Source organism: Aulonocara sp. 'chitande type north' Nkhata Bay, linkage group LG18, assembly GCF_057382095.1.
Source record: "Aulonocara sp. 'chitande type north' Nkhata Bay isolate Kocher_YH1m ecotype deep benthic linkage group LG18, A_spYH_male_GT1.1, whole genome shotgun sequence".
NCBI classification, from domain to species: domain Eukaryota; kingdom Metazoa; phylum Chordata; class Actinopteri; order Cichliformes; family Cichlidae; genus Aulonocara; species Aulonocara sp. 'chitande type north' Nkhata Bay.
In genome coordinates, this window is record NC_141361.1 from 26,445,611 (window position 1) to 26,506,558 (window position 60,948).

The window sequence follows — 60,948 nt, forward strand, 5'->3', positions numbered from 1 at the left end:
AAACAAGATTTCAAATGAAGTGGAGAAGCATCTTGTGATGGGACCACAGCACCTGCAGTGCTGGAGATTTCTCAGTCTCCCGTGTTATGTGATTGTGGGCCACATAGTAAAAGATAAATGATACCTCATATTGGAAGTTAAAAAGGAGACTATCCAAATTAAAAAGAATGCAGCAGTGGGCCCCTTAATGGGGAGCTGGGTTGAGTGAGTAACTAAACCCAGCACCCAATGGGCACCCAAGCCCATTTACTGTGTTTTCCTCTTGTTCTGCCTCAATAAAGGCTAAAAAGCTCTTAATAAGAAGTAAATAGCCTCCTTAGCTTGGTTTTTCCTGGCACCCTTACTCAGTACTAACGGATCAAGCCATTCCCATCCTCCAACCTGACCTTCACTTTGATCTTACCTAAGCACCTGTACACTTTTATTATCGGCACAGGTCTACAAACAGCAGGGAGCAGTGGACCTGAAAGTGTAACTGCTTCCTCATCTTCTGTGACTGTGTGTAAACTCACGCTGAAAACCGTCTCCTGATGAACGATCTCACAGTAACACAGTGAGAACCTTTCAACAGCAGGATGTGTTTTGTTTACTTGAGACTTTTTCCAGGACTGTGCTCAGTATTTTAATCACAGGGCAGTCAGCTCAGTCGCCTCCGCGTTACCTGAATGAACAGCAACCGAAAGTGACTTAACAAGCATTTAGATGCACACACACACTGAAGTGCAGAATATTTCATATATATATAGAACATGGAGACGTCTCACAGAGTCTGCAGCTAACTGAGCATTTTAGGTTCTTTTAGTGACTGGTTTTGGTTTTCTGGCATGCTTTCCTGCATGTTTCAGCCTCCTACTGCAAACTACTGCATGATGACTTCCCAGCTCCAAGACAGACACAGTTGGCAACTAGCTCAGGAAAAAGCCCGTTGACATCAGGAGTCGGTTGCAGGGCCAAAACAGAGACAAAAGGTGACTGAATATGGTTTTACATTGCAGGGATGACTGCAGGGATGTACTGTAACTGCAGGAGTGTGAAACGCAGCTGTTTGCCAACACGTTGCTGCTGAAAGCCTACTACTTAAAAGAAATCAATTTTTTCCTGTTTTTGAAAATTAAATTGAAACATCTCCCTCTGAGATTGACTGAAAAGGAAGCATAGAAGACTATAATTGATGCTCAAGTAGCATTAAATTGTAGAGGATACGTCTTTACAGCACTGTTTTTATTCATTTCCTGATCTAATACCAGATGTTGTTCATGTCGTTCATCATTTCAAACTGTAAAACTAAACTTTTTGTTGACTGAAGAGTCTTTTTCTGCATTTTCTCTCAAACTTCGACATAGTTTGTTCCCACATAATACTCCAACTTCCTCTTCTAACGGTTGAAGCTGTCCATCAGACACTCCTATCCCCTGAAGATGTAAAAAAAGCAAAAAAAAGCAGAAAAGTCAATTTTGGGTCGAAGGCTCTGAGAAACCTTTTCATAATGAGGTCAGGGTGATGCTGCGTGCCCTGTGAGTGTGTGAGTCAAACCGAGCGCCCGGAGTCAAATTTAGCTCGTGCTTGAGCCATATAGCTGAGACCCTCGGGGGGCTGCATGCTGCTCCAACTGTCGGGCAGTAACAGTGAAACCCCCCCCCCCCCCCCCCCACACAAAAAAACAGTCTTACTTAAAGGTAGTGGTGATGACAATGAGCACTTGTGACCGTCTCCTCCCTTCAACCCCCTCCACTCCTTCTCACCCGTGCCTGGTGGTGTCACGGAGCAAGAGGCAGGGAGGAAAACCTCATTGCTACACAGACTGAGGTTTGGGTTGGGGACTCAGTAATTCCATGTGGCATGAGAATACATGAAAAATATTACATCATGATGCAACCTGCTGTATGCTCCAGTAGGTATCTGCCTTATGCCTTCAGGGTGGGACCATTCACACAGAACGTGAGTGCCTCCTAGTGCCCGAAAGTTGAAGTGCAATTACAGAAAAAGAAACCCCTGTTTATTCTGAGCAGGTCTTTCAGAGCTAAGCCTTTTCACAGTCGAAAAATTGCCATGAAATAACAACTTTGGATACTAAGCCCCACTTGATTTTTTTGAGTATTGTCACACTGTGACTTTCCAAGGTTCCAGTTTAGTTTGTTTTTTCATCAACAGTCACAGAGATATGATTTTACGCATGCAACGATGCATAAACGATCAGCAGCACAGGCCTGCAGCTAATATGAAGGATGCTGAATTTATTGGGTTTTCTGTTTCAGTTTTGGAAATGGAGACATTTATACAGACAGAAAGAGGCGTGAGCTTTCTACAAGTGCACAAACACGGCACTGGGCTGGCATTTTACAGGACGAAGATACGAATCGCATAAAATAAGCAGAATTTTCCACTAGAATGACGTGAAAGCAGAAGATGTATAGAGTCACGATAAAAAAAAATAAAAGTTGAACTTAACTTCAGGGGAAGCTGAGTGCAGTGGGGTCGAGGTGCTGACCGGGAACTGCAGGATTGTTGTATTATGTCTTGGCCGGGGATTATAGATGTCACTCTTCACCATGTTTCAATGTCCTCTCTCCACATTTCTGCTGTCCAGCTAAGAAAGCAGTGCTGCCAGAGTACTTACTGACTAACAGCATTTTTTCTAAACGTCTTCACAAAATGATTTATACAATGGAATAATGGAACTGGAGGCCACCTGTGCAGATGCTTCGATTTTGGATTGTTTCCCCTTTACTGCAAAATCTTTTAATTGCAAAGAATGAGTTTCAGAGAAATGTTGGCGATAGATCAACATGCAGAAAAAGAGGCGACGCTTGTATTTGTTTAATGAGGAAGAAAGCATCCTTTGGTTCAAGATCTTTCACAATAAAAGCGTGCCACTTTTGGAACATACTTCAGTAAAGATATACAGATTCAGTGACTCTCACCATTCCTTTGCATGTAGTCACAAAACTTTATTATCCAGTGGCTATATGCTTGCCTTTCCCCTGCTTTTCTTTCTTTCTGATGTTTTAAGATCTAATTAAACACCAGACCAGGTGACACCAGTTGAAAATTATCCATTTGGCTAAATCTGGCACACTTAGACTAATGCAATTATCCCTAAAAATGACACAAATCAAACACTAAATATCAGCTTAATTTGAGTGTCTGGAAAATGTGCATGAATTTATGGAGATATTAGTATGTGTTTGCCTCCTTATTTGCTTTAATGGCAGCTCCACTCGAGCTGCAGGGACTCTGCAAGTTTATTCAACCCTCATTACCCACATTATCTCATTGGACAATGTTTCAAAGAGTCTGCTCGTCTTCCTCTTCCTTAAAGTGCCCCCAGAAATGTTCAGTCACGCTGAGGTCGCGAGACTCTGGAGGAAAATCTCAGGCTGTCTCCACTCCTGGGTCCTCTTTGGTCCTCGAGTAGTTCATGGAAATATTTACTTTACTCATTATCCTGCTCCAGTATTAATCTCTCTATAAAGACTCAAACCAGAGGGTGGAGGCTGTCTCTGAAAGATGGAGTAGCAAACCCCACCCCAGGAGCCACATTTCAGTGGTTCTGATACATACTCAAAAAGCTCCAGTGTTAAATGAAGCTTTAGAAACCTTCACTTCACCGTGAAAGCCCCTCACCCCACTCCCATGCATTTGAATTCGTTTGACTGTTTTTCATTGCTGTTTGTTTCTCTCTGTCTGGTCAGTAAAGTTCCTCCATAGAAACTGGAAGCGCAGCCATATTTATAAGAAGTCCTAAATGGAATCTGCATGTTCTCCTCCTGCTTGCAAGGATCGTCTCCCACCTGTGGTGACACTCTTGCAAACATATTAATCTCAAGAGTTTCACTTTACTTTAATAAATAAAGCTTCAAAAACAAGCCGTAATGTTATATGATGGCTGGATTTGAAGACTGCTGAACCCTGATCCGAGAAGTTTGCAGAAGAATGCCGAGCTTTTTCTAAAAAGAAGATTTTTGCAATATGATGGAGCAAAGTGTAGATTAACCCTGTAGTTACCCGAGCCGTAGCATTTTACCATATTAACCAGAGTTCTGTCTTATCCAATTTTCTCCTGTTGGCAACGGGAAATGTGTTTGGCTGTTCCCCACACTGTGATTATTTGTAATGATGTCAGCACATAGTTTATCATGCTGTTGTTTATCCCGAGCTTTTACGATGCCGCTCTAGCACAGATGGGAGCGGGCAGGCCCACAAACGGCCCGGTCGTCTCTCTCTTATAAGTGATCCTGGACAGACCTTTGAAGAATTCCTTTACAGTCCTTAGAGTGTTTGACAATGCAGTGATATCGCTGGCACCATTGCTATGTACTATAAACTGTATATAAACTGCAGCTGAGCCTAAAAAAAAGCCTACACCCAAGTTTGGGGAGGCAGTGCTGCAGCTGTCCTTTCCATTAAGTCAGCAGCGATGACATAAAGTCTAACAACCTCTGCAGAAGAGGGGATAAACATAATTATGGATTACACCGTTCTGAGCTGTTGACGCAGACAGATATCTGAACCGCACCACCAGTCTCGCCCCACCGAGTCATTTATCTCCAGCATTTATCCTGAGCGATGCCGGGGTTACGTGAGGTCAGCCTGGAATCGGCCTGTTCACTGTCACGCAGTGTTCTTCCTCCGACGCGTTCTTCGCTGGTTTCTCTCAGCTTAATGAGCCAGCAGCGAATTTATTTAACTGTCAGACGAGCAGCCCCATCAGCTTGAAAGCGGACGCATTATTTATAATATGCCTGTTATTGTTGTTGTTGGGCTGACGTGCAGCATTCGCGTTGTTGCTGTTTTTCAGCGAGCCTCACGATCGCCGGGCGGCCTTCTTTATGAAACATTTACACACTACAAAGTGCTTCTCGTCATGTAAGCAGATGTGAGCTGTGCTTTGAGAGAAGTGAAAAGGGAAACCAGTAAAACCAGTACCCGGAGAATCTCACGAAGAGGAAAGCTTTCGTCACTTCCCTGGAACTTCCCTCCTAGTCTTATGTAGCTACCAGTCTATAAATAATACTTTTGGGTCAACATGGTAATGTTTGCTATGAAACCGGTAGCGTTGAGTGATTGTGCAGAATTCCCAATCTGAGTTCATGAAAGATGTTCAATTTACCCCTCGCAGGGAGTGTTGGCCTGTTAAAAACAGATATCTTCTGTAGCTCTGGAGAAGCTTTCCAAAGTTTGAAAAATAGAGCCATAACAATGCGCTCGTGGTGCCGTTTCACTCGAGCGTTCTACATTTTAATAGAAAGCCTGCATTTAATACTGGATGCGTTTGAAACAAGTTCAGGAGGCAAGGGACTTTAATTAAAGATGCTATCAACGTGCATTAGGGGGAAATGTATGATGTTACACCACACTAATTCTGACTAATTCTCTCTCTCGTGAATCCTCCAGCTTTATTGAATCAGCTGTAATAACTGACTGTAGGTGAGGCGCAATGAATTGTGGTTGTTGCTTATGACTCTGTTGCACGTTGTTGTTATTGGTTAGAAAAATCCTCTACCGCTGCCCTGAGCCCCCCACGCACTGTACGTCCAACAGGGACTTTAGTGATCTCTGAAATCATAAACTGCTGCACATCATAATTACTCAAACCAGTAAACCATTTTTCAGCTTCTTCTGATGATGCATTTACAAACCTTTATGCGTCCCTCAGCTCTCGGATATTAACTTGCTCTTAATGTGCTTTTTTTTTTTTTTTAGCTTAACACAACAATACAGAAGAGAACACAATTATTCGGCCTCCTGATGTTGACCCAGACCAAGTTCATCATTTAGTATGGCTTGAGGTTTTCTTTCAATGTATCCACACATCTTCCCTTCTTCTTTATTCCCTCCACTTTGACGAAAATCCCAGATCCAGACACACTGAAGAATCCCCACAGCATAAAACTTCCACCTGCGGGTTGTACGCCTCTCCGTTCTTTACTCAAACATAAGCAGCATCTCTTCAGCCAAAAAGCTCCGGTCTTATCTCATCTGTTCAAAGCACATGAGTATGTGTACTCATTCTCCAGGTTGTGCAAAATGAAGATGCTTGAAGTTGCCTCTTCTCCAGAAGTGGGTCCCAGTGATTGTCTTCTCTTGGTTTGTCTTGGCTAAGTCATGCACTTGTGTCTTGGCAGTTGTTCTGGGGTCTTCAGACACATCTCTCACCAGTTTTCTTTCCAGAGGCGTTGAAATCTTTCACTTCCTACCTCTGCCGGGCTTGTTCTGTTCTGTTTGGCTCTTTGAATTTCTCGATGCTACTTCTCACTCCAGTTCTTGACACTTAGAAACACAGTGATAACTTTGAATATCCATTTCCTGCTTTGTGAACATCGACAATTCTTTTTCTCAACTTTAAATTGATGTCTTTTGCATGTGTCGTGATGTTTTCTCAAGTGAAGCTCAAATCCTCACCAAAGGTTTTATACTGTGTGTAAATTGGGAGATAAACCACAGTTTGAAATTGACTTGAAATTGCAAGCATTACAAAGCAAAAGCACAGCAGTGGCTCGTGCTATGGCTCAATAAAATGGATGGTTTTTCAGGGGGCTAATAATACTGACCCTGGTCATTTTGAAATTTTGAAAATCCCGTCTGTTGTTAAAAAACTTTTTCAAAAATGTTGACAAAAATTCTGAACTTCCTTCTCATCTTTACCTTCAACGTTTAAATGAATTGCAACAAAGCAACAAAGAAAAGCATAAAAAATTAAAAAGTAGGAACCAGAGCCCCGTGTGTCCTATCGGGTCTTACAAGAAAAAAAAAAAGACATGATTAAGCTCTTTGCTATCAGTACACTGGCATTCACAATCAGCTGTATATGAACAACCATTTAAATCAGTGCAAAACAGCCCAAAGCCCTGAGAATAGTCACAAACCTGTTTTTTGTGTGCACATTATTCTCCGTGCTCTGCTCAGCAGCTGCGCCTCTGAGGAGCCACTTCTCTCTGTGTGAAACAGGGCACGCTCCAGCCGCCTCTCCAACCGTGTCTCCATCAGTGGACGCTGCGATGAAGGTGTGCTGCTGGGACTGTGCAAACTCGCAGCTGGGATTTAAGAGACAGAGAGCATCGCCGCTGTTTTCTTTAATGCATCGGCTCATTGAACAGTCCACACACACGTACTTAAACTCGCACACAGTTGCAGATGCACGGCAAAGATGCAATTAGAGAACACCCAGAGTGCTCTTAACTTTCACATTTGTTTAAAAGGAGCTGCATTTACTGTGCTATACAGCTAAATATGGAAAAGGACATTTTTAACAAGAAAATGAACCCTTTGACTTGATTTCCAAGGTAGCGATTTCAGTGCAACTGCAGCTCTGTCATAACTGCATTAAAATGAACGTGCACAAGAAGAGCTCACTCAGTTTATTTTATGTACAGAGTTCACAGTTGTTATGACTCAAATTCAGGTTAAACCACCATGTCAGTTGGAGACACTACACTACTTCACTTTGTTTTCTCTTCTCTCTCCACTGGCACAGCCTTGGAAAAGCTGCCTAAGGTTGAAATAAATGCTCTTGACAAAAATCCTCTTGATATCCATTTAAATTCGGTGCTGCGAACAAAAAATCAGCCACCGCGGGCTCCTTCACGTCCCTGTCGCCTCACACACGAGGGTTTGCCTTGACGTTCCTCACAGTAGCAACTGCACCGTGTACACCGTTATGTACGACACTTCACGCTGCCGTTGTACAGCAGAGATATGCAAACGGCGGCAGAATCACAAATCGGGTTTGTTCCAGCATGTTTGCTGTTCTTCAGGTACACGGTGCAGGTTCCTGTCAGCGTGACAGCTGGGGAAACTACATGGCAGAATGTAATGTGAGCGGGAAAACCTACTACAGGCTGTGAGGGTTTTTTTGTTGTTCTTGTTTTTCTGAAGCAACACTGCCTGTGATGCAGATTAGAACCTAAGGCTGGACCTGAGATGCAGAAGGTAAAGAGAGAAAATGAAAAAAGTGTCATATATCCAGTTCTCTGCCTCTCATGAATAAATCCCCACGAGGTAATCCCTTCTGCTCAGCTTTACCAAATACAAGAAGGATGCAGAGAGACTGAAGATACAGCCTTCTGTGAGTTCAGCTAAGGTATAAACATTGATTTATTTTATATGGCTGCTTCATTAAAATCAGAACGTGGCGTGAGCCATGGCCATCCTTTCACACACCTACTGCACAAAGGTTCAGTGAGCAGTGGGGACTGATACAAGGACACGCTACAATATTATTACATACAATGATGGTGTGATACGATGCAAGGGGATCTGATGGTGCTGTGGCAATGCCTCGTGATACAATATTACAGTTTACAATGACTGTTACATTTCACTGTGTGTTATACCTGTATATGCATGTGATGACTAAAAAACCTGAACCCTGAAGAAACTCAGCTACATCAAATTTTTAAAAAATTAAGTTGAAGATTGCAACTTAAATCAACATCAGGCAGCATGATCCAGTGTAATCCATGCATTCAGAAGCCTTCAGCTTGGCTGTATTTTTGGTTTGGATGGATCCATAGATTCTCCGTGGAGCTCACATCAGATGAGTTGGCTGACCAATTAAGCACAGTAATACGTCAGTCAGTAAACCATATGGTTGCCATCTTGGCACTGTGGGACCTCTAAAGTCCTGCTGGAAAAGGAAATCTGCATCTCCGTGAAGCCTGTGAGCAGATGGAACCATCAAGTGCTCTAAAATCTGCTCTGTGGAAGTGTTGACTGGACTTTTTTGCCACCAGCATCAGTCCACTCCTTGTGAAGCTCTCCCGAGTTCTTGTTTCGACTTCTGTTGACAGTCTCCTTAAAACTGCAGCCGTCCCTGTTGCTTGTGCACCTTTGCTACACTGTTTTTCGCTTACAGTCAAATTTCCATTAATGCTTCGACACTTCCCATCCTTGTCCTTGAGTTTATATATATAATAATTAATCATCTGGACAAACTGTCAAGTCATCAGTCTTATGAATGTGGTTGCAGGTACTGAACTAGGCGAAGAGATAGATGGATTTGTATCGCTTGAATTGTAATTTACTTAAACTCAAAATTAAATCTTCTAATGATGCATTATAATGCATTCCTGATTTTAATGAGCTATAATCATCCAAATTAAAACAAAAAAGACTTTTAGCTGCACTAATACACGATCCATTTAACAGGGTTATAATGTTTAACAAGTTGATATAAGAAGGTACAAATACATTTTTAAAAACCCTGAAGCACAATTTTAGTTTAGTCTACATTTTCTTGCAGAGGGTAAAAGTTCACACTCTTAATAGGGAATATGGGATGGATCAGCCAGGATGTTCTCTGCTCCCCTGAGCCCAGACTGCTGGTATATAATGTAGATCTAAAGGATTGGTATTCCGGCTTCTCTATGACCTTGACGGTGGTCTGGACGAGATGGGCAAAACTAGATTTTAACTGCGCTGAGAGGTTATGATACCAGGCATGTTTCACATACCTGATTAGGCTCTCCCACTCTGACCGACAGAACACACGCAACCATTTCTGTTCAGTGTTATACACTGTGAGGCTTCTCAAGAAAAGTTAGACCTCTACTTTAGCCCGGGGCACATACTGTCAGCATGGGCTTCCAAGGCAAACATGCCGTCACTATGGGCACTAAGACACTTGCTGCGCTTTTTTTCACATTCACAATGAGGTGGTTATCGTTACAACAGTTTATAACAGGAGGGGGATGTAGAACTGGCCGTGCTATCACATGAGGGATAGTAGTGTCATCAGAGAATTTAAAAATATTTATTCAGGTATGTTCACATGCTAATTTCTATAAACCACTAGAGCTGAAACTGTGATGCGCTGGGACAGTGTATATAAGATCTGCTATTAGAAGAGGTAAAGTTTAAAAATAAAAAAGACTGAAAATGATTGTGTTTAATCAAAAGCAGCAGGTAAGGTTGAACCAAAATCAACAGAAAGCAGGCCCATATAGAGTTTGTGTCTTCCACAAGCTTAAGACTCAGATGGCTAATGCTGTTAACAGCCTCATCAGTGCCTTCCTGTGTCTGCATGCACATTGGAAATCCTCTAACAATAGAATTATAACAGCTTTAAATACAAAAAACATGTATTTTTCCAAGCATTTTCCTACAACTGTCACTTTCTGGGAACTGTGTAATTAAATATTATTTATTTATTCGTTTACTTTTCAGAGGCCCCAGCCTGTTGGAAAATATTGTAGCGCTGGAGTCAACTCATTAGCAAAGCTGAGTTGATTTGAACTTAGCCAATCTGATCTTAGCTGATATACCAAAGATTATTCCTTAAATATCCTGCTGAGCATTTAACATTGACCATGATAAGATGCATCCATGATACGGCTAGCACATTCACAAAAGGTCCAAAAACCTAGCCTGACAGGGTCACAAGCTAACGTACTTCCGTGCTAGTCCCAAGACTGGATAAATGGAAGAGTTGTGTTAGGAATGGCATGTGGCGTAAAAACATGTGACAAAACAAATATGCAGGTCCCTCTGCTGTGGCCACCTCTTGGGAAATAAGGGAGCAGTCAAAAGTAGCTCAGCATTAACACTAAAGAGCACACAGCTAACGCCCAAAGCCTCTTAGCGATGTTAGCGAGACGGTCAATTTGTTTCATTGTGTTGTTTTTTTTAACCATCTTCAAACTTCTCACCTTTGGCAGTCTAAACAATGACGTAGCCACCATGATGGCACCCATTAGCTTGTAAAGTTTCTCTGGGTATTTTTACCTTCAGCACCTTGGCAACATAAGAGGTCCACTCTCAGTAGACAGTGTTGGGCTGTTTAGCTACGCTACATTAGCACTCTGCTTCAGACTGATAGCTGCGTCTGTCACTGCCTACACTCTGCCTAAATAGTCCTTATAATGTTTTAATTCTGTGTCTATTCTATGCTTGTGTTTTTCTCTTGTAAGAAAGACAACAATTCACCTTTTGCACCTTACTGCAGCTGTCTGTGGGCGGTGGTGCTGAAGCACGAGCTAATTGAGCCGCACGGTTTTCTCAGTGCTGAAACATATGAACTCGACTTGCTCCCTGTCTAATTTTGAGTTCTTCTGAACATTCGTACCTGACAAAATGCTTGGATAAATAAGTTTCTGTTTATGCATATATAGGATATGAAAGGTAAGCGAACTGTTTCACTTCTGCACCCTAGCAAAGGATTGGAGTGTTTACCGTTTTGTGTTTACACCTCTACTCCACTTCATTTCAAAGGGAAGTCTTGTTGGCAACTTTTTAATCCTTTATTTATATGACTGTACTAGTTTGTCCACAAGATGTATTCAGAGTTTATAGAGCTTAAGATTGCAGGTCAAAGAGAATTAAAGCTGAGGTGCTTCACTGATTGATTACACATGAATTCAAAATGATCTCTTTCTCTTTTTTGTGTTTAAGACTTTTATCCTTAGTTTTTTGGATGTGCAATTTGGGGATTTGGCTTGCTTGTTAGACAAAGTATCTCTGCAATGGTCTCGCTTTGTTATCTAAAACCATTTTCTGAAGTTTTACAATCCAAGCAATCAGTTAATTGAGAATAGATTAGACTGTAATGAAAATTATCATTAGCTGCAGCGTGATCTGCAACAGATGGGCTCTATTATCATCAGTAACAAAAACAAAATGCTGGTTTTATTTTAAAGTGTGAGTTAAAAAATGATATGAGTACTTTTAATTTTTATATTCAGACTTTTAATGTATTTTTAATGTTTTTTCAGTGTATCTTTTGTACTTTTGCCCATGTAAATATCTGAAAACGTTACCTTACAGTTATACATTTTCAAATGGCTTCAAAAAACAGTACGTCAACGTAAAGACGTGCAGTAGAGATCATTTCAGAAGTGTATCCATGCAAACCAATCTGATTATCGATCGATATAACCAACTTGTCCCTATCAGAAGGAACTTTTGATCCAAAGGAGCGTGATTGGGTCCGAATGTCCTGTTTGGCATGTTTACATGAAGCATTTTTAGTCCCGTCTGACTTTTAATCTGGTTACTTGCCCTAAAATGACACTTAGACTGACCAACATTTTCAAAATGGACAAAGTGGAGTCATATAGAATAAATGATGTCTGAGGCAATAAACTCATTAGAAAGGGGTTGACTGAAGGCCATCATCCCATAAGTAAGTCCTATTGGAATGAAAGTGTTTGCATCCCCGGGCCTTTAAAAAAACGTAAATTTAAGGCACTTCTTAGCTTTACTTTTCAGACCCAAAGGTTACATCTGCCTTTTAAACTGTCTATAGTCCCCACAGGGAAGTACCCACATGTAGATCAAAATAAAAGCACTATTTAGCTATTCACTGAGCAATGGAGGCTAGTAATACTGAGCCTTGAATATCAAAAACAAAGAAAAACAGGGACAAGCTGAAAGACCAAATCTGTATGCACTGACAGGGGCTATATAACAGAAAAATGGGATTTTCAGTGTCTGTGAAACCATCCTTCACCACATCAGCTTTCATTATGACTTTCACTCTTGTGGTCACAGTTTAGTCCACTCTCATTTAAAACATTTTGCTGCTGGCCCCCTGTCACAGAATCCAAATTAACACTTGGCTAAAAGGAGGCACCAACAGGGACATATCGGTTCCCTGCTGTGAAAGTGTTGGACTCCAGCATCAGGATTAAAAGCAATGATTGAATTAGTCACCATCGCAGAGGGAGGCAGGGTTACGAGGAGGAGTGGAGGGGGGCAAGCCACAGTCATACGATCGTGTTCAACTGGCAAAATTTTCTGCTCTCTGACAGAAGCATCGCTGATGATTTATCTGTCTCCGTCCTTGCTAGTCTGTAAATGTATTGTGTAGGATGTTTCTCAGTGAGCTGCTGCATTAGCTAGACAATCCTCACGTACGGAATAGTTTCTCTTCTCTGCACAAATGCAAAAATAGTCTTAAATCCTGGATTTCTGGCTAATGAGGCTTTTGGTTTGCAGTAATAAAAGCACTCATCTCAGCCTTTAGAACTGGAGTACTTCACTTCCCGATACAGCACAAGAACACACTTGATGACTCACATATCCTCAGCCTAATGCAGGAAGACAAAACACAAAAACCCCCACAAGCCACTTAAAATCAAGGACCCACGTTAAAATACATCAACCCTGTTTTTCATACTATAGCAGTGAGTGATGAAATAAGGTGTAACGAGACTGTGCTGATTAAGCAGTGCTTGGATTAAGCTCGAGGTCTGATGTTAAAAACATGCCGTACTACATGTTAATAGTACATTACAGACCACTGTACTTATTACTGGTCTAGCAGAAAGAGATGCAGGGTTTTTGATTTTATCCCTCGTTACGACTCGCTAATTACTCAGTTCAGAGAGGACACGTTCACGCTGAAAGCGGCACAGCAAGAAAAAAATCACAGCTCTCATTTCCTGGAACAGAGCCAGTGAGGGGGGGGGGGGGGGGGGGTACCACAAAAGTGGGTGGTTGAGGCTGCTGCAATACAATGCAATATCATCCAACAAGTACTTTGTACTACTACTGTTTATCTTGCGATTAACTGTACTTGACGAAAGAAGTGGAGTGGTTTGCCTTTAAAGGTTTTTCTCCTGTAATTGATTATGTGACTGGTTGCTTACAAGATCGCTGTGTTGCTATATAACAACAGTGTTTTTGTCTGAATCCCTAAGGAGAAAACGTCTCACTGGCAATTTGCTTAAAGTTCCTCATTGTGGTTTCATTCAGTCTTAATTAGGAGGTCATATATATCAGAGCTTTGTTTTTGTATATACATTTTAAGGCAAAGCTAACAGCAGAGATAGTAGAAGAGAACTTCAAGGAAAAATCTCATAACAGTAAAACCTCACTTGTCATCCATGATTTTCTTACCTGCTGACAATCAAGCTTTTACTTCTTGGTTAAGATCATCGTGCACTCTGCTCGTGCATCACTCTTGGTTGGGCTGTTATGTTGCCTTTGCTTAGAAACATTCAAAGCTGCATTGGTACAAATGGTGATAGTCAAGTCGAACAGAGTTTGCACTTTACCATCGCATTCTTGCCTTTTTGTACAATAATCCAGGAGAAAGTAAGGTGTTATACTACTCGTTACATTACTTTTGCATTTCTCTGTAAACTTACCTGAAACACATTGTCTCATAATTACCAAGACAACGTGATTCGTATTACAGTCCAACACAAATCCCTATCCTAATGAGGACACATATGATATTTGTCTTAGTATTTGGGTATGAACACAAAGCCGACAACACAAAGCAAAGATGAAAACCAGCACAAAGAGACTATAACGTTGCTGTCACAGTGATTCTACTTTAGAAATATGAACAGGTAGAAACAGAGGATGCAGTCTGACTGCTCATCCGTTTGTTACCTGTTGAAATTCAGGTTCTGGCTGTTTGGTTGGGGTCTGCATTCAATCAGCTTTATCATCACTCTGGGTTCTTTGCCTGCTTAGCATTAGCATGCTGTCTGTGCAGATGCTTGCAAAGAGCAAGACGTTGTTGTAGTTGTAGGCGTTTCTGTCATTTCTTTCCTATCTCCTGCTTACTTGGCTGATTGTTATTCAAGCAAATTTCTTCAGTCAGCTGTTGCCATTTTTTTTTATTAGTAGCTGTGATTTGAAAGCAGTAATGTTTCACAGGACTGGACAGGAGACTGACTGGAGGGTAGCAAGTTTTAATCTGGTCCTACGTGTCTTTCTAAAGAGATAGGTTGACTTCTTCACTTTCTATAAAAATCCTTGTGTGTCACTGCATGGTAAATAGTTACACCCAATATTGTTAGTGACACTAGTAGGTTATTTCAAGCTAAATGCTAACAGCTGCATAGCGCTAAAGTGCTAATATTAAGCAAGTGTGTCTTTGATTCACCCTGGCATGTGGTTAATATGTTGGATCAACACCACCACAAACAAGAGTAACCCACAGATGGGTTGTTTGTGACACTGACCCCTGGTGACAGCAAACAGTTACAACGTGTCTGTTTTAGAAGCACAGCAGAAGCATTTCGGAGTCCTAATGGGCTGAACATTGGCAATGCGTTGGTAGACCGTGGGGTGCTGCAGACTGCTCATCTTCCTGCAGAGAGCGCCTGTTGCCAGATGGAGGCAGTGCCAAAGGTATGAGGTACAACTGGAAGGTGGGCCACTCTTGCTTGTGTTTTAGGTGGTCCACCACCCAGAGTGAAATGATAAACTACAAAAAGTTGAAACAATAAAACGTGTCCAGTGCAGCCCCTGTTTCTCGTGTTCCTGGTGAACTCCACTGTTGCTCCATTCCTTGTTCCGGCCCACTCATCAATCAATCATCATTTGACCAATGCACAGTCAAACTATGTGGGTTTTTGGACGAACACATTTGCATAGACAAATAACTATGCAAATGGACACAACTGTGGGAACATCTTACAGCTAAAATATAGCAAAAACCAACATTCTGGATCAGTTTAAATCTTAATACACTGATGGGAAAAAAGATTAGAGATTAGCAAAGTAGTTATGATTCATCGTGTGAGGGACATGAACATCAACGGCAAAGCAGTCATGCCAACACGCACGTCACAATTATCGATCACCGAGGTACATCCAAGACATTCACATTTGCCTTCTGCAGACTGTAGGTTCTTTAACATTTTTTTGGGTTTTTTTTTTCAAAATTGCAAAAAGTATTTAAGAAAAAGCTGTTGCACAAATCAAAACAAAAGCTTTTTCGTCTTTTCTGATGGAAAAACCCAAAATTTCATATTTTTACAGCCTTTTTTTCTTGTTTCCAGATGTGCACCTCGCCAGTTGCTGCCGATTCTACTAATGAAAAAGAGTGTTTGTTTTATCTTTGATTTGAAATGAGTGGAAACGGGAGCACACCCACACACACACATACACCACACATACCTGTACTCAGCTCGCAGGCTTTAGGGTCAAAGCAATCTCACCTTTAATTTTCTCACCGGTGCAATATCTGTGAAAGCAATATAATGCAGGATCACAAGGCAGGTAGTGTCTGTGCAGGCTAGGTTCATGAAAGTATGTATCACAGTGTCGAGAGTAAGATGAGAAGAAAAGATGAAAACAAGTTGAATTGGAGGAGAAAGATAAAGCATGTAGTGATGGATGGACGCGAGAAGATACTCCAGGGATAAAGAGAGATGGAGAGAGAGAGAGAGAGACAGAGAGAGAGAGAGCGAGAGGCGGGCTGAACACCAGCCATCAAATACGGGAAGCCGAGCCAGTTGTGACGCACTAAGGCACCAAGGCGGTCAAGATAAAGTGTCAGAAAAAAGTCCAGGATGCAGAGAAACATGACAATCACCCATCTTCCCTCATTTCTTCAGCTCTTGCGAATCCTGTAGATAAGAAGAGTATAAAGACCACAAACTGCAGGTGAGTGTTTGTCCTTTTTGTTTGTACCTCATTTGAAGTTATCTTAACAACTCCGCTGCCTGTTACAACGATATAGAAATCCCCGTGGGGGAATCCAAACACAGCCTAAACACATCTAAACAGCCTCCCTGGCGTCTGTATTCTGCTGAACATAAATTTCTAACAGGGCAATATTGTGACAGTGCTGTTAATCGTAAAATCAATTTTTGTCGAGAGGACCAGAGAGGATATTAAACATATTAAAGATAATTAGAAAGCATGTGCTGAACATTCTTATCATATCAGGGATTCAGTGAACTGATTGGGCTGCTGCTAGTTGCTATAGATGAAAGCCAACAACTGTCTTTTCTTTATGTAGAGATACAAAACACATAGGATGCAAACATCCAATCAAAGTTATATTAATATTAAAAAGTCACTGAGCTTACTTCTTTCTTTTGTACTTGAACCTAAGCTGCTTCTTCTTTTTTAAATCAGAGGCTTGAAATTTTATCATGTCAAGGTTGGACATTACAGTAGCCAAGGACAAGGTATGCCTACATTTATTCTCCAGCAACAGCTGCCTGGGCTGAAGCCAACCTGTAATGCCATGAGACTACTTTGGGGGGATTGTTTTTAAATTAGATGTCTTAATTATACTGAAGTCTAAAATTACATGTGATTATGCGTGAGGGGGGCGACAGGCAGCTATCATCTAGCTGTCTGCTTGGTGTCACCTCAGTTAATTGAAGTCGCTGACAGATAAAAGGATTCACAGTGCAGTTGTGCTGTCGAAGAGATAGTTAAAGAAAGTCTGCACTCCAACTTCAGTGAGGGAATTTCTGCTATTATTCTATTTACATCTGTTACTAATGTGCCACACTATGAACGCAGCTAATATTAGCTGATGACATGTAGTTCTTGGCCAAAACTGCAGCGCACTGACTGATACATGATATCATGGGGGCTACGTCTTATATATAAAGCTAATTGCCGAGCTTCAAACAGCAGGATCCTATAGTTCTCAAGATACAAAGGAGCAGCATCTTCAGTATCATTTCCCTGCCTCATAGATGAATGTATTATTTCACTTCAACAACCGTTAATTATGAACTGTTTGCATTTTTAATTCAGATTTTTTTAAAATCACAACACTAGTTGATCCCATCAGATGTTAAATATCAAACTTCCTACTTTCTACTTTTACAGATTCCTGACTGGCTCCATAGTGTAGCGGATAATGCGCTCACCTAACATATAAAAGATCCTTTTAGAACAGAAGGAGCTACAAATCTCTGGGAGGGTTGTGTCAGGAAGGGCATCTGGTGTAACAATATGTCAAATCAAATATGCAGATCCATCTGCTTTGTCGAACCACGTTGTGAATAAGGCTGCAGCTTAAAGAGCCTTCACCCTTTTCTGACGCATGAGTGTTTAAGGAATCCTTTAAAATTCACACTGTCTCCTTTTTCTTTTTCCATCAGGTTTATATTAGTTGAGGAACCTGCTGTCCAGTCACCACGATGCCGATACCTAACTGCACCTTCAACTCTCTTGCAGCCATTTTAACTGGTGACAGAGAACTCAGTGACTTAGGATGCCCCGATTCTGCTGTGGTGTGTGGAATGAATATCTCCTGGGTGTTGACGAACGCCACTCAAGAAGATCTGGAAGAAAAGCTTTGCTTGACTGAGGACAAGTACCTATCCAAAAATCTGGGGGAATCAAAATCCCCCATGTTTCTCCCTGTCTGTGTCACTTACCTCACCATCTTCATCGTGGGTGTCCTGGGCAATTCCCTGACCTGTGCGGTCATTTTACGCTACAGGGTGATGCAAACGCCAACCAATTACTACTTGCTGAGCCTGGCTGCGTCCGACCTGCTGGTGCTGCTTCTGGGGATGCCGTTAGAGATCTACGAGATGTGGCAGAACTACCCCTTCCTGCTCGGAGAAGGGGGATGCTATTTTAAAACCTTCCTATTTGAAACTGTCTGCTTTGCTTCCATCCTCAATGTCACTGCACTCAGCGTGGAGCGCTACGTGGCGGTGGTGCACCCCCTCAAAGTCAAGCATTTGACCACACGTGCTCACGTTAAGAGGGTCATCCTCATGTTGTGGGGGCTGTCCATGCTGTGCGCTTTGCCAAACACCAGTCTGCATGGGATCGAAGTGCTGCCGCCACAGTTTGGTCGACAGTTTCCCCGATCTGCTATCTGCCGTATGTACAGAATTTATATTTTAGTTTTACTTTATACGGTCTGCAGATATGCTAGAAGCTCTCTGGTAATGTAAGCGTGTTCACCTGCTGATTTAAAGCAGGTATAAGGGTTACTCTTTACCACTCAGTACAGTAAGATGTCAAAAACCAATGGTTTTCATTCATAAACCAAAGTGTTGGGCTTGGTGATGGTGCTCGATAGAAAAAGCGAACCTTCCTGAGCTGCACATAGATAACTGGATGCCATCTGTAACAGTGATTAATCATTTAATCACTGTTGAAACACTTTACTCAAGTCCTGAGCAATATCAGTAAATCTTGTCTGGGATCACTACTGTAAAGTTCGTCCCAGTACACTGAATACAGTACGTGATACTACACTTTGGTAGCAGCAGTATTAACCTGGCTTGCCAGATTATGAGACCACAAATCCCTAGGGGGTTGTGTCAGGAAGGGTATCTGGCATATAACTGCTAAATCAAATATGGAGAACAACCTGCTGTTATGACCCTTTATGACTAAGAGAGCAGCTGAAAGTAGCTTTAATATTGCAAGAGGCAATCTACGTTATAGCTCTTGCAATATTTCAGTCTGGAACAAAGTAGTGGTTTTTCTAACAGACTGTTACCAGACATTTTCATGGTTATAGTTTGGGTAAAAAAACAAAACAAAACCCAGAAACCTGACTGCGTATTGGAAATAATTTACCTGAATTTAAGGAGCAGGACCACACCTCCATACATCTGACCTCCTGAGCACTACAAGCTATTCATTCTTGTTTTCATGTCCCATCCTCCCTCCCTTTTTCAATTAATTCATTTCTCATTAAAACATGGGGATCTGCCTGACCCAGGAGCCGCCGTCAGTCCCCTCTGAGGCCTTTCCCAAACCGCACCTTCAATTTATGCTCAGACCATCTGCTATTATCTTCTAGAAACACTGTCAAACCTAAATGAGGATGTGGTCCCAGCTAGCAAATTAACAGTTAAAAGTAATGGTATACCTGGAATTGTGATCTATAATCATTTTCAAGCATGAGCTCTGGATAATATTCGGGGAATCAAGCTGAAGCATTGTATGAAGTTGCCGTTTTGAATATACAACAGACAGATAGAAGAGAATTTGCTTTAGACGTCTTCTTTCTACTTGAAATAATTTGGCCTAGAGCAAAACGAAGGTAGGACAGGTTCAGACATGTCCACGAGCAACCATTACTTTATGCTAATAGCATTTTACAGACTGCTAATCATATGACATGAACTTGTTGGCCATTTTGGATGTGATAGCCATAGTGACAATGGAGAAAATGATATAGGACCCAGTCACACGGGCTTAGAGACCAGGTTGTGACTGTGCCAACCACCGGTAGTGAAAGAAAATTGAGTACTCCCCCACTAGTTGCTGGAGGTTGCTAGGAAAATGCCTGCTAAAGCCCAGTCTCCATCACTAGGGGAAAATACATCTTCTTCGAACAGTTCACAAAACCCTCCTCACGATTGCTTCGGTCGCTGTCTTATTGCTGTGATCACCCAAAGTTTGCATGGAAGTGATGCACTGGCCAGCTACTCTCTGAGGTGTAGGTAATCTGCAAAAACGGTGGCACAAACTGAAAATGAAGACCATTTGCCTTCAAAGTAAAAATGATGCATTTTGAAGCATGTTGACTGCAGTGCTGAGGCTCAACCTTTAATCTAAAGGTGAACCTACTCCATTTTCATGTTTGTGTCTCAGTTTTTCAAGTTTTACTCCAGCTTGAGTAGTGGTTAACAAGCGTCTGCAAAGAAACATGAAAAACTACAGGCAGCAGTTAGAATCTGCTAGAAATCAAAGCAATCTCTCAGAGGTCTTTGATGCAGCACCGTCTTTGTCTGGATTTCACCCAGCCAGAGCAAGCAACCTCCAGGAAACACTTCCAACTAGTCGGGAAACAAATATTTTTCTCTAGCAACAAGTACTGTGTACGTGATGTCACATGAGAAACCTTGAAGACAGCTGCCAGGTTAAAGTCTGCGTTAGACATTTTTATTTGCACTGCTCAGATTTATTCTGTTTCTCTTGCTATCCTATCTTATATATATCCTCAGATCTGGTCAAACCCATCTGGATGTACAACTTAATCATCCTGATCTCCACGCTGGTCTTCTTCCTGCTCCCCATGCTGATCATTAGCGTTCTCTACCTGCTCATTGGCTTGAGGCTGCGCAGGGAGAGGGTGCTGACCACGGTGGATACTAACTGTGGCTTCGGTTCTGAAAGTATCTCCAGCTCCCACAATCAGAGGCTGAGCAAACGAAATGTGCAAGTAACCAAAATGCTATGTAGGTGTTATTTTACTATATTTTTATTCTAAATTAAATTGGCAACAACCCTAACCCTACAAAAATCAAGACCCCATAGTCAACATTTCTGAAATGTTTGTGTTTAAATTCATTATTTTAAGATTATTTACAATATTTTGTTTAACTAGTCATCTGCCATTAAAGACTTTACTGGTGTCCCAAAACAAAATTTATGTGCCCCATGAATCACATCCATTGTTCCATCTGCTCTAGGTGTGCTGGTGGTTGTCTTTGGCCTGTGTTGGGCTCCCTTCCACATCGATCGCTTGATGTGGAGCTACATCAACATATCATACGAGCAGCACCGCAGGATCTTCGAGCATGTCCACGTCATCTCTGGAGTTCTCTTCTACCTGAGCTCCGCCGTCAACCCCATCCTCTACAACCTCATGTCCACCAGGTTCAGAGAAATGTTTAGCCACATTACCTGCTACTCTAACAGCTGGAGAGAACACTCGAGGAGCTTCCAGATGACTCAACGCAGCACCCTGCGTGAAAAAACATCCCAAAGTAACAAAATGACTTCTGGAGCCTTTTGAGCCTTTAGGAGACAAAGGAAGTAAAGGAAAAACTGAATAAACAAGAGTTCTGCACCAAGCACCACTAACATTATGGAAAACGATGTTCCTGCATTCATATAGATCTCGAACACAACCAGAATCTGTGTCTTAGCAGCTGATATGACTCACAATGAACACAATTCACAGGCTATTGCCCAAAAAACTACAAATATTACACTAAAATCTGACAAATACTGTAGGGGGAGCAGCAGGTCTTGTGAACTGTGGATGGACAGAAATAGACGGTCCTTCAGCCGGATGAGCTAAAAGGTGGTTCCTGAGGCGCCTCACCTTAAGAGAAAACAAGCATATTTCCCTCCTGCATGCTTTTACTCTATAATCATTTTTATCAACAAGTCCCAGAGTGTAAAAAGAACAATGACTGAAATTACATTCAGAGTGAAGACCAACAAGACCGCACACTGAGGTTACTGCACTGCCACATAGATGATGCAGCAGCATTTTTATGCATTGGCATCCCATCAAATGCATCAAAAGTAAACGCTTTCTATTGGAAATGGATGTGAATGTATTTATTACATACATACTGTGTAATGCAATGAATAATATTTCCAGGCTTGCCTACATGCTGCTCTACAGCCCATTAACACACTCCTAGCAGCAGTAACACTGAATACATTTGTCTGTGAATGAAAGCCAACGAAGTGTACATGAAACGGTTTGATATTTATAACCACTACGGACGCTAATCATGACACAAGTATTTACATTATATTCTGAAAATACTAAAGAATCATTGATATTATGTAGCAGTTGCCACAGAGGTTCCACATATATTGATACGTATATTATGGACTTGTATACAATGTACATGACTAGTAACTCTACATATTGCTTAAGTTTTCACTGCAGCATAATTTGACATATGGTTATTGCTCAGTCCCATTCATTTTCTGCTTTGCTGGTAAGCGGTGCTATTGTTTACCTATTGCTTTAATTACTTTTTGATGCACAATGTGTACATATGACATGTTTACAATATCTTTTTATGGTGTGCACCATTAAAACAGACCTGATTTTGAATATCAGTGCTGCTTGTAAGATGTGTCAGCAGGCCCACTCAGAAAGAAAAGATCACACCGAGTCTTGTCTTCTTTGGATTCCTATAGTGCAACCGGCCCCGGGAGGCAAAGGTCTTCTGTGTATACATCGCAGTAAAAGTGTCGGGGTGAACAATAACGAGGCGTGCCGAAAGCCACGAGAACCTTCCGACAGGATGTCTCATCTCAACTTTAGGTGACGCACAGCGCGGAGGAAAAAACTCATTTGTATACATGGAGAAGATGATGATGAGGGGTAGAAGCTAGGAGGAAAGATGATGTCACCGGGTCAATAATATGGAACAAAGAATTAATGAATGATTAGATGAAGCAGGATGTGAAAGCAGACAAAGATGAGCCATCTGTTCAATACTGACAAATCGCTTTGGAATGAAACAGCGTTATCAGTGTGCCACACCAGCACAGATGAAGGGCCCTCTACCCACAGCTTCCATCAACATAACAAAATGCAGCGTTTACGCACTGGCTATGCAAATTGGCCCATTAAAAAAGGGTACATCACAGCGTCGCCCAAATAATTACAGACACTCAAGACCGGGGTAATGATTGACTCCTGTGGGACTTTAATGTGACACTTCGAGGCAGGCAACATCATTTACCTTTGAAAGATTTTTTTTAAATTAAGACATTAAAGGACAGATCACAGAAATTAGAAATTCAATGTGTTTCATTTTCACTCACAGAAATATGGAATCATCCTCACGATGAAAGTCACGAGGCCCAAGAATTGGAAACAATAGAAAGTTCATGCGATGCTCAGTGGGAGTTCTGGGAAGGAAGACTGGTGAGGGACACTAATCATCCGATCAAACTCAACAGACACGGAACTTTGAAAAGGTAATTTATATCCATCATCCTGACACGACAAGAGCTCCCAAAATAACAAACGGTAGTGAGTTACGAGTTTGAGCTTAGAAATCTAATTGGCTCTGCAACAACGGTAAACTTAAAGGCCACTTCTATTACAGTAGAAGATGAGGAGAGATGGAAACTTAAAGGCTACAGTGCCACTCAGTCCTCTTTTAATAGCAAAGTGATAATTGGAAATGTACTAGGACAGGAGATAATGTCAAGGCGCAGAGCAGTATCAGAGACAAGAAGGATATGGAAGTGGAGATATGATTTCCTGCCAAGAGGATGATGTGAAGTGCTTCATAATGAGATGAGGTTAAGTATATTGTGAGAATGGGGACTGACACAGATGGGCTGTCTCAAACTCAAAGGTCTCTCTTACATTAATAACAGTTGAGAAAAACGTTACTCCAAGTGTCATTGACCTGATGTGTTGAGGAGAGGCCAGAGCACAATGAAGCGACACCTTAGTACGCCAGCGCCGGGGTCAGCTCAAGGAGGATTTGCATTTACTAAGCAGTAGAATGAAGCAAGATAGCTGTCAGGTTTAAGGTACTTAATCCAGTTGCAAAGACTTTCCAGCAGGCTTCTATCAGTCGAACAACCGTGACTGACTGAGCCATTTGCAAACACTCCATCTGTCCAAATGACCAACACTATTCGCCCATCACTGTGTATTAATACTTGTAATCATGCTAGGATCTCTTTGGATAGCAATGCAGTTTTTTAAGGCTGAGAGCAGCTGTAACACTAGAGCAGCACTAGCACAAAAAATGTGTGTGGTTAAATGTTTTGAAAATGTTTCCTTATAATTCTGTGATAGTCAGCAGCATATTTATATATCAAATATCAGCAGTGATAATCCTGCCAGAAGTTTAGACAAGGTCAGTCATTCAGGAGATAATTAGATACCAATGAAATTGTTTAGATCAATCAAGCCATTTACTCTAGGAAAATAACTCCCATCTCTGCAGCTGTTAACATGACTCACAGCCCTACTCGCTGTCATATAACCACACTATCACTAGCCACTTCATTAGGTACACTTTGCTAGTATCTGATTGGACCCCCTTTTACCTTCCGAACTTCCATAATTGTTTGCGCCATGGATTCAGCAAGACACGGGAAACATTCCTCTGAGATTCTGCTTCATGTCGACATGACAGCATCACACATTTGCTGCAGATTTGTCAGCTGCGTATCCATAATGGAAACCTGTTTCATCATATCCCCGAGTAAAACTGCTGACGCCAACGACTGTGCCTCTTTTAAATCACCATTTTTTTCCCCAATCTGATGCTCAGCAGGTCATCTTAACCATGTCTACATACTTAAACGTGTTGAGTTACTGCCATGCGATTGGCTGATTGGATGTTTGCACTACAAGCAAGCAGCAGAATAGGCATGCCTTATAAAGTTTAGCAGTGAGAGTATATCCTTTATGACTGTAACCTGTAAAAGTCTACTTCTCTGAGCTCATTTTAATTAAATGAGGAAAAACAGGTGAAGTATCTCTCTCCCCTGAAATGAACTGAGCACAACAAAAGAGGCCATCGCAAGGACGAGCTTTCATATGCCAATTTGTGACTTGGTGTTAAGCACGTCATTACCTATGTGGGCTGTTTTTATCCACTACTGAGGAGTGCAGTTAATTAGGCTGGATAGAATGGGTTTTGGTTCTGTTTAATTACATCTGAGCTCAATAAAAGCACATTTAGGGCTGTGATGAAACCCAGTGGCTGCAAACATGAGAATATTAACACTTTTCATTTAGATTCACTTTGGATCATGTGAGGTTCTCTAGTCTAGAGCATTATTTTTCCATCTGTTTGCTGACAGTTTATGCTAGATGTGTTTACAAAAAAACCCAAAAACAAAACACATATTGACCGGTTTGATTAGATTATGGGGAAAGCCTCTCATCAAACATAGCTGTAGGCAGCATTACTGAAAACCTTGGCTAAATGGTGAAAGAGTTGGATTCAAATTAAATTACGTCTCAGTCACTGTGGGTGGGAGTATGCTTTTGAGTAAAGAGCAGTTCAGTCTGTTAAAGAAACACGCTTTATTTCAAGTTTAAAGAAATAACAGTGAGAGAGTTGGAAATGATACAAGTGGACAGAAAATGACTTCAAACTTGTATTAAAAACCGAACGACGGTAGTAATGTGATTGTTTTTATGGTGCTTTTATATTAACAAAGCCCAAAGTGCTTTCTCTAAAGCTCACTTTAAAATGCCACAAACAGCCTACAGTTTTATTATGCATGAACACGTCTGAATATTTAGTAAAAGTGTCGACGCAAGCAAGAATAGAGCGAATGTTTTGAACAAAACAAGCTGTGAAGAACAGAACAAAAAAACCAGAAAGGCTGTAACAAGAAAAAAATGTCCCTGAGGCCAAGGTGTAAGAGATCCACGCTGTCGAGCGCTTTTAACGCATCCTTCCAAACATATCGTGCTTCAAAGACTTTTAGGACAGTACTTTCTCTCAAACTGAGCCACGTTAAACTTCCGAAGGCAGCCTTTGTAGTTCATGTAGCGGATCTTCCCGAATACGGCTCTCTCCGCCCAGCCCTGGTCATGGATGCCGCAAATAGACCACATACAACCTACGAGACCAAAATGCAGCAGAGTGTGTGAGAGTGTGGGAGAAAACGAATGCATATTTGATCAAATAAGTCAAAATAAATCCGTTCTTACCGACAAAGCCGTTAGGGTCTTGACCATCCAGCTCGTAGCGATCGTTTAGGTACAGAGCGATGGAGAGCGCCTCCTCTGGGGAAGAAGTCCACTCCAGGATCTTTTTGGCCCAGTACATCCTCAAGAAACCATGCATCTTCCCCTCTGTAACCATCTGGTACTAATGGTGGTGATGCAGCAGTTAGAAAAAGCACAACATGGACCGAATGTGTTCAAACATTTCATTTTAGACTGAACGTTGTACCTGAGCTGCGTTCCACAGCTTGTCATGAGTCTTTGCTTTCTCCAGCTGCTCACGCGTGTAGAGATACGGCCTCTCGTCTTTGGCATGGTCTTTTAAGGTCTTCTGAGCCCACTCATACGCACCTATGAGACGCAGACACAAATATATTTAAACAAAAACACTTGTGAAGCTGAATAACTTCTATTCAACGAAATTTGCTTGCGATCCATCCGACTGACATCACAGCAATCGACAGGATGCAATTTTAATGAGGTCTCCACTGACCCTCCACGCTGTCGTATTTCTTGTTGTAGAAACAGAAGTTGTCAGTCAGCTCTCGACGCACCACCAGCTCTTCGATGAAGGCCGGTACGGACTGACTTGCATTCTTCCCGTTGCGCTGAACCTGCCAAGCCACACGCTGGGCCGAAATCTGGCCTAAAAGGACCAGGAAGACAAAAAGGCAGATATGGAGAGGAGAAGCAATTAAAATGTCTTTCCCGGTTCAGAGAACGTGCGGCAATCTTTCAGAGCTAAACTGTTCTGTGATGTGGTGCCACGGTTGCTCTCTTTGAACTTGTAAAGATGTTCAGTGTCTGCGGAGCCGTGAAGGAAAGGCATTAATATTCAAAACACAGGCGTGCTGATGCCTTCTGGATGTCCGAGATAACCGGACCAATAAAAGTTGTGAGTATAACTGCTGTCTTAAGCAATGAACTCAAGGGGGAGGTCATATGGGAAGTGTGTAGGACACTTTTATCATTTAGGGACATAATTTTAAACCATCTATAAAAGCAACACTCTGAACTCACCCACATTATCAAAAGTCTCAAGGAGATCTACAAAGAAGGCAGTCAAGTTTTTCTTGAAGAGGATTACAGCAGTTATTGCGCGATGAACAGACTGAACAGAACACCAAGATGCTATTAAGGATTCTTCTCCAGATGTACTGCACTAAAGTCTTAAGCCACCTGTCATGTATTCATATTTTGCTTCCAAGTAGCCAGACTTTCTTGTTATTTTTAAAGTGGTCCTGTGCAAAAGTTCTCTAAGTTTTCTGAAGTTCTTTCAAAGTTTCTCTTTTCTTTTTATCTTACTCGTTTTTAGTCCTGAGGACTGCTTTGTTAAGCCACTTAACACTGACTGTGACTCACTCAAGAATAAAAAAGCCTCCTAACTCAAGGGATGAACCAGTGTTTGGTCTGCGCATAACAGACAACTTAGTAAGGAACCAACTTTAAATTGTATCTTTAGGCACTTTGCAACTAGCAGCCTGTCAGAAAACACATTTGTTCCCATTTATTTTGTTAAATCTACAAAAAATATGCCAATTCTGTCATTGTTTGACAGGCATAAAAAAAAAAAATAGTATTTTTGCACCAGCAACATGATTCCTAAAAAGCTTTTAGCTCCAAACTAGTCATATCTTGTGCAGTGTGTCCTTAAGACATTTTGAAGAAACTGGACAAGTGCAGGACAAAAGCAGAATTGGCAGGACTAATCAACTAGAGCATATGAATAATATTAGAGAGTCATGTCCTTAAGAAAACTCTTTTTTTAAATTCAGAGTTTTACACAGAATACTGACCAAAGCGGAGCCAGGGGGAAAGCTGGCTCAGGGCGGGAGCGTTTGGGTCGTTGCGTTGGCTGCCAAACAGTTTAAGTCGTACATCAATGAAGGACTCCAGCATGTCCATCCCTGCTTTGGTGCCCGGCTTGGCCCATTCTGGCTCTTTTACATTTCTGTCAACATCCAGGGAGGCTAGGGTTTTGTCCCAGTCTACTCCCTGTGAGGTAAAGAAGCGAGAAAGGAGAAAAGATCAGTCGCAGCTGAGAGGGATGAGTTTAAACATATACAGTGGTGCTACAGAGATCTGACAACTTCAAAAGCAAAGGAGAAAATTCTTCTTTTTTTTTTTTTTTTTTTTTTATCCAGCTAGAAAAATATCAAGTGGGGGGGGGGGGGGGGGGGGGGGGGGGAGTCAAACTGTGTGTAGCATATCAATCTCAACCCTGGAGCAAAAGCACATACCCCTGCAGCTTTAATAACTACTACAAGGGGAAAGAGAGCTTTAACTTTTGGACAGTTAAAAAAAATTCCAGTTTATACCGAGTCATCAATAAATAATGTGTGGAAGTGAGGATAGAGTTGAAGGGTAAAAGTGTGTGCTTTCTGGCAGCAGCTCGACTTCCAGGCTCCCCGTCGATGAGCCTCCCTGACAGCTTACTTGCCTCGCAATTGATTTTAGAACAACAACAACCCCAAAGCAATGAATAATTTCATGACCTCTAGAAGATAAATTGTAATTGTTTACCAACTGATCCAAAAGTCTTTGAACTCACTATAAATTATAAATACGCCGCTTTTATTCTCAGTACATTCAACATTTATTCACTTCACTGTTTCTCGAGCGCTTACTTTGGCGGTTCTCGTAGCAGTGTGTGGGTGTGCGTCTACCAGGGGAAAATCAGTGAGGAACTCTGGTAACAGATTGGTAATTTTTCCTCTGATCGTCCGAGCGGAGTACTCCTGTTTAGGTGAAGCTACCCAGCAGGGAACAATATTGTGGGCATCAACCTATAAAAGGAAAATAGAGTGTTCAAGAAATAATGACAGGAAAAACAAAGTCAATACGCATGAAATGAGAATGAGGTCTGCTGCATCAGTTTTCATACCTATTACTTTGGAATCAGGGGAACAAATAAAGAGAGAAAACAGCCTGGGGACAGACAATAAGCAGGATACAGAGCATCCTATCAGCACACACCTCCTGCAAATTGGATTTCAGAAAGTGAGGGTTTTTTTCATACCTGTATGAAGGGAATGTCTTTGGAAAGTTTCTTTTTGACGTCCTCCAACCACTGCAGCGGCTCTCTGATAGGAGAGAAGTCTGTCACCACGGCCCCAAAGCTGTGGTCGGACACAAAGCCGGGGAGAACTTTCTCCGGAGCGCCGTGCAGCAAGTGGAACTGGACGTTTAACTGTTCACATTCCTGTTATATGGGCAGAAGAGCAAGAGTGAGGCTGGTTCACTGATGATGTACCTGCAACTACAACTAGACTCAAACAAGAGCGATTCCTCTGGTCTGGTGTAGTACTGCACAACTAATATACGAAATATTTCTCATATAACAATAGATACAAGTTTCTATCACAAAGATCCTTTTATTAAGCTCTGTTTATAAAACAATGCATTTTAAATTACACATGTAAAACAAGAAGCACTCAGAGAGCTCCCCCCCCCCCCCCCCGTGCAGTATTTACTTTAAAAGAATAGTATTATATTCACTATATGTTCATTTTGATGTTTGTACCTTTGCAACTTCTTCCAGCCCCTTCAGCATGAAGCTGTAATGTCTCAGAGTAGACAGCTCTGATTTGGGCACTACCAAACAGAAACAGACATGCAGAGGGAGGTTCTCCTTCACAGCGAGCCGCTGGGCATGGATCAGTGCCCAGTTATCTAAACACACAGAGGGAATGCGCACATACGTCATGAGAAGAGACAGTGAGAAAATGCAAACCAAACAGAGGCTGCGCCATTGCTGCACTGCTGGCTCTGCTTTGATGGGTCACCTTGTACTCTCTGATCTCTTAACATCCAGTAGAGGACACCCTCAGAGCCCTGCTTTATCTTTTCAGTATCAGATAGAAAACGCAGGCGCTTTTTGTTGAACTTCACGTCTTTCTTTTCTGATCTCTGCAGCTGCACAAGACTTTGCAGCCAGCCCCCAACTTTCTCCTTCTTCTCCTGCTTGACGGGAGCCAGCTTCTGCTGCTTGGCACGGTGATCCTTTCCAGCCGTTGCAGAAGATGCCTTGCGTTTCGTGCCTGACATGGTGGGCTGGCAGCTGAAGAAACTGGTCAGGAAGAAGAGTGCGGGGCTGCTGGGCCTCTGATGATGGTGAGGAAGAAGCTTTAAGAAGCGCCCTGGTGCAGAAAAAGGTGATGTGCTGCAGGAAATCGAATAGAAACAGCGAAACTCAAAATTCAGAGTTTTTGCAGATGTGAGCAAAACAGTTACAGACTGGAAAACTTTCTATGAACAAAGCGACACTGCAAACTACAAGAACTGAGTCAACGGGGAAGCTCAATTAAACGTGTTTATAGTGATTCCTTCTACGGACACATACCTCCTCCAAACACAGTGCAGCATACAGGGTGGGAAGCTTCAACTGATGCAGGCTCCGCTCGAGTGGACAACAAAACGTGAAATTAAACGAATAAACAACAGACTGAGTAGCCGTCGTGACAGCAGCAGCCAGGCGTCTGAAACCCGCGGCGTTTTCTCTTACACAACCACTTACATGAGCGCGCTGGTCCGGGTTTTGTAACGCTGTGTTTTCATTGAATTGAAATACACTTCCCACAGTGCATGTCTGTCACGTCTTCACGGGGCATGCGCGGCAGAGGCGGTTTGTGTCTGTTCTAGCGTATACAGGAAAGGAGCGGATAGCTAGCACGGCTGCTAACTACATTTCTGTGTCCACTTGGGTTGTTCGCTGTGGTTTGAAGTATGAGCATGGGGGATTTCACAGCAGACCGAGGGAAAAGGACACCTATACCGGATAAAGTCGACATGTCCTTGGGTAAGGCCCTCACACAGCTATGAGCAACGTTACTAAAATAGATTGCAAGCTAATATTACTAGCACCTAACTACTGGGAGGTCGCCAGTAGCTAGCTAGGCTAGACAGGCAGCACTTGTCAGAGGGCTCGCAGATGTTGATCACTGCTCGTGTGATGATTTTAACAGATGACATTATTCGGCTGAACAAAAAAGAGCAACAGTTAAGGAGACAGGCCAATGTGAACCGCCGACCAGTGAAGAAGAAAGGCCGCTTAATCCAAGGAAAGGGAGTTTCACAGAGGACTGCAGGACCAGCCCAGAGAGGTGTGTTCGCTTACGTTTTCTCAGTTATTATTAGCTTCATAGGTATGCTTCTCTTTTTCACCCCAGTTGAAACAAGTGTGTTTATCTAATGTCGCTATTCCAATACTTACCAGGAGGTGGCATTCCCCGAGGAGGAGGTCCCAAATTGAGAAACAGAAAGGTCCCACCAATAGTGGCTCGGAGACGGGGTCAGGGGGTCATCACGGGACTGGCGGCCAGGAGACCAGCGGCTCTGCTGAAGCGAGCCGGCACACTGAACAGATCAGCATTCAACCAGGTACTGGAGGACTGCACTGGAGGAGACATGAGCTATAGTCCATAATACTGCCCTGCCATCTTAACTGGCAAGCGCAGACCGTATTGTGGTTTTATTAAAGCGTGGGAATCACTCCAGCTTTTGAGGCCTTATTAGGGGGCAAAACACTGAGAAACCAGACCTGGAACACATACAGCTTTAATGGAGCCATGCTGGAAAATGACGCTACACCTTCATAAAGCAATGTTGGAATAATTCATCAACTTAAGTCCTGCTAGTATTAGTTGTAAATCATATTCAAAGTACTTCTAAAGTGGACAAAAATATATAAATCTCTTAAAATTTGGTTCCATTTATTATGTTTTCCTAAAGTCAGTATAGCTTGTTGAATGTACCAGTAGGCCCACTTTCATCACAACCAGAGGTAGCTATTTTTCCCAATCTTGTCGCCTGGCAACAGACATCAGCATCTCTTGCATGTTGTCCAGGAACGTCAAACTTTCTTCGTTAGCCGTGTCCCCTGTGGTTGTTTGACCTGTTTAAATGCTGTTCCAGAGTGTTTCTCAAGAGGGATATCGTGCTCAGGAGGTAGCACACTTTGAAGGTTCAGAAATGTTTTAGTTCATTTTAGTTATTTCACATGATCGCTGCATCGATTGGTAGAAATCATTTTGCCTGTTTTAAGGTATACAAAAGTCAGAGAAGTTCCTGCGTTAGCATCGCTTTACAATATGTACACATGCAAAATGAAATTTCTGCTAAGTACTACTACTTTCTACCACAACCTCCATGAAATCAGGATGCTGTGTGGTCCCCAGTGTGGGCCAAAAACCTAAATGTGAAGGAAACTGCCTACTTTTCACAAAGTGTCCCCATGTGTGAGACCAGACACTTTATGTTGGAGCTCTGGGAGTGCAGACATGAATCAAGGATATAATTTGGTTCCCGATAATGAAAATATGGAAGGTTAAAGTTAACAATCTTTCTTATACTATGCTTTTGTCAAACAGAAAGTTTACAAACAGAGCACGTATATTAAGATCAAATGGAGAAAGAAATATTCTTTTTGAGTCACAATTAATTACCAAAATCCTGGTGAAAAAATACATCCAAATCTGATCTCTTTCATAGTGAAATTCAACAAATAAACACCTCATTTGACATGCACAGACAAAGTATTGGCACCCTTCCTGATTCCCCCCCCCTCCCCATTTTTGTTACACTTAAATTAGATAATCAAACACATTTTAATATTAGACAGATAACCTGAGTGAATACAAAATGCAGCTTTAAAATGATGATTATTTGTTAAGGGAAAAAAAACTAACTGGCTCGTGTGTGGAAAAAGTAATTGGCCCTTAAACCTAATAACTGGTTGTGCCACCATTGGAAGCAAAATCTACAATCAAATGTTTGTGATCACTGGTAATGAGTCTTTCACATCGCTGTGGCTCTTTGTAGGTTTTTACGTTTTTTTATATTTAACCACATTGGAGGGTCTTTGAGCCAGAACAGCCCATTTAAGGTCGTGCCAGAGCTTCTCAGTCTGATTTCAGTCCAGATTTGAGGATGCCAGTACACTGAGAATGATTTTTCGAGCCATTCAGAGGTGGAACTTTCTGGTATCTTTCCGATCACTGTCCTGCTGCAGAACCTAAGTCAGGGGTAGGCAGCTCCAGGCCTCGAGGACCAGTGTCCTGTAGGTTTTAGACGTGTCCTTGATTTAACACAGCTAATTTAAATGGCTAAATTACCTCCTCAACATGTCTTGCAGTTCTACAGAGGCCTGGTGATGAACTAATCATTTGATTTGGGTATGATGACCCAGGGTGATATCTAAAACCTGCAGGATACAGGCATTTGAGGCCTAGAGTTGCCCACCCCTGACCTAATTGAAAGCAGAATTCCTGGTTCCATCAGTTGCATTAAGTCATCCATGCACTAAAGTAGCAAAGCAGTCCGAGACGGTCACACTACCACCGCCATGTTTGACTGTTAGTATGATGTTCTTAATGAAATACTGTGTTAGTTTTTTAGACTAAAACCTTCCACATGATATTTTGGTCCCTGAAAGCCCATTACTTTTTCACACAAGGGCAGGAAGGTTTGGATAGCTTTTCCCCTTAATAAAAAACTATTTTCAGGATAGTATCATCTTCTGAAGTGAAAAAGCAGTCCCATATTTTAGCGAACTTTTTCCACCTGATGTTACACAGAATCGCTTACTAACAACTAGTGTCTCGCTGTAAATAATTCCTCCTTTGAGTAAGTCTGCTGTACTTGAAAGTTCATGCCGTTCACGTCTTTTTTCAGAAAACAAGACAGAAAACAAGGCCCTTCTTTCAGCGCACTGAAACCCAGTACAGGAAGCCAGAGGTACAGAGGCGGCTGTACAGGCAGCCAGATCAACAGAGAGGCCCAAACGCCCCGTCAGTCAGGAGGCCTTTTCAACTGCGGCGACGGTGAGAATGTTTGCTTTTTATCACTCATTATGATTTCAGCTCTAGAGGAGGAGAGACCGATGTTATTCAGCTTTGATTCACCTACATAGTTTACACAGCTAGATTTTTTTTTATTTTATTTGTGCTCTGTTAATGCCAGACCGCTGCCGCCTGTCCAGCAGACTCAGAGGGAAGCACGACAGGCCACGTTTCTTTTTCGCAGGGGACTCAAGGTATCTGAGAGGTTACGTAGTGTGTTTGTTGTCTAAATCAAACCAGCAGTGAAGCTGGTCTTCGTGGCCATGTGGACTCTTCTCATTCTGCTTGTGCTTCATGTGTTTTAACAGGTACAAGCCCAAGTGCAGAAGCCAACTCCCCGCACACCTCCAGTCAGAACACGGCAGTGAGTATACTTCTGACAACCTGCGTTGTATGTTCATATGTGAGGAAGAGGAACTCGCACTGAGGATGTGAATCATTTAGAAGGGAAAGGGCACCGTTGTTGTCCGTTTTTGGGGTCTGTGTCTGTTTGTGTAACACGAGGCACCTTTTCCATTTGTCCAACAGGTGGCGCACATCGACAGCCAGCAGTGGAATCCTGACTGTTTCAATAGACAACCCCACAGCCAGGACACAGCCTGAGTGAGTACTCAGCAGGATCTCTGCAGTACACACTGATTTTAGACCTCGCTGTGAATGAAATGAGGGTTTTCGCTTGCTGTGGAAGAACTTCAGACGATCCAAAACGCTGCAGCAAGAGTATTAATGGGGAATAGCTTCGCTCTATTGGCTCTGGTTTAATCCATGACTGAGTTTCAAATCCTTCCCTTTAGGCTTGCTCATGGTTTCCAAAAGTAGAATAGGAGGCAGAGCCTTCAGCTATCACCTCTGCTGTGGAACCAGCTCCCAGTTTGGATTTAGGAGCCAGACAGTACTTTAAGTTTAAACTTGCCTTTTTGGTAAAGCCTATAGGGCTGGATCAGGTGCCTCTGGGCGACTTTCCATGATGCACTGAGCTTTTCTCCTCAACTCCACCTCTTTTCTCTTCCTATATGTCTCTATGCCATTATTAAATGTCACCCACTCTCCTGTAGTATCTAGTTTGCACTATTTGTTTGTGTCTTTCCCCTTGCTGAAGGATGTCCTCCTGTCGACAGAAGGTAGTTCTTCCTTTTGTCTGACTGTCTTTGTGCCTTGTACTTAGGCCCCCAACAGCTTGGACCCTGCATCCCCCTGCTGCCAGTGTTGCCCCCGTGAAGATGGAAACTGTGGAGAAGAAGATACCAAAAGGAGTGCCTCTGCAGTTTGACATCAACAGTGTTGGAAAACCGGTGAGAGTGTGCTTGAGTGTCGTCTAATCCACAGATATAGGACAGTTTTCATTCCAGTGTTGTAACCTCGGACCTTTCTCCCCACAGCAAACGTCGATGACTCTGAACGAGCGATTCCGCATCCTAAAAGACCGACGCTCTGCCACAGCTCAGAGCAGTAAAGGCAGCAGATTCGTCACTGTTGGTTAGCTGACCGGAAGGAAGACACAGATGATACTCAAACGCTCCTCTGTCCTGCTCAGACTCACACGGCGAACCCCACCTCTCTGATGGAGCGGACAGTGCAGACCCCAATGCCTCGCTCTGCTAATTGGAGGGAAGGCAAAAAGCCACAGGACAAACAAGGATGATGTGCACAACTGTGAGGACTTGAGTATGAAAGAGTTTGTTGTAAAAGAAGCCCCCAATCATTGTTCATATCATTGTCCTCAGCTGTTTGTGTTGTGGACGTTCTGTACTGGAAATGACTGAGCCCCCCCCCCCCCCCCCCCCCCCCCCCATTTGGTCTTGGGACATTTGACACTAATCAAAGTTGGCTTCAGAGTATTTCTTTTCAGAATGGACCTCTATGCATTTGCTAGAATGGCACGTATGTTCTCTTCACCTTTTTTGACATTTTTGAGAGTTGTTTTGTAATGTTTCTTTAAATAAATGGGTTTCTCTTTAAAGACTATTACAGCTTCTGATTGGTGGGTAACACACTAATGCCCGACAAGACTCCCTGATATCATTGTGTTGGTGTTCTTGCTTCAGAAATTGTAGCTGTTGTTGCCATAACTACTCATATCTAACTCATATCTACAACTGACCAGTGAAGTTGAAGCCGTTGCTTAAATGCATAAGGAAGTCGGTGAGGTAGCATAAAGCAGAGAACTGGACCATCATATGACATATATGAGTTAAAGTCCTGATTTATTTAACTCTTTCGCCAACATGATGCTGGTGGAGGTCATTAGTGAACCTGCTCACATTTGGACAGGTTTGGGAACTATTACAGTGCAGTTCCCAATTTTATTTGTATACTGCAAATACTTCAAGATGGTACAATAGCAGCAGAAACCCTAACAACCAGGTGAGTAAGTACATGTTGACAGGAAGGAAGGAAGAATTCACTTTTACCAGAAAGGAAACCTCCGGCAGAACCAGGCTCGTGAAGCTGCAGCCATCTGCCGTGTCCAGTTGGTGGATGAGTGGGAAGAAAACACCTCAGACCTTTACCACTCACATTCTAACTTTGGGTTAAGGTATTTTGTCAAGTTGTGCATGTGACAGGTTTTTGCTTTGTTTTTATTTCTTTGGTGAACATGCACGCCCACTGAAAGGACTTGAAAAACATTGGTAATGGACTTTTTACTATAATAATTCTAGTTTAATATTTGTGTTGCTAATCACCTTGATTAGCAAGGTGATTAGCAACACAGGGGCACCACAGGGGACTGTCCTCTCCCCCTTCCTCTTCACCCTCTACACCACAGACTTCAGCCACTGCACAGAGACCTGCCATCTTCAGAAGTTTTCTGATGACTCTGCGGTGGTTGGATGCATCAGCAGGGATGATGAGACAGAGTACCGGGCTGTGGTCGACTCCTTTGTCACGTGGTGTGAGCAGAATCATCTGCAGCTCAACGTGGCAAAGACCAAGGAACTGATCGTGGACTTCAGGAAGACCAGGAAACACTTGACCCCTGTTTCAATCCAGGGGGTCAGTGTTGACATTGTGGAGGACTATAAATACCTTGGAGTACACATTGACAATAAACTGGACTGGGCTAAAAACACCACAGCACTTTACAGGAAGGGCCAGAGTCGTCTCTATTTTTTGAGGCGACTGAGGTCCTTCAACATCTGCCAGAAAATGCTGAGGATTTTCTATGAGTCTGTGGTGGCCAGTGCGATCCTCTATGCTGTTGCATGCTGGGGGAGCAGGCTGAGGGTCGCAGATGCCAACAGACTTAATAAACTGATCCGTAAGGCCAGCAATGTTGTGGGGATGGAGCTGGACTCCCTCAAGGTGGTGTCGGAGAGGCGGATGCTGTCCAAGATAAAGACAATGTTGGATAACACCTCCCACCCACTCCATGACATGTTGGTCAGTCACAGGAGCTCGTTCAGTGAGAGACTGAGATTACCGAAAAGCACCACTGAACGACACAGGAAATCATTCCTGCCTGTGGCCATCTCCCTGTACAACGCATCCACTTAACACACTGTTTGCTGCTACAGCTACACATGTTTCTTTTCCAAATATTTATTTATAAGTGACTTATGTATGTATGTATGTATATATATGTATATATTGTACTATTCTTAGTTAGCGTATTGTCTGTCTTGTCTTAATGTTGGTTTAAAATGGAGCACTGTAACAAAAAATAATTTCCCCCAGGGATCAATAAAGTATTCTGATTCTGATTCTGATTAATTTTCAAGGATTTTTTTTTTTAGCAGTTTGGTTTGAAAAAACTATAACCAACCGGGATAATACACTTTTGCAACATTTACCACATTACAAAATCTTTTTAAAAGCCCCAAAAAGAACATCATTCTCTTGATGAGCTTCATGAGGTCATTGCCTGAAATGGTTTTCCAACAGTCTTACTGGAGTGCCCAGAGATGCTGAGCACTTGTTGGCTCTTTTGCCTTCACTCTGCGGTCCAGCTCATGCCAAACCATCTTGATTAGGTTTAGGTCATGTGACTGTGGAGGCCAGGCCATACGGTGCAGCACTCAGTCACTCTCCTTCTTGGAAAAATAATTTCCAAAGCACAGATTTCCACTGGTCCAGTGACCATTCCTTGTGTTTCTCGGCCCAAACAAATCTCTTCTGCTTGTTCCTTTTCCTTAGTAGTTCAGGTGACCCTGAATCCTCCCTTAGTTATGCTGCAATAGACGTAGGCTGCAGGGGGATTCCCATGATGCATTGAGTTTTTCCTTTCCAGTCACCTTTATAACTCATGATGTGTTAACAGACCTCTCTGCATTGAATCATACCTGTTATTAATCTCTGTCTCTCTTCCACAGCATGTCTTTATCCTGTCTTCCTTCTCTCATCCCAACCGGTCGCAGCAGATGGCCCCGCCCCTCCCTGAGCCTGGTTCTGCCAGAGGTTTCTTCCTGTTAAAAGGGAGTTTTTCCTTCCCACTGTCGCCAAAGTGCTTTCTCATAGGGGGTCATATGATTGTTGGGTTTTTTCTGAATCTATTATTGTACGATCTACTGTAAAATAGAAAGCGCCTTGAGGCAACTGTTGTGATTTGGTGCTATATAAATAAAATTGAATTGAATAAAGGCCTGATTCACTCAGTCTCTGCTGAACAGCTGCTGTACAGATGTGTCTGCTACTAGAACTCTGTGTGGCATTTATCTGGGCTCTAATCTGTGCTGTTAACTTGCGATTTGTGAGGCTGGTGACCCAGATGAATGCATCCTCAGCAGCAGAAGTGATTCTTGGTCTTCCTCTCCTGGTAGGTCCTAGTGTGAGCCAGTTTCATCGTAGCGCTTGATGGTTTTTGTGACTGCACTTGGGGACACATTCAAAAGATTGTTTATTCATACAAACACAGAAACACTAAACTTTTGAACAAAAAGGTGAGACACGTTTGGAATCTGAATATTGCTTTTATTTAAATACATTAAAATTTTGCAATGTAACAAAACTATTGGCATATGAAATTCAAACACCATTTAAACGAACAAAACATGGCTCACTTCATTTTGCTGTGACTAGTGTTGGTAACACTAGGTTATTTTACTCCGCTCGCTGTTGCGCATCATTACCCCCCCACCCCCCCCCCACGTCCCCATTTACACTGTTCACAGACTATCTTACAATAAGAGTGCTGAATAAAAATGAGGTAAGAAAGTGGTTTGAAGATTACAGATCATGCAGAACATGCTGAACAGCAACAAAAATATTCTGTGAAGGAGGAAGTAACAAATGAGAACCAAGGGAAAAAAAAAAGAAAAGAAAAAGGTGTGTGTGCATTTCAAAATACATTTACACAGCTTTGGATCTTTGGTTACAAAGTACATGTTTTCACTACTGCCACCGTGCCCGTGCCCCCACCCACCTACCCCGTTTCAGGAAAACCAATGGAGAACTAAAATGTGAGTGAGTGAGGGGACGTGGCAATACTAATTCACCTTTGCCTATCAAATTTTCACCGGAGGCCTTAAGATTTGATATCGGTGGGTAAAAGTCCATCATGCTATACAAAAATATACACTCAAACTGGATCTGGACTGAGCTACAAACTGGCAGTTGCAGCCTTAAAAATCTGGGTTAGTGTTAAACATTTGTCAGAATTTTTCTCTGTTTGTTGGCATTTCACAAATATATAAAGCTGTTGTCTGGGATGTGTGGCCAATCTGTTCAAACACTGGGGAAAAAAAGCAAGAGAGGAAACAAGTCGTTGGGCTCCTGTTAAATAGGTTTTGTTGTTTAAATTGTTCATTTATGAAAAATAGCAGCCCTGTAATAAATAAAAACACTTAACAGTAGAACTCAAAAGAGTGATGCAAGAGTTGGACTTAGTAACGGCAGCGGCGTGGCGCTCCGAGGAAGAAGGAGTAGGAGGAGGAGACAAATAAAAAAAACAAATAAAAAAAACAAACAAAAACAAAAAACAAAAACAAAAAACCCCCCAAAAAAAAACCACTCCCAGTTTTTTCTTTACAACATGAAACGGCAAGGCTAAAAATACCCCTCCCCTTCAATTATCTCATTTAAAAAAATAATCGCTCTCTTTTTGACAATCACTCCCCGTCTGTCCGGCAAACCCCTCGCTTTCCACAACAACAACTACTGGTTTCGGGTCAGGTCACAGGTTGGTTTGGCTCGGGCCCGGTCCAAGAAAAGACATCCTCTCTACAAGCCCAGCTGTTAACCAATCTGGGAATACAGCCAAAATGGAAAAAACAAAAGAACCAAAAAGACAAAACAAAAAACCCTCAACCTTCCCCGACTCTACTCTGAACACTTTGTCTCAGTCCGTCTGTTGCACTCTTGATGATTGCATTAACACTGGAAAGGCCCACAGTACAGATGCATACACGCACACATTCTAACACCAATTCACAGTCTTGCTTCCTCACTCGGACACACACACACACACTCACACTCGCACAGAAGCACTGTACTCTTTGTGGTCAAGCTGGTGGCTAAGAAGTTCACATACACTAATTGTAATAAGTTGTAGAGAAGATGCTGTTCTGCTTTTCTTTTGTTGGTTTTTGATGCGCTTTCAAGCAGAGGTGACGTTGGGTTGCAGTTGTTGGCTGGGATCGAGCTGCGGCTGAGTCTGGAGCTGCTGGGGTTGGGGGTGGTGCTGAAGCTGGGGGTGCGACTGCGATGGAGGCTGAACTTGAAGCGGTGGCTGGGCTTGCTGCTGAGGCTGGCTGAGTCCTGGTTGGGAAGCCGCGGCGCCCGAGCTGCTGGTCGACTGGGTGGACAGCTGAGATAGCTGCTCGCTGTTGGCCAGAGATTTCAGCACGGCGTTCTCCCTCTCCAACACAGAGTTCCTCTCGTACAGCTCCTTGATCTGCTCCTTTAAGACCTCCACCTCTTCGCGCACTGCATACATCAGATGGCTTTTCACCAGGTCCTGAAGGAGAGCAGAGGGAAACATGAAGTGGGAACTAACCAGTGGTAGGAGCCATTGTCTTATTACATGTATACACTCTCTACATTGAACTCATTCCTAAGCTTTTCATTTAAAAGAGACGCATATATGATTAGTGGTAAAATGAATACTCACCATAGCCTGTTCAATTTTATTATCAATGGCAACAACATTGGTTCCAGAGGCACTGCAAAAAAAGAAAAGACAGATAAAGTACAGTTACACAAACAATCGCATCATGATTACTTTCTATATTTGACTTCTTCCTGCTTTTGTGTTCCCAAACACATCGGAAACATGGAAAATACTGACTTCTATTGAAATGGACAAAAATACTAATCCAACTTGAAATAAAGCAGAACCCCAGATAAAAAGCGAAACCAGATGACACATTGGTGGTCGACCAGTCAAGCAAGGCGCCTCAGGCATCTAGGTCAGATCACACAAAAGCACCAGTCACCACTCTCACATCTACGCCTGGCCACCTACAGGAGAAATGACACGAGACCGGGCCCCGGCAACAGGCTCAAGTTTGTTTGAATGATGCATCCGTTTGTTTAACAGCCATGATGACTGGACCGTGCGGATAAATCTCCAAAGGCAGCTGCCAGCTAACCCCACCGCTGGAAACAAATATTCATGCACCCAGATTCACATCAATGTGTAGCTATGATTAAGCGCTATTTGGTCTGACTCCTGTAAATCTATTACAACGTGAAGACACAGCTACAACCACGCGGGGAGGAGGAGCGGCGCTCTTACGTGCGGCGTGTGCGGTAGGAGGGCAGCGGATCGCAGCTCGCGAGCCGGGTCGGGTCCCCAGGGCAGCCCGGTGGTTTGTAGGAAAACGTGCACGGCATGGCGCTGCTGGAGCTCCACCGGTAGCAGCGCACAGAAGGTCATCGGTGCCTACCGGAGGCGGTTTAGCTGGGCAACTGTGACCGCATTTAGAATAATGAAACACGAGCCGATGGGAGGAGAAGTGCGAGGAGCTGAAGGAGGTGGGGACACATGTCTGAAATTATTTCTGGCTCTGATGGCTTCATAGTGAATGATAAGTGCAGCGACTGTGCTCGGCAGGGCTACAAGTGCAAGTTAAATGGCCGAGGTGGAACGTGCTTTAAAATATAATTTTGATCCACTGCAAGCTATACTTGCTGATCAAACCAATTATCCCCCACTGTTACATCCAAATGTTACAGAGGCAGCTATAAGCAGGCATATGCTGTGTCTGCAGAATATGTGCAACAGCTGCACAATAACCCAGTTTTCCTCTGGGATTCACCTCCCCCATCCACATTTGTTCCATTAACTTTGTTTAATATCTTCCATCTTGCTCATGGGAGTAAACATATATACTGGTTTATTGAGAACATTCGAAATATCGCTGAATTATTTAACTGTGGATTGATTTACAGACATTACTATCACTGAAGTTATCCCGGTGATCAGTGATAAGAATAAGTAACCAAATAAGGAATTTATTTCTATTTCTTATATATTCAGTTAATGATGTTTAAAGTTTCTAATAATGAGGTGAGCTTTGTGCCATGTCAGAGGCATAAACAGGTCTGGCTGTTTGTGGGAGGGAACCAATCAAAGTTGGCCTCATCCTTAAGAGGAGCTGAAAATGGTGAAACTAAAACATGCAAACCTGCTCTAGCTGAGTCAAACAATATAAATACAGAAAGTAGAAATTAGCACTTTAAGAAATCAGTAAGATGTTATTACATACTTTCTCCACCAGGGGGACATGATGAGCTTAGCTGTCCAGCTGCATATCTTCTAACTCTGTACTTTGGTGAAAAATCTTATTATAGCAGTGTTTTCATTTTTAATTATCACTTAGTGTCTTAGTAAGATTCCTGATCTCATAAACAAACAAAAGGATCAGTTCAGCTGTAATAAGATGCAGATTTACACCTGCAACAAAAAGCTATGAAAAAAATCATTGCCACCACGCGGTACTAAGGTGCCTTCAAATACATGTAGACTCCTACTGTTGTTCTGTTCCTCTACATGTAACTAGTGTGGGTGTGAGAGGCCGGCAGAAAGACTCGGATGATCTTTATCAGCAGGCTGTACTGTGGAAGGAATGTTCCCCATACTCCTGCTGCTGGGAAACACCGTCACTCACACCCGTCCTCCACTCCTACCTCTGGTCACTGCCAGATATGATAATGTCAAACACCACTTCCAAGCCAGCATGTCACACAATGACGGGGCAAAAAAATAAATAAAAAAAATGCAGATGTTTATGAACAAGATGCACATGGTGCAATCATGGCTAGAGGCGCAGATCACGCCCATCACTTCACGAAATAAAATTCAGCACTCGCTCATTAACGTCTCTTTATGTCGTTCCCTCAGACATTATGTGACCCCCACCATGAGTGCTTATACAAGCAAAACACTTTAAACAAGGAAAATAACATCAGCTTCACCCAGTACCAAACGTGTCTTTAATTTAGACGTGGTGCCGCACTCAGGACCTCCTATAGCTTTCCTCCCTAACAGGAGTTTTCAATAGGCCTGTGCCTAGAGGAATCTCTCAGTCTATAAAATACTGAGCCTTAATGGACTCGCTGGGTTACACCCTTGTTGCTTCACCAGTGGTTTTCAGATAGTACAGCAAACAAAAACATGCTCTGCTAATAACAGGATCACACTCTGCAGCTGCACATGTATAAATACAGGCTTGTTTGAATCTGTTAGAGCCCAAAGTTTGCTTATACCCACGCATGAAGTTCTACTTTTGAGAAAGACGAACGGCAGGATTTCAATTGGACCAGCCAAAGACAAAATAAGAAGAGCCGATATAATCTCTTAAAAGAAAAGCAAGTCAAGTTGATAAAACTGATGTGAAAAAACTGTAAATGTGACGGGGATGAGACAGGAAAACGATGACAGATGTTCACAGCTAAGGCCAGACGCTTTGTGGATTATACAGGATACAGTAAATTTCCATATTTTCTGGATAAATCTACAGTTAGGGTGGAAACCTGGGTCCAACCCTCATGTGACAACTCACATGGCAGAACAATTGTTAATGGAGGGAGCCATATTGTGCAAATTCTATCAAAACTGCTGCAGATTAACTTCCAGCCTGGTTTCAGCTCTACTGTCATCCAAGGTTAAATGTGATACTCCTCTGTAGTGCCTTTAAATGACCTCATTGTAATTAAAGCAGGGGGGTATGAAGCATTTTCTCCTGGGGTTTCCTCCAGCTGGTTTCAGAGAGCTGGGTTGAGACTATTGTAATCAAATCAGAGAATAAAACGGCCGGGAAAACTCTAAAAAACCCCATGTGCACTGTCAGGGGAAACATGTGACAAGCCAGCAAACTGTAACTATGGAGACTGGAAAACAATAATACAATCAACCTTTATTAAGAGTCTGTCAGAACAAGTGGGTAAATATGATTCTATTAAGTCATGATGGTTTGGGCAGCTCCTCTCGACTATGACTGGACATACAGACTGAAGCAGGCATGTATAAAAACTAAACAAAAAAAAACAAAACACTCACAACAAGTCAAAACCATATTAGGAGACCATCTGGTATTCGAAGTAAAACTTCCAAGAACAACTGGCACTGAGGGAGGGAGGGAGGGAGGGGATTTTTGGTTTTTGGGAACTGCACCATCAGTAGTGTTTTGGAGCACTGGTACGAGCTCTGCTGATACACATGATCTTGTTTAAGTCTCTAGAGCTCCTGTGAAAGCCAAGAACTAGTCTGAGCGCCTGACTTTGAACCAAATCACGTTAAATGCTCGGCGGAGCCGCCTCCTCCGTTTTGACAGCATTACAAAGCGAGCACTGTACGACCGCTGATGTATGTGGGGTCAAATCCCGGAGGCCTAAAGGCTGGGCTCAGATGAGGGTCTGAACTTACTCTGCCGCTGATTATACAACCGATCGCTCCTATAAACTTCACCTTCTACACCAACAGGACTGAAGTTTATAAGCTCCCGGCAGAAGTTTGCAGCTTCCCTTACAGTGCTAGCTGTAAAACAGGAATGCCAATAAAAAGTCCATTAGCGCTAGAGAGGTTTACACTAGTACCAGGGCAAGTGGAGCGGCGGGCATGCATAAGTCATCTGCACATCAAATAGTTGTCATTCCTTCTCCCTGAAAGAACTGCTGCCATATTTAAGACCACTAAGTTTCCTTCAGCAACATTAGCAAAAAAAAAAAGGAAAAAAAAAAGAGACATGATGATACAAGTTTAGAGCTTGGGAGGTGAAGGCGAGGCTGATCATGTGCCCAAGGACAACAGGTGCACGGGACAATATTCTCGTGTCATGCCCCCAAGACGCCCCCAATTTAAAGGGGGAAATCTGTGTTCTCTTTCTAAGCAGCTTGGTACTGCAACCACACAAATATTTACTTTCATTTTTATCACAGACCTGTGAACTTCCACAGTTACATTAGACAGCTGTGTCTGTAGGAAGGCAGTCCGCCACAGAGAACAAAATGAGGAAGTGCTATAATTATAACCAAACAGCAAGCCTCAAAACTCGAGCGTGGCTTTGGTGTAATTATGAAGCAGCAGTATATATTTATTACCCAAGAAAGCTGACGGGCTTTATTTGACTTGGTGGTTAACGACATTTTTAAATGTGTTGATCGATTTTGGCAGCATGCAAAAATAAATGAACACATATTGGGTCATGAATGGATAATGATACCAGGAACTGTAAATATTCTGAACCAGGTCTGATATTTAAAAAAAAAAAAAAAAAATTGACAGCTGACGAGACGTTTTCCTTTTTAAGACATCAAGTTTTTGTTGCTCTCTTTATCTGTAAATGTCGTTCTATTTGCTGATAACTCAACAAGGCTGATATTGTCAAATGTATCAGTGTGTTTACCCTAATATCTGTATAATACACCCACAGGTCTGACAGGGGTCAATAGGTGCCATGCCTTTAAGCTCTTCTAAAACAGATTCTTCTGGAAATATAAAAATATATTAAAGAAAAAAGTAAACAAAATGAAAAACCTGGCAGGAGACAGAGGCGACCCTACATGCGTTCTTCTGTTGGGAACATGTGACCCATGGAGATGATCAAATGGGTGAATTTCCTATACAACTGGTGTAGATCTACTTTGAGGAGGTTTTTCAGGTTAAACAGGCCTCCACACAGGAAGCATTTCCACCATCGCCCTTACGACTGGTCAGTAGCTGACAAAAGGCTCTGGTTGGCTGGGTAACCCTCTACCACCCCCTCATATGTCAATCGCGGTCATTGGTAGTCACGTCAATCACTTGCCAAGAAGTTAAGAAGTTTACTCTGAACCCTCCTAAATTATGTTGCTGACTGTCTTTGGCCTGAGTGCTTCATATGTAAACGGCCCTTTAAAGTACAAAGCAGAGTTATGGTAGGGTTGCATATGTTAGGGAAGTATAGATGAGGCACAGTTCTCTGTAAACAAACATGAAACGGATGGTTTCACTTCTATACAAAAAGAAATGCAGGAATGATGCTATGATATAGCAGCCCATGTGGTCTTATTCCAGCGGATGGGTGTCATCTGGAACATCATTTCCAACACACGGGTGAAGAAAAAAAAAAAAAGACCTTCAGGATATTAATTTTTCCACTTTCTCCGCCTTCATCTGGTCGCCTCACACATCATCCCAAACCAACCGTATAAAAGAGTCGGATCACGTGTCAAACGGCCATCGCCCAAATCTATCAAACAAAACTTTGGTTATCTTTGCATCCAAGGAAACAAAAGCAGTCCTTGATGGGACAATGTACCCACAACAACGGCGCTCCAAAAGAAGAAAGAAAAAAAAAAAAGAATGCATGGGGCGAAACATTTGTGCCATCTTACACTGCTGCTGCCTTCAGCCAAGAGTAGAAATCACGTGCACGCCACGCAGCATCACACTCTAGATAACACCACCACAACGCTGATCTATCTTTTCAAATTTAAATCAAAGCAGCTAAGGCGCCAAAAGGGCTGACATTACTGTATATGCACGCGCATGAAAGTGTGTGTGTGCGTACATGTGTGTGAGCGAGTAGTTCCTCAGCGGCTGGTTGTGTGTCAGCTGTATATTTCTCTAAAACAGTTTCATTTCCTGTCACTGAGATATGGTTTCATGTGCTTCTCTTTTCATTTTTGTAAATGGCATCAGAAAAATGTTCGCCCCTCCGATTGTCTCGCTACGCCATCTACTTACCTCGCTGTCATGTAGGAAATGAATCATTTCATGATGAATTTAAAATGTAACCGTGAATAAAAACCATTTGGCAGGAAAGAGTGCAGAAAGAGCGCACTAGAAACCTGGCTTTACTCAGGTTCATATTTAACTCCAGTGTTGCAGAGAGCATGCACACACTCTTCACGCCTCTTTTAGCCACTTTAAAGCTGAAACAACAAGTTTAAAGTATTTTCATTGGATTGTTTTCATACTGTATGCATGTTTAAACCATGAACATCAGCTTAAAAGTCCTATCAGTCTGCAGAACTGCTCTGATCGAGTTGTTTCATGTTCTTTGTTGTCACTTCACAATACTTAAACCAGAATGACATTTAGAAGTGTCAAGCGCTGTTAGATGTATTTGATGTTTGAGAGCACAATATTGCTCTTTAGCATTACAGAAGAAGGCTACAGTGTGGACATCTCCATTCCTGTGATCAACAACTGTGTACACTACCAGACTATCCTAGAGTTTGCACTACGAAACACAGTCAGCTGTTGGATTAATAGTGGCCGACTGAAAATTTTCAACGTTTAAGTGACACACACACACAATATATGACATCTTAAAAAGAGACTGCGTTAATTTGCTAGTGAGAAGCAGTGGGAAAAATAAATAAATAACAGAGCGAAGAGATGCCGGTTGAGAAATCTACTGGCTAATCCTGCGCTTGCAGCCAGGCTTCGTTTCCAAACTCAATCCATGCACGTGGAAAAAGCAAAGCTCGCTGCTACTGAACACTGCACACACAATGTTACACTCTTGCAGGCCTGCCCGGACCAATCCAGTACTGTACCTATCAATGTGCGCCTTTGAGTCTCTTAATCTGCTGCCAGACTGGAAGGCCTGGTAGAAAGCCTTGGAGGGATTCCTGTGTCAACCGCATTCAGGGAAGAGAGAAGAGACAGAGTGAAGAGCTGCGACAGTGAAAACAGACTCAAGTTTGACTCCTACAAATGCTTTCTCACACATCTTCAAAACTCTCTAGCAGTAAACATGACTAGAGTTAAGGCTCTTAGTCTTAATGGGAAGATTCAAAGAGAGTAAAGCAAAGGTCTGAGGTCTTCAATTAAACACAGGAAGTTATGTTCAAAGGTGGGGACAGCTTCAAACACATTAAGGACCTCCCTCCAGCTTTTAACCGTCAACATGCTGATCACTCAGTTGTACTCCCTGATTTCACCCTCAACTTGTACTGACACACACACACACACACACACACAAACATCACACACACACGTAAATATCATTTGTCTTGGATATTTGAACGTCACTGCAGAATTGTGCATGTGCAGACGAGGGATGGTAAGAATATTTCATATATTTTAAACTCAAATGACTTGCGCAACTACTTCTAGTTCAAAAATATATATGCTTTTCCTTGATGATATATAACAAAGGTTTTGGTTTAATTAGTAAAATTAGCATTTTTAAATAGCCTTTTTTAAATCGGGGCTTCATTTAGGCAAGCAGAACAGAACAGACATTAAGCAGACTATCCTTGCTTACATAATCATCTCCTGGAGACGATTCTGAGCCAATAAAAACCCGACAATGCAGTTTCTATTGCCAGAATGCACTCAAATGTTTTCTGCCAACTACCACTGACAAACAAAAACAGAAGAAACACATGACTACTTGCTACGCTGCAGATCAGAAATAAGGGAAGTGCAAAATGCTAAAACGTTAATTTAAATAAATATCTGTTAGTTGCTTAGCTTCTTCTCACATTATCTTTGAACATATATCCAGTGTAAAATTAACATGACACAATCTGCAACTGACACTGATAAATGTCCTTGCAGTTGCTAACAGGCCAGTATCTTTCCAAATGGAGGATATTGACAGACACCAAACGTTTGGCCAATTTATCTTTAGCAATGCAGCCGTAGGAGAGTAGATGTGACGGGAATGGTGAGCATCTTCCAAGAATGGCAGGGATTCCCAGTGAACAGAGTGGTATTTATGCCTAATGACACTAGAAAGCAGTTTTCAAATTCTGCTGGTGGGAAGACCTTTAAAAAAAATGTTTTTAAGAACCTTAGAAAAAAACAAAAAAACAACAACAAATTTTATAGACACACAAATACACGAGCACAACTGCTTTATTGCTGGGCTGATGTTATCTGTATCTGCATTTACAATGGCCAATAAATGAACATTTAAAAAGCAAAAAAAGAGATGCGAGAAACACCCTTCAATCATGCCAGGCGTATGGATACTGCACAGACAGCCCACCAGGGGGCACTCTACAAATTTCCTCATGTCAAGACGTGTTTGAAATGCCACAAAAACGACTGTAACTGAGCAGAGGTGGGCAATTTTTAGAAGAACCTGTTAACAGTTTGTGTCTTTAAATAAATAAATAAATAAATAAATAAATGAATAAATAAATAATCGGCTGATATGACAGAATATTGATTTTTTTTTTTTACATGATCAAATATTGGTATTGATGAGGATGAAGCTGGATCTTTTTCCTGATCAATTCCTGGTTAATTTGAGTCAAATACAATCACATTACTCAATTTCACTCTACCCCCCATATTCCTGGTAACTAGCTACAAGTACACTGTGTTCTAACAACACATGCATGAGGGGAAGGCAAAGGAAATCCCCGTCCCGTCCCCCCCCCCCCCCAAACACACAGACACACAGATATACTTCATTTACTCTCAGTCTGTGCATTTTAAGACTGCTTCTTTCTCACATTCACACGAACACAAATGCGCACTGACTGCACGTGCACACACACGCACAGTAAAGTGTAGATTTACAGCATGCGTGTGGATATTATAGCAGCCAAGGCTCTTTTCCTAGAAATTTCTGGCACAAACTGCCTTTGTCACATTACCTCATGACTTAACACTCTCACTAGCTCTGGCTCTGCTTAATATTACTTTGTGGCCTGCAAATCTCTGTACACACACACCCACACACGTGTGCCAGGCACGCCTCCACAGGAAAACCTCAGTTTTTCAAGGCTAAAGCTCTGCACAAGTCCTATATCGACTGAAATCAACAAGGTCAGATGACTTGGAGTTGGGTAGCCTCTTGATGAATGAGGTAAGAACCAGAAGAGTCATCATTCTCTGTCTTCAAGTAGCAAACTCTCGACTCTCAAAGGCTGTCTTTGTCAGTCTAAAAGGCAACATGTCAATATCCCTTTATGAAAGCTGCTCTTTGTAAACCAGACAGTCACCGTGTTCAGCAGCTGAGAACATGCGGCCTCCTCCATAAACCCCAAAATCCAGAGTGTGTGTGTGTATATGTGTGTGTCATACAAAAGGAGGGAACACATAACCCAACAGATGTGCACACACAATGAAAATACCCCCCCCCCCCCCCCCTCTCTTTTTTAACCACTCTCTGAGATCCCACAAGGTTACCTGATTGAAAAAAAGAAGGTTGCACATGCTCAGGCTTTGCTCGAGACGACCCTAAAGCTAATGTATGACCAGGCAGCAGAAAATAATCTGAAAATAACTCCTGGATGCATTTTTGCTGGTTGATGTCACACATTAAGCTGGGGCATGACACGTGCATTCTTTATTTATTTATTTATTTTTATCTCTCCCCCCCCCTTGTTTCTGCAAACCAGTGGTTTGCAGGTTTAGGTCACGGTGTTGAACCTCTTAATAACCTTGCTAAGTAGCTGAGCATGTGAAAAACCCACAACAGCCTTAAGTGATGAAGCAAAGGGGGAGCGGGGTAGGAAGCTTGAGTTGGAGAGCGAGAGCATGCAGAAGTGCAGGAGGAGAAAATATCAAAGAGCAAAAGTGTGAGAGGGAAACACGAAGACTACAAAAAGGTGTCAACCTAGATATTTTCCTCTCCAGTCAAGGTGTTGCAGAGGCGGCATGGTTCACTCAAGGTCCCCCTCACAGCAGAAGCACCGAAACTTCAAACCGGGGCCAAATGAGCTACAGAGTTTTACAAAGGTGGGGAAGTTTGCTCTTCTGTTTGCAGTGCAAATCATCCCCTTTCTACCCTCCATCAAAAACATGGCCATTGGATGGATAGAGAGTGTTTGAGTTTATAAAAAGGGGGCTGAGGGATCACTAACAAACTGGTAGTGTTGGTACTAACTGGACAGGTAGAGTAATCTGGAGGCAAGTTGTGCACAAAGAAGAGGGAGAGGCTATAAGGGGCTGTTGAAAGCTCTCATTGTTGGTGCACATGAGGAATCAGGTTTTCAGAAAAATCCATATATCTGCCACACAGCACAAGTAGGTCAAAACTATTTAGATTTCAGTGGCCTCGTGAGATTTCTTTCAGCAGGTTTTAGGTTGTAGTCAAGGGAGATGGAGAGCAAGAAGGACCCAGAGCAACTGCACGATTACAGCAGAGCTACCAGAGGAGACTGGAAACCTGGATTTTAGCGTTCAAACTAATTTATAACCTCATGTTTAGCATAGCAAAACTAGGTAGTTGCATTTTTTTGATCTTGTCGCTCCTTTTAGGGCACTCCCCAAGAGTAACCGAACACTTTTAAATCTGCTTTTATCAAGCTACTTTTAGAGATGCGAGGAAATAGCACATTAAAAAATAAAACAACTTTTAGTTCCAGAGTCTAGTTCCTGGTATTAGATGGAGCCTTAGGAGTATCTAAACATATCCCACATGCGTAGATCTTAAAGTGGATTGTACAGTTCATGTATCCAGTTTCTGAACCACTTATTCAGCTTGGGTTTGAGAGGCGGGGTACAGCCTGGACAGGTTGCCAATCATAGAGAGAGACAAGCTTACACACACACTTTAGAATCACCAATTAACCCAACAAGTATGGTTTCCTTCCACAGCCGAGAGACAGAGCACCCAGAGGAAGCCCATGCAGGCACAGGAAAACATGAAAACTAAATTGTATGTAGTGGAAAATAACTGACAGCAGCAGTGAATAGATATATGTGTAGATTAAAAGACTTGGGCTAAAAGAAGCTGGTATTTAATTGACCAAAGAACAAAACTGCTTAAAGACTTTTTCAATTATTGTGTCACTTGTTAATGTTTTGCTTTCCACAAGCAAGATAAAAAGAACACTGTGAGCTAAGCTTATCTATAACACAGTACAGCACATCCCCAGTTAAACACCGGACCAACTTGGTGAAGCTGTTCTGCTTGTGAGAAAAATGAAGAGCTTCAGGTGGGATGCAAATTAAAAACTGAGTCCAAAATACACAACCCCTCCAATCTTATCAGTTCTTTTTAATCCGTACATGCCTGCTTCTCTAATGGCTGCACACATAAAACTGACATTTTGCACGCCCGAGTCACATGCTAGCCTTCTTTCTACACCGGTGAGACTGACATAAGAAGACCGTTGCATTATTTCAGATAATCCCACTGGTCTCAAAGAAAAAAAGAAACAAAAACACAACCTGTCAACATGGATTCTGAGCCTCTACACCTGGGGTGGAGGGGTGGATGACTGCAGCAAAGCCTACAGACATACTGACTAATAGTGCCGGTCAAACTAGAACAATACACCCTTCTTTTATAAAAATAACTCAAAGGCTGAGATTAGGCTGGGGTCATAGAGGAAGAACAACTTGACTAGTGCACACAGAAACACACACCTAAAGTTGAGGCTCCATTTCAATATTTACAGCCAGAAAAAGAGAGTATTACATTGCTGTTAAATGCAAATAAAGATACTTGTAGATCTACTGCTCGCTGCTGTGCAGCTCAAAGGGTATTACAGCCGAAAGGCAGATTAAAAACTTTCATTCCAATCAAAGCCACTTTTTTTTTTTTAAGTGTTGACTTGTACCTCAGTGAAGCACTGTGGATAAAATGTACCCACCAAATGTCATATGATATGACGCAAGGAAGCAGGGAGTCAGCTAAGGAATATTAAATGAATAGAAGGTGGAGAGCAGTGTGAGCGACTGTGACTGAAAACAGGATACAGCAGTTAGAGGAGAGGTCAGCGATGGGAGGGAAAGACCCTGTGGTACATGCTGTCTCTGTGTCACACTCACTCTCACACACAGAGCTACCACTTCCACTATGACTAAAAATGAATAAGCAGTTCTTATCCACGTCCACCCCCAGCATGGATACTTGTGCACACATACGCAAGCGCTCATGGAGTCCAGCCATCCCCTTAAAGACACACCTCTTATCCACCCACACGAGCACAGTCTCTCAATTCACTGTGGCAGTAACTATATCGCAAACCTGGACTCCCCTCCTCTCTCCTACCTCCTAAGGAGTCTGATCTTACATAAGCTCCCGTTATGTGAGGACAATAAACCATGCCCCCCCAGCATGAGGCTCAATTACATACAGACTTCAGTTGCAATACATTTATGATGAGTTTGCAAAATAGCAGCCATCCCCCCCTCTGTGAGTACGGCAAAGACATTATGGCAATCCAGAAATGTTGTTTTATGCCTTCGGTTGTTGAAGCCATCTGGGAAACATTAAGCTGAGAAAACCATATTCTAAAAATGAGAACAGCATCTTCAGTCTCGAGTATATATAGCCATTGTTTTATTTTAATTACTTGTGAGCAAAACTAAATGGGGGAAGGAAGCTATGGACAAATGTAAGAGTCTTTCCAGTTTCTGCACTATGAAGTCTATAACCCTTTAAAAGATGCAATAAATACTATGTAATGCATGTTTTATTGGGAGGTGTTATTAAGACACTTGATATTAACACTCAGCATAAGAAAGAAAGCTGCCATTACTAATAAAACCTTTAATGAACTGCATGCATAAAAATCATACATACAAAAGACCCTGAACTTTTGTATACATGTTACACATATCTAGTACAAATGGATATATTAAGATGGCTAAGGCCCCAATCAAACCGATCAACAATCAGTGGTAACTACAGGTCAGGAAAGACGTGTAGTCCCCGATTATAGTCACAGTGAAACTGACTGCTAAGCCCCAGTCATGCTGACCTAGAGGTCAATCAGTGCCCCCTGGTAACCACCTGTACCTAAACGAACGTGTGTACTCCATGACCAGTTGGTGAATAGTTGCTGTCAATCCCCAGTGTGACATTAGTCACAAAGAAGTATACGTTACTATACTGAAAACCACCTTGTGAATGTCTTAGTCTTGTTTTGCTCTTCTTTCCCCTAACCCTCAACTGGTTGGGCTGGATGGCTTCCCCTGCTCGAGCCTGGTTTCGCCAGAGATTTCTTCCTGTTTCAAAGGGAAATTTTCCTTCCCACTAGGGCTGTTCGATATAACGATATATATCAGATGACGATATAAAAACGTCTATCGTTTCATTTTACACTATCGTTTGTTTCGTGGTGTCGCAAAATAAACTGTTTACGGCAATATTTTTTTCATCGTTTTGATGGTCACTGTAGTGGCTATATTAATTTCTTAAAGTTCTCTCTTTCTCTTATATTTAATATAACCACACTATTGAAGGACAAGCGCCTGTTTTTATGCGTTGTGGTTAGCAGCAACGATGGTAAAACCATCTCGTGTCCGCTTGTTTATGTTCCACATAAACCTTTCACAATAAAGCACAAGATCCTGTTGAGACTTTTCAAAATAAACTGAATCACGTGAAAGAGCAGATTATTTACAGATGAGAAGTAAAAAAAAAAAAAAGAGCCGTCAGGTGCTAAAAAACAAACCTTAGACTCAAACGTTAGAACAGGCTTTTCCCCGCAGCACGCCGTGTAATAAATACTCACAAAGAAAACGTCGGCCGTTACAACTTATGTCTAAAAATGTCGAGTTTCATGCATCGGTTAAAACACTCGACTCCAGCTACATGACGCGCAGCTGGAAACACTTCCCGTAAGTCGAGCTGCCCGAGATTCACAGAATTTACAGAAAATGTTACATTTTAGTGATTTATATCGTTATCAGGACGATAGAATTCTTATATCGGGATATGAGATTTTGTTCATATCGCACAGCCCTACTTCCCACTTTCGGCAAGTGCTAACAGGGGGTCGTCTGATTGTTGGGTTTTTGTAATATTGTAGGATCTTACTAAATAAAGTGCATTGCAGAAGCGATTGATGTGAATTGGCACTGTAACTGGACAGTTACACCCTGCCTTTTGTTGAAATGAATGACTTATTCCATAGTGGCCTTATCATTTCTGAGCTACCATTAGCTAGCGCTGCTCACTGTTACTGCTGGGAGAGGAAGAGAAAGCACTGAGGATAGGCACTAGGGAGTGAGTTTTGTGCAAAAATCTGTCCAAAATACCTCATACAGCAGGCACTCCACAGGGTGAGTCAACCAAGAGAGTCGGGAAAGGTCTCACTTTTTTCACACTTATGCTACAGTCTGTTTATTTGGCAATAAAAAGCCTAATTTGTGTCTACAGAAAAAAAGAGAAAGTTTAATGAGCATGAATTTTCTTGTTGTTTGACACATGAGTATGGAGAGAAACAAACAGTGCAGTAGAAATGTAGAAATTAAGAATGGAAACATGTTGTTTTTTTTTTTTTTTAAAGCTACGGGAGGGAGGTGTGCCAGGCATAGCTAAAATGCCTACTAAAGAGAGGCACAGCAGGTTTCAGTACGCAACTTCTTCCTCCTCTTCTGTGCTTAACTCAGTTGCTGCAGTAAAGGAATGTCATTCAACACTTCATCTGTACGTGAGCAACTGTGATGCCTCTTCTGTCAGTCAGAGGGGCAGACAGCATGCTGACCACACCAACAGAGAGCAGTACGCTAGCCGGTGTTTTGAATGACTTACAGATGAGTGTGAACCCTTACTATGAAACATGTATGTTTGCTCCTGTCCAAAGGCTCTAAACAGAACAGGGTAATTTAGCCTAAACTTGCATTGCAAAAGAAAGGGGCCATTGCGTGACAACGCACAGTTGGTTGACACGCCCCTTTGTGAGGTCTCTTATCGGCAAAACAGGGGCACAGTGGAAAAACTACTGCTCAGTGTCTGATAGTGCTTGGCTGTCGTAAGAGACCCCCGCTCTTATCACCCCGGGAGCTCGGTCTTCTCACAAGCAAACTATAGGTGCTCCAAAAATCTAGCGCCCGAAGAGAGTGACATTATCACAGACATTAATAACCTTTGAAATGTCACCTGATATTAAAAAAGTGCACTCAAAATAACTGGCTTGTGGTCATTACAACTTAAACAGATCAAGTGAAGAGCTGAATATAAACCTGCGAAGCTCATCTCCCTCTCATGGTGCGAAAGACTTTCAGGATGGACACATACTGCAGAGATACTGCGTGAAACTGATAAAACAAAGCTTAAGTTGTATGATTTGGCTTGCTGGTTGGACATGCTTATATGAGTCAAAAGCTGACATGTATTTCTCATAGTGGCAGCTAAAGTGTTTGGAAGGCTTTTTGAGTCCAATTGCAATCATTTGCATCAAGAAAATAAATTGTTCTCGATGTCATGAGTGATATCTGTGCAAATGTATTTATGTTATTGTGTGACACAGACTCATCAGTATCTAGTAAGATAATCTCCGATGTCCATTTAGAAATAACATCCATAAATAATTCAAAAATGATTTATAAGTGCCAAAATGTAAACAAATAAAGGATTTTTAAAAAATAAAACAAAATAAAAGCCAGTCACAGAAATGACAGAAGTCATCGAAGCACTTTAAACTTCCTTGAAGTGCACATTACAAACTGACACTTCAACATACAGCTCGAGAGGAAGAAAGAAAGTAGTGCCAGTGCTCTGCAGGCTGCGTATCCTGTCTGGTCTACATTCTGGTACATCTCTAAGACTGTAAATGGAAACCACTGAGAGATTTCAGGCTTTAAATCATTTCCGCTCATGTGTGCCATCTACTACTGAGAGAAAGATCATTTCTGGAAGAGATGCAAACTTCACATACTCCTATTTTTTAGTTCACAAATCAAATCATGCGCAATTGTGATATCTTTTGTAGATGACATTTGCTTACAAAGAGACTCCTTATGTGACACCACATCACAAATTTAACAATGTAAATGCCCAAAACTTCTCTAAACATTTTTAGTGAGCAGTACCTGGTGGGGCTAACTGTAGCAATGCCCCCCCAAAATACATTTAAAAAATAAAATACTCTTCATTATGTTTGTATCAGAACGGATTTTCTAAAACAGGACCTGACTTAATAAAATCTGCTGTACATGTGCAGTGCAGCCTCAGTTAGCCTGGCTAACTGAACACTGAACTAACCTTACACATAGTAGCAACCAGCAAAACATCTGTGAGGTTTGCAGCCAAGGCCATCACCTCACACACTGTCCTAGAGGGTGATAGCTGGAGTAAAAGCTGGAGACTCACACGTACACACACACCCTTACACACAAGGAGTCACAGAGTCACTGTGATACAGGAGCCATGTGTATTTAACAAGTTGTTTCTTGTGCTGGGGAAGTGTGCTACACTCCACTGACTGCTTTAGGCCCCAATATTAAAACAGCAAACATATTTCCTTCCTGTGTGCCACTACTCTCTTCCTCGTCATACTCCCCTTCCTCAATACCTCCCTGAAACTACGGGGAAAACCCTGTCCGTATTAACAAGCACACAGTGCTGCTGTTTGTTACGGCTTTTCATCTTTCTGCAAATGGCTAAACGTGTGACAAACTTCTCCCCTGCTGTGGACTAAATTAAGCATGTTTAGTCCTTGCATGGTCATTGTGATTTTTTGAGCGGTGTTCATTACGGGTAGTTTTAGAGAGGATCAGCAGTGATGATGTGAAGCTTAACAGGGATAGGGATATTAATATAAAGACTTGGAAATATATTACCTGTCCTCCTCCCCGTCGACAGGTATGTGGATTGCAAATATGCTGTTGACAGTCGGAGTGGTGAGCTGCAGGCTCTCAGGCATGAAGGGCTTAGCTGGTTCCTTCACAGAGACAACTGGAGACTGTATGTTGATGATTCCATCTGACTTCCTCCCACCACCAGCTTCCACCTGACCAAATGCAGTCACTGGGAGGCCCTGTGGCCCCAAAGCCCCTGCAGTGTTGCTGTGGGCTATCTGACCTGGAGGCAAACTCGGGGTTGTCACATTTGGCTTTGCTGCACTGGAGGCAATGGGCACAACAGTGGGCACAGTGGGGGGCACACTGGAACTCACTGCAATGGCAGGCACGTTTTGTACACCAGAGGATGGAGGGTGGCCGTGGGGTTGAGGCTGTCCAGCGGTGGCATAAAGATTCACAGTCTGCTGCTTCAGAGCAGATCCACCAACCAATACGGGGCCTCCAGCAGCTCCCATCCCTACAGTCTGCTGCTGCAAGACAGTTGGAGCTGGCTGTCCAGCAGGTAGAAGTACTCCTCCTACTGCTGCTCCAAGAACATCTACAGCCTGACTTGGCGCAGATGCCCCTCCAGAGGCTGTAGGCATCACCGAAGTGGGTCCTTGTCCCTGGCTGGACACTGGGTGGGGCTGGCCTGAGGCAAGCCCTGGTGGCAGGGGTGCAGAGTGGTGCTGCTGATAGTACTCTGCCTGGTTCTGCATCAGTCCAGGTGATTGGCCGGCCAGGTGCTGGCCCACAGGAAGCTGTTGTTGCTGCTGCTGCTGCTGCTGAGGAGGGTAAGGACTTGGTTGGACAGAGAGAGGCATGATGGGAGACTTCTGTATGAGGACACCGGATTGAGGTGGGCCGTTTTGCTCGACAGGCAGCAGGTTCTGTGGAACAAGAGGCTGCAGACCTGCCACTGCTGGCTGAGCCGGAACAGCCGTAGGCCTGGAGAAAGAACTGTGCGTGACCGACCCACTCACACCTTGTTGGCGGGCGCTGTAGTTTTGATGGTGGATTTGCTGCTGCGGTGGCTGCGCCTCCACCGAGTGCACACGACTAGAAGAGAGAGAAGAGTCCGCCATGGAGCCCAAGCCATGACTCGAGGGCGTTGTTGAGGTTGCGGCAGATCCTCCTGTAAGCCCGAGCCCACTGTCTCTGTCTGCAGCAGGGTCCAGTGCTGTGTTGGCATGTCTCATGCTATCCACAGTCCGACCAACAACAGAGCTCTCAGAGTCCTTCTCATAAAACTCCGTGCATGTCCACCTGCCTCGCCGAAACGGTTCTCCAGTACCATGATCAAGTTTAATGACCCTGAACCGCGAGGAGCAACTCACCGTGGAGGTGGCAGGAGGTGGAGCTGAACTGGGCACTGCAGCAGGTTGGGATGTGTTCACTGACGCACTCGCTGGCCCAGCGCTGGCTGCAGAAGCAGGCTGCTGCTGCTGCACTGGCCCAGCCTGAGTGATAAGGGGTAAACCAGCCCCAGCGCCAATCCCCGGTGCTTGCTGACCACCTTGACTCGAACCAGACACTCCCACTTTTCTGAAATCCCCAGAGGGGTTGCTTGACAGCGCTGACAGCTGACTGGCATGAGGTACGCTTGATGGTGGCATCACTCCGACCGCCTCTGGCTCCACAACATTATTCAGAGCTTCTTCGGATGAACTTATGTCACACGCAGGCTCATAATCAGCCCGTGGCATGTCGTAGATTTCCGACGACACGTCCTCAGTCCGTGACTCGTCTGGATCGTCCAGACTCTCCGTGTCGTCGGCGGCACCTACAGCCGCCACCTGGGCCTGAGTCACACTTGTGATCTGAAAGCAGCTCTTTTTCTTGGCCGGCATTTTCGACATATTGACAGCCTGAATCCAAGTCCCGTATGGCTATGTTTATCCTCAGTCAAAAAGGGGCGAGCTGGCTGCAGCTTTTAAAAGCTTAGAGCATAATAAGCAGCAGACCTGGAGCTAGTTTTCTTTTTAGCCTACCTAACTGTAATCAAGATGTATCTGCGCCATCCTCTTCCTCTCTCGGACTCCTGTTGCGTTTCAAGAGCTCATAACGCAATGCCACACTTCGTGTCGTCTTGTCCAGCAGCAGGGCTTCAGACACGATTACCAACAGCCCGTGCGGTGACCGATCCGCGGCTTTCGGCCCGCTAATGTCCCGGTTGTCCAGTTGTCGAGCGGCCGTTGTCGCAGAGTGGGCTGCCCAGCTGTAGGGGCTACTTTAAGCTGAGGAGGGCCCGTAGCCCTCCACTCACTGAGCTAGCTAACAATTCAAGCCAACTGGCTGCTGCACACTCCCCCTACGTCGGAACAAGTATGTGAGACATCCTTCTGAAAGCGGCGCTGCGTAGCCTCTCGCTTCACCAGCTCAAAGTCATTCGTTGTCGACACTCACTCCGTCGCTGACTACGGTTGAGGGAGAAAGGGGCTCTTAAATATGACGCGTTAATAAAAAAAAACCCCCAAATGATATTCTAAACAGCGTCTACAGTTGCCTCCCTCACTCAGTCACTCCTGACAAGATGGCTATGTTGTGTGCGACCGCGCTGCATCGTGGGTAGGTAGTGAGCGCAAAAGACGTTTACGTACCAGGCTTTTGAGAATCCATCCTAATGATGCCTTCACGGGCCTTCGGAAAAAAACAAAAACAAATACGTTCACAACTGCACGCACAGAAAGAGTAAAAAGAAATGTTTTAGACATTTGTTTTTAGACTACTCATTAGAGTAGCACTACCCTGAAATTGTTGTCGGGGTAGTGCTACTCTAATGACTATTTAACCTTTTATATTCTATTTGTCACTATTCAGACAACGGATCTATTTGACCGATTACTTTGGACTTTGGAAAACTGTGAAACGTAATTAGCTCATAATTTCCTCATTATCAGTCTAGCTGATTATGCGATTAGTCAGATTTATATAAATCACAATAGATGGATGTCTTGATAAAACACTCCCAAACACTCTTGCTTGTTTGCTACCGCCTGCCCCTCAGAGCAAAATACTCTTTTCTTATCGCTGTAAAGTTTATTTCTTTCTTTTTTTTTTTTGTTACACCTTGCCTTAATTAGCTGTTACTGGGCTATTATATCAGGTAGCATGAGGTATAAAATGCCTTATTTGATGATCAGCTGCAATAACAAACTAAATCCACC

General features: G+C 42.7%; 4 protein-coding genes across 6 annotated transcripts; 2 read left to right on the forward strand and 2 right to left on the reverse strand.

Annotated features, from left to right (window-relative positions):
• Positions 1-17,818: 17,818 nt before the first annotated feature.
• LOC147308744 (neuromedin-U receptor 1-like) lies at positions 17,819-22,341 on the forward strand. The gene is made up of 3 exons (XM_086271620.1): positions 17,819-18,543; positions 20,628-20,861; positions 21,096-22,341. Exons 1-3 carry the CDS (start codon positions 17,847-17,849, stop codon positions 21,419-21,421), a joined length of 1,257 nt encoding a protein of 418 aa, XP_086127746.1. The 5' UTR covers positions 17,819-17,846; the 3' UTR covers positions 21,422-22,341.
• A 3,083-nt stretch (positions 22,342-25,424) lies between these two features.
• cpdp (CPD photolyase) lies at positions 25,425-31,435 on the reverse strand. 2 transcript variants are annotated; one of them, XM_086272241.1, is made up of 10 exons: positions 31,305-31,435; positions 29,878-30,254; positions 29,616-29,764; positions 29,112-29,294; positions 28,720-28,878; positions 27,889-28,087; positions 26,586-26,738; positions 26,322-26,443; positions 26,078-26,237; positions 25,425-25,986 (listed from the first exon to the last, which is right to left on the reverse strand). In XM_086272241.1, exons 2-10 carry the CDS (start codon positions 30,137-30,139, stop codon positions 25,838-25,840), a joined length of 1,536 nt encoding a protein of 511 aa, XP_086128367.1. In that variant the 5' UTR covers positions 30,140-30,254; positions 31,305-31,435; the 3' UTR covers positions 25,425-25,837. The 2 variants fall into 2 exon arrangements, with proteins under 2 accessions (XP_086128367.1, XP_086128366.1); XM_086272240.1 differs by lacking the exon at positions 31,305-31,435 and adding an exon at positions 30,435-31,201.
• LOC147308746 (UAP56-interacting factor-like) lies at positions 29,943-35,895 on the forward strand. Its single transcript, XM_086272242.1, has 9 exons — positions 29,943-30,890; positions 31,057-31,194; positions 31,308-31,471; positions 33,764-33,912; positions 34,052-34,124; positions 34,239-34,294; positions 34,459-34,533; positions 35,096-35,222; positions 35,310-35,895. The coding sequence occupies exons 1-9, from the start codon at positions 30,818-30,820 to the stop codon at positions 35,409-35,411; spliced, it is 957 nt and encodes a 318-aa protein (XP_086128368.1). The 5' UTR covers positions 29,943-30,817; the 3' UTR covers positions 35,412-35,895.
• A 3,119-nt stretch (positions 35,896-39,014) lies between these two features.
• On the reverse strand, positions 39,015-60,407 carry LOC147308747 (TSC22 domain family protein 2-like). 2 transcript variants are annotated; one of them, XM_086271487.1, is made up of 4 exons: positions 57,782-60,407; positions 47,854-47,928; positions 40,976-41,027; positions 39,015-40,822 (listed from the first exon to the last, which is right to left on the reverse strand). In XM_086271487.1, the coding sequence occupies exons 1-4, from the start codon at positions 59,638-59,640 to the stop codon at positions 40,463-40,465; spliced, it is 2,346 nt and encodes a 781-aa protein (XP_086127613.1). In that variant the 5' UTR covers positions 59,641-60,407; the 3' UTR covers positions 39,015-40,462. The 2 variants fall into 2 exon arrangements, with proteins under 2 accessions (XP_086127613.1, XP_086127614.1); XM_086271488.1 differs by lacking the exon at positions 47,854-47,928 and having other exon boundaries at positions 57,782-60,405.
• Positions 60,408-60,948: the final 541 nt, after the last annotated feature.

Coding starts and splice junctions, on each gene's coding strand:
- LOC147308747 (XM_086271487.1), bottom strand. CDS start 59,640: ATGTCGAAAATGCCGGCCAAGAAAAAGAGCTGCTTTCAGATCACAAGT. Junction 47,929..57,781: donor GTCGACGGGGAGGAGGACAG/GTAATATATTTC, acceptor CGGTTGACACAG/GAATCCCTCCAAGGCTTTCT. Junction 40,823..40,975: donor ATAAAATTGAACAGGCTATG/GTGAGTATTCAT, acceptor GCTCTCCTTCAG/GACCTGGTGAAAAGCCATCT.
- cpdp (XM_086272240.1), bottom strand. CDS start 30,457: ATGCTGCACTGTGTTTGGAGGAG. Junction 29,765..29,877: donor AAGAGATCAGAGAGTACAAG/GTGACCCATCAA, acceptor CTGTGTGTTTAG/ATAACTGGGCACTGATCCAT. Junction 25,987..26,077: donor AGACCCTAACGGCTTTGTCG/GTAAGAACGGAT, acceptor TTGGTCTCGTAG/GTTGTATGTGGTCTATTTGC.
- LOC147308744 (XM_086271620.1), top strand. CDS start 17,847: ATGCCGATACCTAACTGCACCTTCAACTCTCTTGCAGCCATTTTAACT. Junction 18,544..20,627: donor TCCCCGATCTGCTATCTGCC/GTATGTACAGAA, acceptor ATATATCCTCAG/ATCTGGTCAAACCCATCTGG. Junction 20,862..21,095: donor GCAAGTAACCAAAATGCTAT/GTAGGTGTTATT, acceptor CATCTGCTCTAG/GTGTGCTGGTGGTTGTCTTT.
- LOC147308746 (XM_086272242.1), top strand. CDS start 30,818: ATGAGCATGGGGGATTTCACAGCAGACCGAGGGAAAAGGACACCTATA. Junction 34,125..34,238: donor TTTTTCGCAGGGGACTCAAG/GTATCTGAGAGG, acceptor GTGTTTTAACAG/GTACAAGCCCAAGTGCAGAA. Junction 34,295..34,458: donor CCTCCAGTCAGAACACGGCA/GTGAGTATACTT, acceptor TTTGTCCAACAG/GTGGCGCACATCGACAGCCA.